A 72,089-nucleotide genomic window follows, 5' to 3' on the forward strand; every position below is an offset into this window, starting at 1 on the left:
AATACCAGAATTCATCAGGAAGTTCTTACATGGAATATTCATATGACTCATTACTATGCATGGATATTAAGCATGATCCTTTTTAAAACATTTTTATCTGAATGACCACTCAGCCAAACTATGGTAGCACATACATTTCATGAAAATGGATGGGTATATGTATCAATACAACAATGATACAACCATGGATTTCTTTATTATTTAATATTATTTTCCAGGGATAGGTGATTTTATTTAGCCATGCGTCTATACCACAATTGTACCAATCACCATTTAAATCTATGACCTACTGGAAAAATCAATTCCAATATATTTTTCCACACGGTTCATCAAATGGTTCATGTCATGGTTTGGGATGTTGATCCAATGGTAGAAATTGTGTTAGAGGTTTTAAGAAAAACTTTCTAATTTCTCTTTGTCATTCATAATACCAATTTTTCCCAAGTTTCCTTTTATGTACATTTGGTTGCTATCATATATATATATACGTATGTATGTATGTATTTTACCGTCATTTTTGATACCAGAATATGCACATGCTCAAGCATGACTATTTTGGAGATTTACATGAAAGTCAACACACTAAAATAAACTAGAACTGCTGGTAGAAAATTTTCCTTTATGGAAATCCTTATACATAAGGATTTAATTCTTCTATGCAATTATAAATAAGCAATTATTTTCTTATCCATAAATAGTGATGATTCATTTACATCATTATATGACCAAATTTTCCTATTATTGAACCATGTAGAAGTAACTAGTCTTCTATTCATCAATACGTTTTTTTTGAGAGAAGCTTCACAATGAATGATACATGTAACATGATATCGATTTGTATGCTGACTATATTATGAAACCTACTTAAACATGGAGGACCACATTAAGTCTACGAGTGAAATGCCAATTCAGCGTATTTGACTGTTAGACTGAAAATTTCGACCTCTTCACTTAATAGTAAAAAAAACAAACTTAGTTTTGTTTCCAAAAATAGCAGCTTGCAATGTTTCACATATCAACCATGGAAATTCACTAAAATTCATCTTGTTGCATATTTAGCTGTTATTTTTCTTTTATCTTAAAAAAAAACAAATAGATTTTGGTTTGTTATAGGATGTAGTTCTTTGCTCTCCCATCCTTGTTCTCTGGTGGCCTATGATGATATTTTTCATGGATGACATAACCAGGTGGTTGGACTAATTTTAAATAATGGAACTTCCTTATCTACTGATATGGTTGTGATGGAAATAGGTATTAGAGCAAACAGTGAGTTGTTTGAAGATCAACTTGCTCTGGAGAAAGGCGGCATTAAATTCAATGGGAAAATGCAAACACGCATTAATAACCACTTGGATAAAAAATTGTAAACAATTATGTATATATTTTCAATTCGAAAACTTCAAAATCATTATTATCGTGAACCTGCTCCAATGCTGCTAGGTCCACACACAATGGGAGAACACTAGCAAAGGCAATGTGGTTTGGTTCTATTCCTGTTTGTTGCATTTGGTGCAATAGTGCAAGGGATTCATTGCTGATCCCTTCTCTCGTGTAAATAAAAATATCATTTTCATTGAAATCTTGCCTTATCTGACTTCCAAAAATAAAAACACTCACAACATAATACAGTCAACATAGAAAGGAATATATATATATATATATATATATATCATCGTCAACGTGTAACGACATTATAAGGACTCATTCATTTAACAAAAATTTAATGCTTGATTACCTACGTCTCTTTTTTAATTGCTTTTTTCGTGGGAGGTGACATGCGAATCTAAGTGGAGGGGTCAGACAACAATGCGTCGAAGCTCTTGAGCCAGTTGAAGTCGAGCAGCTGGAGGTTGTACGAATTGCACTGCTTCCTTCTTCCAGCTGCTAGCCTACACTAGACATCATTTCTCAGAAATAGTGTCTTTAATGCATACGTGCACCAACTCTTATACTCAACGCATAATCACAGGCTTGTGCCTGATGAATTTTCCTCCACCCGATCTATCACATATAGGGAGGCTTCCACCATTTGGAAAGTTGCGAGTCCCTCTGACAGAAGGGAAAAAGAAACTATTGGGTCCAGAGTAAAAAAAGAAACATGCATGATGGTCAATGTGACAATAATTAAAAAACAAACGCTACTACATATTTTGATACCATGTTGCAACAATATTAAATCTGCCACTCGACAATCATGCCACTCATAACCATTATGAAAAATATTATACACTACGGTCTATTTGTCCAACACGAGACATATATGCACACCTGAAACTTGGAAGTGCAACATTAATGGCGCGTTGACACTCACTGCATACAAATGATGATAACCCTATTAGGTACAAACTTTCCAACCACAAAACATCAAAATAAAGAACTTTCAATCCTTAAGATATTGCGTGTGCTTCTTCTCTTGGGTTTGAGAACCCTAACGGATCCGTCGATCCCCATCTCTATGTTGCCTCCCCTGCATAGGAAAAAATTTACGTTGACACATGAAGGTTAGGATAACCCTTATCCTTTTGAATTTCTTTTTCGGCATTTTCATGAAGTGGAAGGAACCCAATCGAATTGATACAAAGGAAACATTATCCTAATGCTTTTTCCATGTGATGATGCTTTAAAATCTAAGTCAGGTGAGATTTGTGGAATTTTATAGTAATCATGCTACTTTGCCAGCCTTTTCCTTATTCCACTATTGGCCTGACTGGAAAGTTGCCGCTTTTCCATACCTTTTCCTGAAAATAATACTAAAATCCACTACCCTCATATAGGCAATGCTTACATGCCAATGGCCAATAGAGTTTGATTACAGGTAAATCTTATTGCATAAATATCAATACTCATACCCTTTTAGATAAATTCATATCTGTATTATAGAAACCATATGTTTTAAAAAAATTCATTGATTTCTTTTACCATTCTCTGAGCATTCTAGGGTAACTCTATCCTCCTGCAACCCTTCAGATCAATGAATGATCAAAGAGGTGATGATTACTTTCCTTAATTGCATGATTTTTTTATGCCTTGGAATGTGCTATTGCTTAAACACTATCTATAGACAAACACTACGTAATTTATTTTTTTTAACAGTTGATGGGGAATAAAACATTCCACCGAGAAGGATGGCTAACTCTTAGCTTGTAATTGCATCTGCACGATGGTTGTTTCATGTGAGATGATCTCCCTAAGAGAATGAACATTCCTTTTATATACTCAGCAACGAGACATCTAATCACTAGATGCTAACCTTCGGTGAGATGATTATGGGGAGAAAGTATTGGTCCTCCGATTACGTTCAGCAAGATCTCTAAGCCTTACCATATCCACTGGTGGAGTGATACAAAGTAACACAGTAACAACTGACATCTATAGAATAGTGGGCGAATGCATAGAGTTGTTAATTTCAAAGGCGGATTCATATTCGTACACCTCTGTATTATATAATATTAGTTTAACTATGACGAGGTCAATGCATATACTGATGTAATGATGTCTTATGACAAAGCATATTAGGTTTCCACTATTCTTCAGTATTGGTCAATCGTCCCAAAATGAATTGCCACTTGAGTGTTGACCTGTCATAATTAAAAAAACGAATATGCCCCTCAATGTTTTTAAACAATCCCATACTCAACATGCATATATCATTATGCCCAAATCAGATTTTATCTTGGCATTATGCCCCTCAATGTTTTTAAACAATCCCATACTCAACATGCATATATCATTATGCCCAAATCAGATTTTATCTTGGCATTGCAACATTAGGGATGAGGCCCCTTATGTCATTAACTGCTATAATATAGACCAAAAGTATCTACCTTAAAGGTAGGTGATGGAAGAGAGTTTTAATTTGGTAGCAATTCGAGGTTGATTAGAGTTTTTTTTTCACGACTTCTTTTTACATTGACTTAATACAAAATAAAAGTGCCACTCTATGATCTATCAAGAAATCTGGTCTCGATACACAATCTAGATGGGTAGAAGTCAACATCTTCCCATAATGTATAAAACTCTTCGTTAAATTTAATTTCTTGATCAAATTAAATTATCATGCATATGTTAATGAATCCTCACCAATTCCTCAATAAACCAGGTTAACATTTCAATTCAACCTTAAGGAATTTTAATTTTCTTTAATGACAAGAAAATCAATATGACATTAACATGTTCTAAGTTTCAAGATTCAATTTTCATCTTTATGGATCTCGTTTATTTTTCTTATAGATATTCTATAATTAGAACCAGTTAATGTGTTATGAAACCAGCTCAAGAAAAGATAGAAAAGATAGAACAATGCCTTAGAATTTAGCCTCTTCGAGGGGGAAACCTCCCTTCCATTACATAAATGAACAATTCTTGGATGATTCAAATGACAAAACCTCCTTTCTATATATAGGAGTCTAAGGAGTCACAATATAATGCAGCCGACCTAACAATAATAATATAAAGCCACAAAAATAACAATAGACGGATTATATGGGGCACAATAATAACAATATGGGGACAATAGGGGCACAACAATATTGATAAGGGATACAACTACAATAGTAATGGGGTAATCAATAGTATTATAGGGACCCAACATTCCCCTCTCCTTCAAAAAAGTGTTGTCCTTAACGCTTGAGTAGTTTTGGATGGTTCTATATAAAATTCTCATCCTCCCATGTGGAATCTTCAGCGGATAAGTTCTTCCACTTGATAAGATACTCTGAAATTGATCGATTTCGTAACTATCGAGTTCTTGTTTCTATGACTGCTTCTGGTTCCAATAGAATTTTTCCTTCCTCGTCAAGTTCTGGAAATATTGTTTGAACTGGGAGCTTGTTTCCTATAACCTTCTTTAAACATGAAACATGGAAAATGAGGTGCAATTGAGAAGCTGTAGGAAGCTTCAATTTGTATGCCATAGTACCAATGTTTTGCAACACCTTGTATGGACCATAATACTTTGGTGATAATTTATTATCCTTCTTAGCTTGCTTGAGGGACATTTGCTTATATGGTTGTAGCCATATGAATACCCAACCACCTACATCAAAACTTCTTTCACTGTGATGTTGATCTGCCTATTGTTTCATTCTATTCTATGCCAACACGAGGTTATCTTTTAAGAGTTGGATGACTTGTTGATGTTTGATGTGATGTTACACTGCTTGAACCTTAGAATTTCCTCTTAAATATGATGTGATGGATGGTGGCTGATATCCATAAAGTGCCATAAATGGGGTCATTTCTGTTGCTGTATGGAAGGAAGTGTTATACCACCATTCAGCTAGAGGCAACCATTTGACCCATTGTGTCTGTTTATCAGATACAAAGCAAGCAAGATATCCTTCCAAACATTTGTTTACTATCTCAGTTTGCCCATCAGATTGAGTATGATAAGATGAGCTATGAGCTAACTGAGTACCAAGACAGGAAAATAATTTTGTCCAAAAATTTCCAGTGAAAATGGGATCTCTGTCACTTACAATAATCTTTGGGTTTCCATGTAGCTTTTGAATTGTTTCCATAAATGCAGTAGAAATTGTACTGGCTTTGAATGGATGTGATAATGCACAAAAGTGTGCATACTTGGTAAGTTTGTCAACTACCACCATGATGACACTCTTTCCCTCAGATTTGGGTAAACCTGTGATAAAATCCATTGAAACCTCCTCCCAACGTTGGCTTGGAATGGATAAAGGTTGTAGTAGACTCGGTGTCTTAATTGTTTCAACTCTATTTTGTTGGCAAACCAAACATTCCGCCACAAACTTTTGAATATTTGATTTAAGGCCCTCCCAAAAGAGTTCCTTCTTAACCCTGTGGTAAGTTTTTAAAAATCCTAAGTGCCCTCCTAAGGGAGAAGTGTGCAATTCCATAAGAATCTTTTGTTTTAGCTAGGAATTCTTACAGAGGTATAAGCGATCTTTGTACCATAACGAATCATTTTGCCAGCTAAATGTATCAGACGTACTGGAGTCTTGTTGTAACTTTCGAATAAGTTCCCACAATTCTTCGTCATTCTTCCATTCCTCCCTTGCTTCATTTATCCAATCTGGTTGGATAATAGAAATGGTGCACAACAATGCTTCCACATCCTCATCCTTCCTTGAGAGTGCATCTGCCGCCACATTTTTCTTCTGTTTTTTGTAGATGATTTCAAAGTCATAACCCAACATCTTTGTGACCCACTTTTGTTGCTCTTTAGAGGATAATCTTTGTTCTAAAAAGTATTTAAGGCTATCATGATCCGTTTTTACCTTGAAGTGTCTTCCCATTAGGTAGGGTCGCCATTTCTTTAGTGCATGGAGTATTGCCAACATTTCGTTCTCATAAATAGCTTTTTGTAAAAACTTTCCCTTGATTGGAGGACTTTCAAAAGCAATGGGTCTTTCATCTTGTGTTAAAACAACAACAATTCCATTTCCTTAAGCATCACATTCCACAATAAAGGTTTTTGTGAAGTCTAGTGTAGCTAAGATTGGTGCTTGGCACATTGCCTCTTTGAGATGATCGAAGGCCTTTGTTGCTTCTAGAGTCCATGAAAATGCATCTTTCTTCAATAATGTTGTTAGAGGTGCTTCTATTCTCCCATAATTCTTAAAAAACTTGCAATAACACCCTGTCAACCCGAGAAATCCTCGCAGATGCTTTATGGATGTGGGGATTTTCCATTCCTTAATGGCTTTAATTTTTCTAGGGTCTACCTTAACTCCTTCAAGAGATACAATATGACCCAGATATTCCACCTCTTGTACTCCAAAGAAACATTTAGATATTTTTGCATATAACTATTTCTCCTCCAATAGTTGTAGCACCCTGTCAACATGTTCAACATGATCCTTCCAAGACTTACTGTAAGTTAGTATATCATCAAAAAATACTAACACAAATTTTCTAAGGAATGGTTTGAAAATGGAATTCATCAAACCTTGAAATGTTGAAGGCGCATTGGTAAGGCCAACAGGCATGACCAAAAATTCATAATGACCCTTATGAGTTCTAAACATTATTTTCAGAATGTCTTCAGTCTTCATTTTGATTTGATGATATCTTGAACGAAGGTCCAACTTGGTGAAGTAAATTGTTCCATGCAATTCATCCAGTAATTCATCAATGACAGGAGTGGGAAACTTATCTTTGATAGTGAGCTTGTTGAGCTCCCTATAATCTGGACACATACGCCATGATCCATCCTTCTTGTGCACCAATACTACTGGAGCAGAGAAAGAACTTTGACTCAGTTGAATTATACCAGCCTCTAGCATTTCTGCAACCATACATTCAACTCACTCTTTTGCGCATAGGGATATCTGTAAGGCCTGATGTTTGGAGGAACACTTCCTAGAATCAAATGAATAGCATGATCATGATCACAAATAGGTGGGAGAACTTTGGGAGTCTCAAATACCTTGGAATGATTGTCCAAGAATTTTTGGAGATCTGGAGAAATAGATGATTCCAACGTGGAAACATCTAGTGAACATAATTGTGCAATTACACCTCTTTGTTCCTTTTTTAGAAGATTTATCATACTGTTAGAGCTGATTCTCTTTCCCGGTTTCCCTGCAATACCCCTTAATTCAACTTCCTTTCCTTCCACAGAAAATTTCATGAAAAGTTCTTGAAAATTAAAAGCTATTGTACCCAAGGATTGTATCCATTGGACTCCTTGTACAACATCAACACCTCCCATTGGAATGGAAAGCATTGGGCTAGTCAATACATATTCTCCCATGGATAGCTTGATATTATGGCACATTCCAAAGAAATTTATTATTCCTCCATTTGAAACCATCACTTGACACTCTGTTGCTGGATAGAAGAAATTCAATTCTTTGCTACTTTACAATGAATAAAATTGTGGGTACTTCCTGAATCAATCGACACTATTACCTTTTTCTTCTTGATTTGTCCTTCTATCTTGATGATTTGAGGAGTGGTAATTCCCACCAATGCATTACAAGATATGGTCGGATTCATTTCTTCTTTATCTAGGCTTTCTTCCTAGAGTATATCCTCTTCTTTTGACCTTAATTGCTCCTTTTCTTCTTCCTCTTCATAATGTATGTAGAATAATTTCTTCTCAACACACTTATGACCTTTAGTGTATTTGCTATCACAAGTGTAACAAAGCCCTTTTTCTCTTTTTTCTTCTAATTGTTGTGGTGTTAACCTTATAGGTTGTGGAAGACTAGGACAAAAAACACTTCCATGTTTATAGTTATGAGTGGTATGCTTCCTAGTTGCCATAATTTTGCTTTCCATTTTTCTTGCTAACTTGAATGCCTTCTCTAATGAATCAGGTTCCCAAAGGAGAACATCATGTTGGATATTATCCTTTAAAGTCTTTATGAACACATCGACCTTATGCTCCTCTAGAATATTTTTTACCCTTATGTTCAATTTTTGGAACTCCTCAATGTGCCCCATTATTGAACCCTTTTGTTTGAGACTTATCAATTGGGTAAAAAAAAATTTGCTTTTTGTATCCTCGTAATATGCTGTCAATTCTTCCATAAAAATTGCCCAAGTGATAATTTTCTTACAAGAGAAAAGCCATTGATACCATACAAGCTAATTTGGTTCCAAATATAAAGTTGCAATACGTACCTTTTGTGTGTTTTGCACATTATTGAGATCGAAAAATTGCTCCATCTGTAATATCCATGTTGCAGGATGCTTGCTATCAAACTTCCTCATATCGATTTTTGGAATATGGTGGGTCTTCGATCCAACATTAGAGTCTCTGGAATCATGATTAACATTTCTTTTGTTCTCATCATGCGTTTCCTTTACTACCCTTTCACCATTAGTGACCATTTCTTGTAGCAACTTATTCATATTTATCTTCAATTCTTCGATCTTATCATCCATGCCATCAATTTTAGCGTCCATGACATTCATCTTAGCTTCCATGCCATCCATCTTAGCTTCTACGCCTTTCTTTAAACAATCCATCTTAGCTTCTACACCTTTCTTTAAACCATCCATCTTAGATTCTACATCTTTCCTTAAACCATCCATCATAGATTCTGTTGCTTTTTGTGCAAGTGACACTTGTTGCACTTGGTCTTGTAATTTTGATATATCAGGTTGCATTTCTTCCTCTTCCTAATGAGTCATGGTAGAGCTTTTAGGTTGCTTACTAGGTGTTTGCATTTTCTTTCCTCACGGCATCAATTACCGATTCAAACTATTTTTTCAAGCTTATGCAAAATTAAAAAAAAAATACAAACCTTTGTTTGTTGAGTATGCATGCAATAGTTACTCTAACCATCATAGAATCTTTTGTTAAGTGCATTATACCATCTGATCCGCATGCAACCATCACTATTTGCCATGTTAAACTATAGACTTTATATAGAATTAAATACATACTATGATCCTTCACTAACAAAATGATAATCACCTTTAGATTCATTGCATATTTCATCATCCATATGCATAATAATGAAGTTAATTACATGAATATAGATAGATTCATCAATAGATATCTTATGAAATACAAGTACAAAAGTGGAACACCTCAATGATGCATCTCACCTTATACTACCTTAATGCATAGATTAAATAACATAAAGCTCTGGCTTACAATTTTCATACTTAGGACCAAATCATTTATCTGGTATAGTTATCATTCTCACATACAATGATCACATAAGTTATAGACATACTATTTTCCTTCATCATATTTAATTAAGGACCAAGTTTAGATTCCACAACCATTTCATCACATGGCTTAATCCTTCTACTGATTTAAACATGGAATCCATAAAAAAATACATATGCATAACTGCACTTCTTCCATACCAACAATTAACAGAGCATTTATATAACTGAACCAAATACTATAATAATATAAAGGGTAAGAGACCAACACATGTGCTGTTAAGTTTGAAGCCAAATTCATGCAGGATTCTAGATCCTTCCAGTAGTTTCTAGAATCACATGCAGGATTCTAGATCCTCCTACACCGCCAGTGGTTTCGAGTTCATTCCAGATCTCCATCTGAATCACATACATGATTCTAGATCCTTCTTCTGCCTCTATAAATTTGTAATTTCTCTGGCTAAGGAAAGCAAGCCAAGGCCCAAGCCTGTTATGTAATGCAAAGTGATTTCTGTTCTCCAGTGATTGTTTTATCTATTCCACTGTTTCTGACTAAGTAATCTTGTTGTTTCTCCATTTGTCTATCTCTGTGAATTATTCTTTGCTATTTCCATCTAAGTATCTAAGTATAAATCCGTTGTATACTCTGGTCTAACAACTAGTATTAGAGCCAAGTTCAAATATCCATCGTGCAATCCACTTAGTGCCATCGCCTTCCTCTGGTAGCGTTACTTAAAACGCTGGTTGTTGTCTTTGGAGCTGTTGAAGGATCTGTCCAGGAAATAGCTGAGGAACGCTAGAACTAAAAGACAGTTGCTACAAGAAAAACAAGGTCGTGGACCTATGTTGAAACATGTTGCTAGAGTTTGAAAAGTGGAGATCCATGGAGATTGGAGTTGAAACGTGGTGTTCATAAGTTTTTTTTTACATCAAGCTTGCACGTATACGTCAAGTTTTTTTCTCAAACCAACATATGTATGTGTGAAATGTGAAAAGGTTAAAACATTATATATGTTTTTATATTTATTATGAAACATATATAATTATATGTTGGAATTTTGAAAAGTATATTTTAAAAAGGAGCAGGAATTTTGAAAAGGGTATTTTAAAAGGAGGAAGGTCATTATTACTAAATTTTAAAGAGTAATAATTAAAGTTTTATTTTTAAGTGGAGTTTTTTGTGTTTTGGGGCATGAATTTGATTGAAAATGGAGACAACACTTACTTATATGGAGAAGTTGAGTGGGGATAATTTTTCCCTATGGAAATCATAGATGGAGGATATAATGATGTTAAAGGATCAATATTTCCCGATTGAGTGCACAACAAAGAAACCGTCATCGATGAAAAATGAAGAGTGGAATAAGATAGAGAGAAAGGCGATTGTAGCAATCCACCAATATTTAGCAAAGAATGTTTATTTCAATGTGTCCAGAGAAAAGACGGCTGAAGGATTATGGAAGAAGCTCCATGATCTATATGAGAAGAACAAAACATCAAGCAAAGCGTTCTTGATGAAGAAGCTTTCTAATCTCAAAATGAAGGAGGGTGCTTTAGTTGCTGAGCACTTGAATGCATTTAATATTATTACTAATCAACTTGCCTCTGTTAAAATCATTTTAGATGATGAAATTAGAGCTATTTTGCTAATGTGTTCTATGCTAGAAAACTGGGAAAACTTAATTGCAGCTATGAGCACTTCAACAAATATAGGGACCCTAAAGTTTGATGATGTCAGCAATAGTTTAATGAATGAGGATCTGTGATGTAAGTCAATTGCGGAAAACCAGGGAGGAGAGGCTCTAGCTCTAGCTAATCATGGTAGGAGAATGGATCGAGGCCGGCAAGGGCGATCAAGATCGAGAGGCCAATCAAAATAAAGGAGAGGAAGGATCATCTGCTTTCATTGTGGCAAACCCAGGCACATGAACAAATAATGTTGATTCTGGAAGAAAGGAAAAAAGGATCAGAGACCGTCTAGTAAAAATTACATTTCATCCAGCACAAATGAAGGTGAGACTACTGCTGTAGCCATAGATGGTGATGTGTTTTCTACTGTTTCAGTAGAGGATGCATGTGTATATACATCTAGCAGTGGCTTTTATTGGATCCTTGACTCTGGGGCATCTCACCATGTAACCCCATGCAAAGATAGTTTTGTTTCATATAATCCTAGTGATTATGGTAGAGTGCATTTGGGGAATAATCATTTTTGCAGTATTTTTGAAGTGGGAGATGTCTAGATCAAGATGAAATATGGACAAGATATATTATTGAAACAGGTCAAGCATGTACCAGAAATGTGCATGATTTTAATCTCTATGGGATGACTGGATGATGAAGGCTATTCGACAAGCTTTGGAAAAGGAGGATGGAAAATTAGCAAAGGTGCATTGGTCATGGCGAAAGGACCCAAGATAGGAACATTATACACATTGAAGACACTGTTAGGAAAATTAGATTTGGCTGCTGTCACAAAAGAATGAAATTCAACAGATTTGTGGCATAAGCATTTGGGTCACATGAGTGAGAAGGGATTAAAAATCCTTATTGTTAAAAATTTATTGCGAGGTTTGAAATCCTACAATCTTGATCTTTGTGAGAATTGTATATATGGTAGACATAAAAGGGTTTCATTCCTTAGAGGTGGCCATGACAGAAAGAAAAATGTGTTAGAATTGGTACACTCGGATGTGTTTGGGATTGTTAACATCAAATCATTAGGAGGAGCATCATATTTTGTAACATTTATAGATGATGCATCCAGGAAAGTTTGGGCATATCCTATGTAAAATAAAAGTGAAGTGTGTGGAATATTTTAAAAATTCCATGTTGTTGTTGAAAGAGAGACTAACAAATTTCTGAAGTGTTTAAGAACAAACAATGGTGGAGAATATTGCTCAAATGAATTTAAGGAATATTGTACCAGGTTTGGCATAAAGCATGAGAAGACTATGCCTAGTGCTCCTCAAAAAAATGGTGTCACAGAAAGGATGAATCACATCATTTTGGAAAAGGTGTGAAGTATGTTGTACAATTCTGGTTTGGAGAAGATTTTTTGGGCTGAAGCAGTCAATATCGCTTGCTACCTCATAAATAGATCTCCAAATATAGCCTTAGGTGGCAGTATCCCTGAAGAAGTTTGGACTGGTAAGAATTCTAATTATTCTCACCTGAAAATCTTTGGATGTGAAGCATTCGTACATATTCCCAAACAAAATAGGAGTAAGCTAGATGATAAATCTATTAAATGCATTTTTTTGGGATATGCGGATGAATATCTTGGTTATCGTCTATGGGATCTAGTCAAACATAAAATTATTAGAAGCAGGGATGTTATATTTAATGAGTCAAAAATGTTCAAGAGGACTGTACGTGAGTTGGAGGTTAAGAAGGTTATTGACAAATTTGAAGAGCAGCAGGAAAGCATACCACCAATACAAGAAAATGAACAACAAATTCAGGAGCATGAAGAACAAGAAGTGGAAAATAATGAACAACAAGAAGAAGGAATCTTGCAGGAACCTTTATAGGAGATTCAACCTAATATTGCACCACCATAGTTGGTTCGCAGATTTTCTAGGCCTCATAAGCCTTCACAAAGGTATCCTCCTTCAAACTATATTTTTTTGACCAATGAAGGTGAACCTAATTGTTTTCAAGATGCTTGTAAAGTTGAGCACAATAAAGAATCGAAGAAGAAATGAACTCTTTGCAGGAAAATAAAACCTGGGAGTTGGTAAACCTCCCAAAAGGTAGAAGGTCTCTACAAAACAAATGGGTGTACAGGATTAAGCATGAAGGTGACAAAATGAAGGAGAGGTATAAAGCAAGACTGGTGGTGAAAGATTTTTCCCAAAAAGAAGGTATTGGATTCACTGAAATGTTCTCACTTGTTGTTAAAATGTCATCCATTAGAGTCATTCTTCGTCTAGTTGCTGCTTTAGACCTAGAATGTGAATAATTAGATGTAAAAACTACTTTCCTTCATGGTGAATAGGAGGAAGAAATTTATATGGAGCAGCAAGAAGGATTCATAGAAAAAGGCAAATAAGGCCTTGTTTGTAGACTGAAGAAGAGTCTCTATGGGTTGAAACAGGCACCTCAACAATGGTACAATAAATTTGATTCATTCATGTTGGAACATGGTTTTTAGATGTTCGAAGCTGACCATTGTGTCTATATCAAGAGGTATGATCAAGGAAAGTATATCATATTATTGTTATATGTGGATGACATGTTGATTGTTGGGCATGATAAGAATAAGATCAATAGGTTGAAGAAATATTTGGGTAGCAAGTTTGCAATGAAGGATTTGGGACTAGCACAATAGATATTGGGCATGCGGATTATGCATGACAGGAAAAGAAAAAGGTTGTGGCTGTCATAAGAAAAATATATCAAGAAGGTGCTTGACAGGTTTAATATGAAGGATGCCAAGCTAGTTGGTACACCACTTGCAGTCCACTTCAAGCTTAGTACTGAATTATGTCCTAGTGATGACAAGGAGAAAGAAGAGATGAGCAAGATTCCTTATGCTTCAATAGTTTGCAACTTAATGTATGCCATGATATGCACACGACCAGTTTTTGCATATTCAATGGGCGTAGTGAGAAAGTTCCTTACCAATCCAGGAAAACAACATTGGAAAGCAGTAAAATGGATTTTAAGGTATCTCAAGGGTACTAGTCATTATTGTTTATGTTTTGGTCATGATAAGACTATGATTGAAGGATTTACATATGCGGATATGGCTGGAGATATGGATACCAGAAAGTTCACTACAGGTTATTTGTATACATTTGTAGGTGCAACAGTATATTGGGTGTCAAGGCTACAAAGAATAGTAGCCCTCTCTACAATAGAAGTAGAGTACATAGCTGCAATAGAAGCTTGTAAAGAGATGTTGTGGATGCAACGATTCCTGGGAGAGATAGGAATAAAGTAGGACAAGTATGTGTTATATTATGATAGTCAGAGTGCCATTCACTTGGCGAAAAACCTAGCATTTCATTCAAAAACCAAGCACATTGACTTAAGGTACCATTGGATCCGGCATGTGTTGGAGGAAGAATAGTTATCCTTGGAAAAGATCCATACAAATAGGAATCCTGTTGATATGCTCACTAAGATTCTACCATGAAATAAACAGGAGTTATGTAGAGGCATGGTAGGACTCGGTGTGACTTGATCACTCTTATTTGGCTTCAAGTGGGAGAATGTTAACTGTGAAGTCAAATTCATGCAAGATTCTAGATCCTTCTACACTGCCAGTAGTTTCTAGAATCACATGCAGGATTCTAGATCCTCCTATACCGCTAGTGATTTCTATATCATTCCAGATCTCCATCTTAATCACATACAAGATTCTAGATCCTTCTTCTAGCTCTATAAATTTGTAATTTCTCTGGCCAAGGAAAGCAAGCCAAGGCCCAAGCCTGTTATGTAATGAAAAGTGATTTATGTTCTCCAATGATTGTTTTATCTATTCCACTGTTTTTTACTAAGTAATCTTGTTGTTTCTCCATATATGTATCTCTGCTATTGCCATCTAAGTCTCTGAGTATAAATCCATTGTATGCTCTGGTTTAACATGTTCTTGGAAAATTCTAATGACACCCCCTTGATGCCATTGCTGCTCAAAATGATGTCCGGTCTGCAATAGTTGGAGACATTAATGTTGTTTTGATTCGATCTATAACTAATTGGAGCCATCCAGAGGGAGACATATGGTGCCAAGATATTGTATGGAGTGGTAATTTTTGCTGATGGGTAGTGTGTCTTGAGGCTTTTAGAGGACAACAGTTGAGAGAGCAGTACATCAGACACCATAGCACTCATCATAAATTTTCTTCCATCACAGTTGTTAACTCTTCTGAAATAATTAGTGTTTTGGAGATTCAGAGCGATGAGTTATGTGCAGTTTGTCATGAATCGTACGACAGTGGAGAACCCATACTAAAGTTGCGTTGCAACAATATTTTCCATGAATGCTGCGTATTTCTATGGTTTAAACGTTAAATTTCATGTCCACTGTGTAGAGATGAGATGGTGTAATTCTCCCTTCGAATTTTGTTGATAGCATGGAAGTGATTTGCGTTTTTTTGGTTTGGGATTCAACAGGTAAATTGAAAGGATATTTGAAATGATATCACTTGTAGATTACTCTAGACAGATTAGTAGAGTGGACTACATCAGAGTAGGTGTGATCAATCCTAAGATAAATCTTCTTTCGTATGTGGAGAGATTTCCAATGGGTTTCGAAGAGTCTGCCAGTTCATAAACCTATTGAACTCCTTTCATGTAAAAGGGCAGGCTATATGATACTTTTACATTAACAACAACTTTTTCAAGACATTACAACACGTTAATGTATATTAAAATAATTTTTGGATGTATAAATTAGTGTATTATTGTCCAGGAATAATACTTTTATTAGTTTGGTGAACAATTCAATTTCCAGTAGGATGGATTCAAGTCTATGGAACTCTATAGCTACACTATTGTAATATTTATGAAATAGTTGAATGGTATAAAGCTCATGTACTATTATTTATTTATGAAATAGTTGTTGAATTGTATAATTAACTTATTGTAGCATTTTTTAAATAGTTGTTTGATGTAATCTTGATTTTTCATTAAAAAAAATTATAGATTGTTAAAATTCATATTTAAATAACAAAAATATTACAATATCTTATTCTCCGCAAAAAACTATTCTTTTTGGTTTGTGAAGTTGTTTTTGAATTTGTAAGCTTGATCTCATGGCCAAAATCACCCATTTATAATCTCTCTCTCTCTCTCTCTCTATATATATATATATATCAAATATGTAGTCTTAAATTCTCATTCCCTTCCAAAAAAAAGGTTATTTGTTCTTGCCATATTTCATATTAAAAAAAATAGATTTTTCAAAATTCATATTTGAATAACAAAAATATTTCAATGTCTTCATTTTGTGTACTAATCCATTTTATTTATTTAATTTATATTCTAGCTTTTAATATTTATATATATTTTTTATTTATTTAATTGATATTTATATAATAATTATATTTCATCCTTATTTATTTCTTTGTATTTATATAATAATTAAATTTCATGTTTATTTTTTCATTTACAAGTTAAGTGCATTCTCTATAATAAAAGTCAAAATGTATAATATTTTTTCCATAATCACAGTCATTGATTCTATGCTTCTATGTGAACAACCAAAAGAAGATATAATGTACATAATCATAAATATACATTTTTTGTGTGACCATGCTAAATTGGTTGAGGATGATGGAGATAGAATGGGGCCACTTATATCCTTTTGAGCATTCACTTTTTTCAATTATTATGTGAAATTATTGATTATACCACTTTTCTTTTGAATTATACATGTCTTATTTATAATGATTTCCATCATTGTGGTAAGTTGAGTTGCTAGCTAGTTCACAATGAAGCTCAACCTCAATAACATCGTAGTGAAACTCTATATTTTAGCAATGTCTTTGTCTAGCTTACATATTTGATCTTGGACGAGAGATTCTCCTTCTTGAACTCCTAGTATCCTAGCCACCTTTTGTGTTGTCACCATGAATTCAGTAGACAATAACTACATATGGGAAGGAATGAATGGACTGGTCAACAACTAAATATAGGAAAGGATACACATGTAGGGTGATCTAGGTTTGTACAACTTCAACTAGCATTTGTTTGGTTAAGCTAATGGGTTCAAACTTCTAATTGGTACATATAAGTGGATTCAAAGGTTTCAAAATTGCAAATTTGTTACTTCTCTACTTTTTCCACTATTAGTAACCTACCTCCCATGCTTGAGCTCTTTCCATGAGGCCTAACCATCCTTATTCATTCATTTTAGATCCTTCTCACATCGAGAAATGTCTTGTTTCATCCATAATATTACTATGAAGCTAGTACATGGCCAATAACCTCTTATTCCATCTAGCTACTTGCATAGGTTCCTTGTCTGAATAATGACATCCACTTGTCATCCTACTTAGATAATGGAGTTAGAGTTTTAATGGTTCCATTCACTTTCAATGTTCCTAGTGCATGAGATAAAATGTCTTTAAAGGCATATTTCAATGTTCCCCATGCAAAAGAGAAAATTTGTTTTATCAATGAGTTTAGCTACTTAAACTTGGTTGAGGTTTTTAGTAATTTTCATGAAAATTGAAACTAATTTGAGGTCTATACAAACACCACAAAAAATAAATATATAATTCTATTATTGGAATCCTCACCCATTTCTTTCTTTACCTTTTTTTTATAAGTAAATTTGATATATTTTAACATAACTATTTTTTTTTTTTTTGTAAACTGCGGTAATTCTATTATCTACAAGCAAGTAATAAAAGTACAAAACTCAGGAGCCTCAACCTGCCCCGTAGGGAAACCAGATCTGTTGGCTCCTGTAATCCAACAGTCAATACTATTTTTAGTCTGGACATTGTCTAGTAACAGTACCATAAAAAACCCTTTTTCCCCAAAATTGTCCCACCCATCTATCTTTTCCTCAGTTCTAGTTGATACCCTCCAAGAACTATTGTCTCTTTGGCTTTTCATATCTAATTCCTTCATAAACAAAAATGACAAACAAAAAAGGGGCAACACCGTAACCTGGCCGATCAGTTTGCTGCATAGTCTTTGCCATAGTTGCTGACGCTGTCGTTCCGCATCGCCTTCAGCATGTCTTTGATCTCCATGAGGTGTACATTCTGCTGCCTTACCAGTTCCTCAACATTTGCTGTCTCCTGTTTAGCCGCTGCAGTTTCCTGCGCCATCTCCACCATCTCGGCCGCCACTTGTTCCATGGCCTTGGCCAGGAGGTGCTTCAGCACCCAGTAGGTGTGAAGAGCACGGCGGTACAGGGTAAGTCTCCCCCGCGTGTTCCCAGGGTCTGGTAACTGCGAGGACCAATCATCCATTTCCGGGTCCGAGGGCTCCTCTAAAACCTTTTCCTCCATGACTTCAATAATATTCCGAATGTTTGGGTTGGAATCCAAGTTATATGCTTGTTCCGCTTCATTCAGAGCCGAATTGAGGGTGCGGTGCCTTCGTTTCCGCCTTGTCTGCATCCTGATACCTTCCGCATTGTCTGTGGGTTGGCGAGGCCTCCCTCTTCCCCTGTTCCCCTGCCGCTTGTGGCCTTCTTTCTCCCTGCCTTGCTTCGGGTCTCGGCTGCTCTGCCCCTTTTCGAAACATTTTCCTCTGGTTTCCTCGCACTGGCTGAATTCCATTTCCTCCGAACTCTCAATTTCAATTTTGACCCTTCCCTGTTCCAAATTACGATCCTCCGCTGGCTCCTTCTCATTTAGTCCTGCATTGCCTCGGCTCTCACCCATGCTTGCACGTCTTAGTCTCTGGTTCCTAGTTCTTTGCCAAGTTGGCTCTTCCCGTCCACCCTTTCTATTACCTGTCATCCTTCCTCTGCTCCCTCTAATAACCTTCTCGGCGCCTTTGATCTGATGATGTGAATTCGCCCCACTTCTCTTGTCACGTCTCCTCCGTATGATATTTTTGATTTTGAGAATCGGTTTTTGTTTTGGGCCTCGTCCCTGCCTTACTGTTAAATCATTAATTGCTGATGTCAGAGTATTTAGATCGCCGACCTTCTGTCCTCTCCTAATTGCCGCCGGTTCATGCCTCAATCTCCTGTTCCCGCTCCACTCATGAATATAGTTAACCTTGTACTGCATCATTATTGTCATTACTAATAAGCTGTTTGAGACCATCCCATTTCGCCAGCTCAGCCTGATTGTTCCAACTGTCGTCAATACGATCTAAGGGCTCTTTGCTACCCCAGTTCGCTAAGCAATCTGCGGGTTTATTGCCCTCTCTTCTTACATGCGACGTAATTTTATAGTCGACTTCTTTCAACAGTTCCTCTATATCTCGAACTAGGCTTGCATTTCTCCAACTTGTGACAACCTTTTCCCATTTCTTCCCCTGGATTAGTTTTCTTATTGTATCCACTACTAGGGTGGAATCCCCCTCAATTTCTAACTTCCTATATCCGATTCTTCTGGCAATTTTTATCCCCTGATAAACAGCCATGAATTCTGCCTCGTTGTTGGTCATTGTGCCTCCATATTCCGCATATATCCACTCTGTTCCCCCCTGTCTATTCCTGAAGATTCCGCCAAAACCCGCTGGTCCTGGGTTCCCTTTAGCAGCACCATCGAAATTGAGTTTCATAAATCCCTCAGGAGGTTTTCGATATACTGCATGGCTTTGAATTGCCATAGATTGGTTTTGTTTTTTTGTTTGCTGATAAATCATCCCCTGATCTAGGTTCAGCTTCTTTAAAATCTCAGTCTCAGCCTCAGAGGTTTTCCAATCCTCCTCTGCCCAATTGTCCGCTAAGATTGATTCTCTGACTTGATTTAAAGTCCTCTTCCATACGTCCTCCGGGTCAGATGCTTTCCCTTTAAAAATACGGCTATTCCGCTCCTTCCACAAATTCCAGACATTGAAGCCTGCTGTCATACTCCATGCTCTTCCAACTATTTTACTTTGAAACTTTCCTTCCCCCCAGTCGACAAGGGTTTGAACTATGTCGTGCTGGTTCCTTTCAGAGGATGAGAATAAATTTCTCGTTTTTTCCCATTGGAGTTGGGCCACCTGACATCCATTGAGGAGATGTTCCTGATCTTCTTCCCCCGAATTACATAGACAACACCTTGAAGGGCCTGAGAATCCTCGTTTTTGAATTCTATCCCAGGTTAAAATCCGCTTTCTGCCTACCAACCATACAAACAATTTTATCTTGGGCCACCATTTTGTTTTCCATATCTTTTTCCATTTTTGATCTTCCTCCCCCTGATCTGGCTGCGTTTGGACTTTGTAGGCTTCCTTTATAGTAAATATTCCTTTTGTTTCTTTGCCCCATCGAAGAATGTCTCTGCCTTCTCTCTTTTTTATTTTTCTGGAGTCTATTTCCTTTCTAAAGATGGTTTTCTGTTCTTCTGTAGCGTTCCTTTTCCATTCCTCCAGAGGTTTCCAGTTTCGCCATTCCCCATCTATTTGTTCTACATTCCAGTAATCTTTAACTGTAATGAGGTTTCTCTCCATACCTGCTCTGTACATTTCCTGCATTTCTTGTTCATTTATCATCTTTTCCCTCTGCTGCCAGGCTTCATCCCAAAATTTCGCAATCTGACCTCCTCTGATCTCCCAGAATATGTGCTTATCAATTAAATCCCTATTTTGAATGGTTAGATTCCATATATCAGATCCTCGGGGCATCTCTTTCTCTCTAAGGATTTCTTCCGGGGTGAGAGGCATATGATATTTTGTTGTCCAAATTTCTTTCCAGAGGTCTGGCCCCCCTTGAATCCATCTCCATCTTAGTTTGGCAGCGAGCACCTGATTTAAGGTCCATGGGTCTCTGAGGCCTAAACCCCCTTTCTCCTTCGGACAAGTGAGACTACTCCAAGAGCAAAGGGCCCACTTCTTTTGCTGTTTCGGACCCCCCCACAGGAATTTTCTATAAATCTCCACCAATTTATTACATATTCCTTTAGGAGCAGCCATAACAGATAAGGGATATATCGGGATTGCTTGGATAGTAGCTTTTAACAGCACTACCCTTGCAGCCAAATTCAGAGCACGAAAAGTCCAGTTGTCCAGCCTTTTTGTGATCTTCTCCAGGATATTCCTCCAATTTCCTAATTTGCGGGAGGATGAGTCTAACATTGTTCCTAAGTATTTGGTAGGGAGATCCCCTTTCCGGTAACCCAGTACCCTAGTTAGATGATTTTTAATGGGCTCCACAGTATTGAAGAAAAAGGTTCTGGATTTCTCATTATTAACCTCCATCCCTGCTCCCTCCATAAATATCTCCAGAATTTTCCTTATCCTTTTCACTTCTTTCAGAGTTGCTCTGCAGTATATCATAATGTCATCAACGAATTGTTGATGTGTAACTGTTGTTTGATTTCCCCATAATCTGAGGCCTTGTATTTTCCTTTCTCTTAATTCCTTTTTAAAATATCTACCTAAGCCTTCTGCTGCAATTATAAAGAGGAAGGGGGAGAGGGGGTCCCCTTGTCGGAGTCCTCTAGTTGCATTGAAAGTTGAAGATGGAGCCCCATTCAACAGAATAGAGAAGTTCGGGGTAGAGATCATACTCAGGACCCAATTCACCCACCGATCACAGAATCCAAAAGCTTTAAGGACCGTTTCTAAATATTTCCAGCTAAGCCTGTCATAAGCTTTTGAGAGGTCTAGTTTGATTAACATGCCTCTCTCTTTTTTCGTTTTCAAAGTATGAATTACTTCCTGAGCAACAACTAATCCGTCCAAGATCTGCCTCCCTTCAACAAAACCGGTTTGCTCTGGGGAAATAATGCTTGGAAGGATCGATTTCAATCTCTGAGCTACAACTGAAGCCACTATTTTGTAGATGACGTTACATAGGGCTATGGGTCGAAAGCCTTCAGCTTGATCAGCCTGATTTGTTTTAGGAATAAGGGTCAGCAGGGTTGAGTTTATTCCAGGCCAAATTCTTTGATTTATTCTGGCCTCCTCTACAACTTCTAACACTTCTTCAGCTAGAAAATGCCACCCAGCTTGAAAAAATTCAACTGTGTACCCATCCGGTCCAGGAGCTTTGTTCCTTTTCATATTTCTGACTATATCTTCCACCTCTTCCATCGTAATTTTTCTCATTAGGGCCAAGTTTTGGTCTCTTGTTACCATATTCGGTATTTCTCGACTTATCTTAGATATTGCCTCTGATCTATCTGTTTGTGGTTCTCTCAGAATATTCTTGAAATGATTTACCAGCTCTTTTTCTATTTCTTCATGTTGTAGAATTCTGTGACCCTCTTGATTTTTTATTGAGAAGATTATGTTCCTTTGTCTATGTTGGACCATCGCTCTATGGAAGAACTTGGTATTCCTCTCTCCCTCCCTGAGCCATTGCACCCTTGATTTCTGCTTCCATAAAATCTCTTCTTGTTTTCTTCTTTCTTCAAGCTGATTTAGTATGATTCCTTCTTCTTTTGTTCTCTCCTCTTGTATGCCTTCTAGGATGTCTAGTTGCTGTAGCTCTTCCATTTTTTGTTCTAACCTGTTCTTTTCTTCCATGATATTACCGAATTCTTCTTTATTCCACTTCTTTAGCTTATTTTTCATTTCCTTCAGTTTGAGCTGGAAAGTATGCATCTTGTTCTTTCCTCTTAGATCGCTCGCCTTCCACCAACCCTCTAATTTTTCCATCAGACCTTCATTTCTTAGCCAAAATGCTTCGAATCTGAAAGGCTTATTTGCAGGTCTTTGCTTCAGATCTATTTCTAGTTTAATCGGCCAATGGTCTGATCCTGCTACCGGGAGGATAGTTGCTTCGATGAAAACATCCTTCATCATTATTTGTTCTGAGATTAAGAATCTATCTAGGCGGGAGGCAATTTGATTAGTTCCACCCCTTCGGTTATTCCAAGTATGCATTCCATTAATGGTTTGGATATCAATCAGCTTTTGTTCTCTTATCATATCTCCAAACTGCTCTACTTCCTTATCCATTCTCCTGACTCCTCCTCTTTTTTCCCCTGGGCCTTTGATAAGATTGAAATCCCCTCCTATGATCCATTGTTTTCCTGGGATTAGGCATCGAAGAGCTTTTAAATTTTGCAAAAAGTTTTCCTTCTCATTTTGGATATGCGGTCCATATACACCTGTTATAAAAACCTCCTCCGTCGTCCCTACAATGCTTGCTTTTCCTGTTAGGATTCGGGGGAAGCTCATCCAATTACTGAATTGAACTTCCTCTGGATTCCAAAGAATGACCAGACCGCCTGCGCTCCCGGTTGCATCTTGTCCCATTATTTCATATCTACTCTTATTTCTATTCAAAATTTCCTGCATTTTCTCGGTACTTATTTTTGTCTCTTGTAAAATCATTATACTTGGCTTTTCTTTTTTCATTCTCTCATTCAGATATCTTTGTTTGCCTCTGCTGTTGAGGCCTCTTATGTTCCAGGTTGTAATTATCATCTTAACAGTTTTGGGGGGGATTGGAATACCTCAGAGAGAGGTATCACTCTTCCAGAGCTGACAAGCATTTCTCCCACATCTTGTATCACTTCATTCAATGTTTTTCTTCCTCTTTTTTTCCCCGCCTTGCCAGAACTGCTCACTCCTATGTTCTGTGTTTCCTGTTTTTCCGAGTTTTGGTTTTCCTTATCTCCTGTTTTTCCTTTTTTTTCTTTATACCTTTGGAAAGCGTCCTTGTACCTCTGTTTTTGTTCCTCTGGTATGAATCTTTCGTCTAACCTTTTCCATTCTTGTAAGAGTTTTGCCATCACATGTTCTTCTTCTTCTTCTTTTGATTTTTGAGGATCTATCTCCATTTCACCTAACTCCTCCTGTGTTTCTTCTTCGGATTCTGCCCTCTGATCCGTATTCGTTTTCTCTGTTTCTTTGTCAGCGTGTTCCTCTGCTACCTCCATTTCTTCTGTCTCTTCTTCTTCACTTGCTTCGGTTTCCTGACCCTCTTCCTGTAGTACTTGGAACTTGTTTGGGGATTCTGTTTTCTGGGTTTCTTTCTGTGTCCTCCTCTGTCCTTGATTATTCCCTCTTCTTCTCCTTCGTTGAACTTCTTGGAAATTCTCTTCGACCTTCTCTGTTTGCCTTGCTCCATATCTTCTTTCATTTTCTGCATCTCTTTCCTTTTCTGCTAGCGTAATGGGGCATTCCCTGAGTAGGTGGCCATACTCGTGGCATCTTCTACAGCGGAATGGAATGTGTTCATAGTCTAGAGTCTGATTCCATAACTCATCATGATACTCCAGTTCAATGGAGTCTGGAAGGGGTTCAGTAATATTCATGTATGCACATATTCTAGCATATGTGGTGTATTTTCCTCTCTTGGTTGATTCTGCCACTTTCACAAAGGAGCCAATTGAATTTCCAATTCCTTTGAGGATCTCTGGGTCCCAGAATTCTGAAGGTAGGCCAAAAAGCCTAATCCAAACCGGGGCAGCTAGTAGTTTTTCTTTGTCTGGATTGTAACACTCTACCCAGTCTCTCATGAACAGTCCTGCATTGTTCATGAAATAGGGTTGTTCCTCAAAGATTCTGTTCTTATCTTCTAAATTTGAGAATATGACAGTGAAAAACCCCTTCGCCCCCAGCTTGACTTCTACATGTCCTTTTGGTTGCCATTTCTGTTGGATCCATCTCATGAGATTTTTCTCATTTGGCCAATAACCTATGAACTTACAGATCAGAGCATAATCTCTCATGTAACTTCTATAATTTTCTAATCTATTAGGCGGGATTACAAACCTGGGTTTGTTCGTCGCCCTTGGGAGACATTTGCTTGGTATGCCCGATCTCCTTTGTGCTCCAGCAGCTGAAGTTTCTCCCTCATTCTTCCGCTCTTCCTCGTTCTGTCTTTCCTTTCTAGCTTTTCCTGTTATTACCTCTTTGTAGGAGGGGATCTCTCCCCTCCCATGCTCCGTTCCCATTATATCCGGTCAGAGCCTGCGTCCGATGGTTATCTATCTGTTCTCCTCCAGTGAAAGCTGGTTTGCAGAGGTCTACCCTCTGGGCTTGTCCTCCTGCACCGCACCAGACCCTCCCTTCCCTGCACTCTTCTGCGTCCTGACAGGGTCCTAGCCTGCACTTCCGCCGGTGTGCATCAGAAGCGTCGACGAAACCCTAGCTCCCGCCCTCCGATCAGATTCTAACATAACTAATTTTAAATAGCATTATGTTAAATAATTTATAATAATAATTACATTTTAAGTACTTTATATGAAATAAATCTGGGCATAGTAAAATTTATAATGTAACATATAAAAGATTCTTTTATTAAATTTAATTATGTTAAAATATAAAAAGTTTTCTTATTAATGTAATGGGGTTAAATTATATTATTTCTATAGAATGACTACTTTTATTATATATATATATATATATATTAAATATAAAATATATTAATAATATAATAAATGTAATTATTATTTTTTATATAAAATATTAAATTTATTATATGAAACTTTCATAAGTTGATTATATTTTTAGTTCATTTTTCTATAAGGAAGTTAAGATTTGAAATAAGATACTAAAATTGGATATAATTTAAAAGTTACTCTAATAAAGGTCTAATGTCACTTGCAACTAATATTAATAAGAAAACAAAAGAATATAAATTTTTAATTATAATTTTTAAAATTTGAAAATGGTACCAAATGGGATTAAATAACATTCAATATTTTGAATTATGTCAAAGATATTTATGGTTTCCCAATCTAAAATGATACATTTTGTCAATCATATAAATGGTCACCACCAAATATTTCTACAGTTATGACTTCTGATAATTGTATTACATGTTATGGCTTAGAAAAACCAAAGAAAAGACTAAGGTAACCTCTAACCAATTTGGACTTGGAAGCTAACCCTTCCAAGTGAGAGATGGATCTCTCTTCAAAACTTTATTACTCACTGTCATTATGTAGCAGGGAATTTAGCTCATTGGCCAGATTTAGATGGAAATAAAGGAACTTTGTTTGAATGGAAGATAGATAGTGACCATTGGTCAATGGAGTTTCTTGACATAAAACTGCTAGCTACAGACTATATGAGAAAGTTTAACAGAGGTGTGATAGATTTACATTTTTTATACAAACCATCATCAACTTATGATCGAAGAAAATATAGAATAAATATCAAAATAGAGCATTCATATGATTTATGTAAATGACACTTAACGTGAAAACATGTAAGTAGTTTTGAAAATGTTAATTTGAGCTTACAGACAAAGTTGAAATTTAATTAGTTATTCCCAAATGCATAAGATTATGAATCAGATTTATGGCCTGGAAGAAAAACAATAAACTAGAAACCCTGACATGAAACTTAGCACACATGAATCTCTTTAAAATTTGCACAAGTAACATTGTGATTTGACTAATGTCCAAGGTATACACAATATGCAATGTTTCTACAAAAAATTCCAACAATGTACATTACAAACTATTTAAGATAAATAAATAAATAAATAAAGGGTGTAAACCTCTTCATATATATATATATATATATATATATATATATATATGAAGAGGTTTACACCCTTTATTTATTTATTTATTTATCTTAAATAGTTTGTAATGTACATTGTTGGAATTTTTTGTAGAAACATTGCATATTGTGTATACCAATATATATCTATATATATATATATATATATATATATATATATATATATATATATATATATATATATATATATATATATTACTTAATAAAATGACAAGGGATATAAAGTCTGACCTAAAGTCGAATTGATGAGGTGGCTCTCTAACAGATTTGACATCTTTTCTAAAAATATAAAAAATAATTCTTGCAAATTCTTGAAAATCGCGCTTCAAAGATCCATTCGAAACTCTCAAACATGATATTTGTGTAAAACAATGAAAGGGATTTTTGTTTATAGACCCGTTCCCTCCAAAAATTTCTTTGAGTTTTCAACAAATCAACCCGATTTGTTCGGAAACCAATTTGTAAAATATTTTTTAAAACATGATAAAACTGAATTTCAAAATATGGAAAAGTAAGACTCAAATATTCCTTTGTAACTCTCAAAACATGATACTTATGTAAAAACGGATAGAGGTTTTTTTAAATGAGTCAGTTACCAACAAAAACCTCTTGTGGTTTTTAAAATTTCATTTCTAAATATTTGGAAGTTGTGTCCAAATTTACTGGTTTTTACAGGAAAACACAGAGTAAAATAGAGTTTTTTCCCTCAGGTATTAATGGATAATGTTCACTTGATTAAGTTCCCGCTCCTTTGTTGACATGGAATCTATTAACGCCTTGATTTTGAAATAACAAATTTAAATTTTACAATTGCTGTTGATACTCGAGTTGTTAGTGATTTTAATCTGTCAGCGAGTTTATTCAACATTTTACAATTGGCGCTGACAACCCAAAATTCCACGCTTTATATTTTTACGCATAGTAAGAAATGACAATAATGATTCTAAAACTTTGAAGAAAAAATGAGATCACATTACCTAAGGACAATAAGTTTCCTTACTTTATGTATTAATAAAACATCTATCAAAAACTCTCTTAAAATGGGTTCCAATAAATGCTCTTTAATTTTAAAGAGTGTATCACACATCTTGAGTACTTGAGAGGATTGGAATTTCTCCACTTTTCATGGAAGTGATCAAGCCTAACATTCAAGATGTAATTTGGTTTCATGGCTCCCACTTATTTTCCTTATGTTTCTATTTCTATTTTTGTATCATTCCAGTTTGGTGACATCATGGAACAACATTTCTTCTAGTGAATGTTAGGGGAAGGGGATTTCAAATTCTTATATGGAATTGGCATGAAAATAATACCATTTACCGGTCACTTGCAAAAATACATTGCATGCACAAAAAATAAGTATTGCAGCTAGTTACTAGGTTCCAGAACTATTTTGCAAAATGAAAATTTTATGAACCAAAAGGATTTAAAATTTAAGAACCAAATAATATATTAATATATATATATATATATATATATATATATATATATATATATATATATATATATATATAATTCTCATTTAGGCTTTCACCCAAACAAAAAATAGTTATTCATTATCCTAAGGATTCTTATTAAAAAAAATGGAGTTGTTAAAATTTATGTTCAAGTAATAAAAATATTTAGATGTTTTAATTTTGTGTAATAAATTATGTTATTTCTTTTATTTCTTCAATTTATATTTTAGATTTTAATATTTCTATCTGTACTATATTTATTAAATTTATATTTATATAGTAACTATATTTCAAGTTTATTTCTTGATATATAATTTAAGTGCATTCTCTATAATAAAAGTCAAAATTTATAACATTTAATTAGCATAACTTATTTTATAATAAAGAATTTTATGTAAATAATGAAAAGCAAATATTTTTTCGATAATCATAACCATCGAGTCTATGGTCCTATGCGAATAACTAAAAGATGTTGAATTAGTTGAGGATGCTGCAAATAGATTGGGGCAACTTATATCCTTTTTAGTGTTCCGCATATATTATTATTATTAGAAATAATCCATTTTACCACTTTTTTTTTAAATTAGATATTTCTATTTTATAAGGATTTCCATCATCGTGGTGAGTTTAGTTGCTAGATACTTCATACCCAAGCTAAGCCTCATTAAAATCATAGTGAAACTCTATATTTTAGAATTTTCTTTGTCTAGCTTACATATTTGGTCTTGGAGGAGAGATTGTCTTTCCTAACCTCCTAGTATCTTAGCTAACTTTTGGGATGTTACCATGAATTGACTAGCTAATAAGTAGATATGGGAATGAATCAATGGACTAGGAAATAACTAAATATGGGAAAGAATACACATGTATGGTGATCTAGGTTTGTACAATGTCATTTACAAGCATTAGTTTGGTTCAACAAATGGATTCACCCTTATAATTGGTACATATAGGTGGGTTGTAAAGTTTCATAATTACAAATATATTTCTTCTCTATTGTTTCCACACTTGGTTCATGCTTGGAGATAGCTCATTCTCTTCAATATGAATAACATAAACATATACCACAAGCATTTAAATAATAGTCTTACAACATTCACGATACATGCATGAAAGAGGGTTGGCTCATAGAAATTTTGATAATTAAACGAATGATCCAAGGACATTGTTACATGGATAAAACATTATCCGTGGTAGTATAGCATGAATCTACCACTTTCTTCTCCAAAGAATGATATTCTCCCCTATGTACAACTAAGGAAGCGAAGACCAAATCTTCAAATGTCCAAACCTTTTTCTTGAGTTAACAATGGTTATCTATAAAAAAATAAAAATGAACCTCAAGCTACCTCATGAGTCTTTAACTTCTTACACCCTATGGACTTCTATGTGACACGCCATATTCCACATGTGTATCTTGAACTTCTTTTACATTGAAATGATTATTCTCATAAAAAAAAAATTACATCAAAATATGGTGGCTATATTGGACACAAATTGTAGTAAGACAACATTTCCTCATGTGGGAAGAAAGATAATTGAATGGATTGATAATGGAGCTCATTTGTGATGTAGGAGTGTCATTCAATGAGCTCTGCTACAATAGCTTTGACTCTTACTTGTAGATCTTCCATGTACCTCATTTTCACATGTAACTCATATGAAAGTATAGATTTCGAGTTTGATTGTGCACTACTACGCAACATGAATAAATGTACATTTGTTGGTCAAGATTATTATAGTAGAATAGTACACAATTATACCTTGAAGCCTTGTTGGTTGGTTGCTAGCTTAATTTGCTCAATAAATTATTTCATTTCATGCATGATAACATCCTTAATCATCTTTTCTCTAAGTGGGCCTAAGAAAGGTATGTTTTTATTCCATGTGAGTGACTCTAAACTATTATTTAGTTGAACATAAGCAACTATAATGTTGGTAACTTTTTTACCATAATAGTTATAGCTCTAAGTGTGTAGCCTCAACTTTTCTCTATCTGACTCAGTTGATAATATATCTCTCTTGACCAACTGCTCAGGGGTATTATGATACTTAATGCCCCAATCCTGCATTAGATCCATATTTTTACCTGCAACCTTCATAACTTCATGTTTTCATGAGATATTTTATCGATTTCTATGAGGGATGTCATCACTTCATGATAGAAGATCATATTATTGTAAAGTTTCTTCATAGTATTCTCCATTGGATTTAATTATTTATGTATGGTAGACCATGATTATGTCGTGTTGATACTGGTATAAGAAAACATTTGATTCTCTGTAACAAAATGATAAAATTCTTACTTTATGACATTTAGCTCCTTTCACAGTTGTTCATTCTAACTCAAAGGATATTTTGCATTATCATGGGTTGTTGTAACAATGACCATATTTTCTGCAACGAATTCTTGATGATTTCTCCTGGTGTTGGATGTTATCACTGTTAGGTCCTTTGTTTATTAATGGATAATAATTGGTAAGGACATTTTGTATGAAACTACCAGAAACAGAGCATTAGCAAACCAAAACGGTATTGGGATGGCTTGGAACTCACGCAAGGGAAAACATCAAATCCTATTGAAGAACTAGGTGATTCAGACTTATGCAAGAATGCAAAAAGATAACTATATAATCATAAACGCATAGATGTAGTAGAAATAAAACTTCATTTCATTAATTTCAAAGAACTGAAATATTTTTAGATACAGAATGGAAATAGAATAGCTCGGACGATGGTAGCTTATCTTTGAGAAGAGATGTGTCAACTACATGCCTCTGAACTATGCTACAATGTGACTAGTCCTATTTATTATCCAGAAACAATGGAAATCCATAAACATCCAAAAAATTAACCCTAGGAGATGAAGCGTCAAAACTATGGCCCCCATTGGATAAAATTGGTACATCAACTTCCAAGGGATGTAACTTTTGCATATGATCTTTGTTTGACAGGGACAATATGTCATTAGAAATATATATTTGAGGAATTTTAGAACATGAAAAAGTGCCAAAAATACTAAATTTTCCTACAATTAAGGAAACTAAAATTTTGCTACAATTAAGGAAAATTTAAGAAATAATGGTTTTGATCCAAGTGGAACAGGTAGGTGGCCACCATATCCACCTAGATCAATCCCCCCCATTTGAAATCAATGGTCCCCATTACTTTGAGTAACTATATGAGATGAGGAAACTGATGTTGAACTTGGTCCCTCGTGAGACACTTGCCTTGGTGGAGTTGGCCATCTTTGAAATATGATACAGTTTTACCTTCTGTGGGCGTGTGTTCTTGACCTACTTGTCAATGATCTCAACAATTGTGTCCTATTCCATGCAGTTTGGGTTTAGCTCAGTTGGTGACTTGTTATGAAATGTTTGATGTGTCTAGTAATGGTGGAAAGTATATCGAAAAACGGTACACATTGATTATTGGGTGCACACCAAAGCATTGTGGGATGTTGAGATCGAAATAATTGTCTCCTATAGCCTTGGGGATGGTGCATGGCCCATATAGGAGTGGACAACGCTTGGAATTGGGCCCATCGAGCAACTCGTTCTGAAAATGTAACCAAACTTTGTCACGCACGTGGAAGTTCTATGGCACTCGATGTCTATCATGACGCTACTTGTACTTAGCATTGGCTCTATCCAATATGTCATGGAACTTCTTGCGGATGTGTCAAATCATGGAAAATTTTAGGGGCGAATTTTCTCCCTTATGCGAAATTAAGGGGTTTTAAATTTTTAGTGGGCGAATATTTTGTATCATAGTACATTTTTACAAATAACCTCAAATAGCTCACCTTATTTTAAGGAAGAGGGTAAAAAAGGTAAGTTTAGCCCTTGAAATTAGGAGTTACAACCTTCCATTCGCTCTAATTTTCAAGAATAGGTTTTATTTAAGTGAATCCTATGGGCCAAATACCATATTTATAAAAGAGGTATGGTCAATTAATAAAAATATAAATAAATGAGAGGTATGGTAAATAAATATTTTTTTTTTTTATATTTACTCCATAAGTCTCCTTATATGCGTGCACGGGTGTAAAAAAATAAAAATATAAATAAAGTGGAGGTATGGCAAATAAATAAAACCTATTTTCATACTTACTCAAAAAGTATGGTAAATAAATAAAAATATAAATAAACTAGACATATGTTAAATAAATAAAACCTTTTTTTATATTTAGTCCATAACCCTCTTTCTATTTATGAAGGCGGAAAAAAGAGGTTTTATTTAAGTGAATCCTATGCGCGAAATACCATATTTGTAAAAGAGGTATGGTAAATTAATAAAAATATAAGTAAATGAGAGGGATGGTAAACAAATAAAACAAATTTTTATATTTACTCCACAAGTCACCTTATATTTATGAAAACTCAAAACATGCATTATATTTAGGTGAAACGTATGGGAAAAATACTATGGGCCAAATATCATGGGCTAGATTATCATTAATACCATGCAAAAAAAACATTATTAACCCTAATATTAGTATTAATAAAAATAAAAATGGCACATGGTATTGACCCATGGTATTCACGTGGAATGTAGCCTATTTAAATGGGGGAATTAAACCAGCATAGATCCATCTTTACTTTGGATCTACTAAGCCCTGAGAGGGATCAAATATTGTGATATGAAAACTAGCATAGAGAGAAAAAATATTTGATCCCTCTCAGGGCTTGGTGGATAAGAGTAAAAATGGATGTTGTAATTTAATGTATGTTAAACATTTTAACTTGGTTAAAATAAAAAATAAAATAAAAACCAATTATTAATTTTATTAATTTTTATAAATTACTAATAGTAATTTTTAAGCTCCAGGTTTATGATAACCCATGGTATTGACCCATGGTAATACCATGGTATTCATGTGAGCATAGACTATCTAAAGGGGAAATTATATCATCTTAGATCCGTCTTAATTCTAGGTCTACCAAGTGCTAGGAGGCATAAATAGATTTCATCCCCCTAAGAGTGGTAGATGTGGAGTTAAGATGGATATAGGTTGGTTTTTATCATAATGAAGATATTAAATAGACTTAGGAAATTATATTGTAGAAACATCTTAAGGTGAATGGTTAAAGCTACATTTAGTCACTTCACAAAATTTAGTAAAAAATACCAATATCTCCATTAATATTGGTTTTTAACTTTTTTTGATTTAACAAAAAAAATTCAAAACAATGAAACCTTATCACTCTTTCCGCATCACCCTCGCAGAATATTTCTCACCATTTTTCAAACATTCTCAATATGATCATTTTTCAAACATTCTCAATATGATATCTTCATGAAAAAGTTTAGGTACTGATGTTGGATTAGTTGCTTGAAAAATAAGCTGGTTTGTACAACCTTTCATCTTCTCTGCTATTCTTAGTTTGTGATGTAGGGGTTGGAGCCACTGCACCATATTTTCCTAAAAGGTGGAGATTGTTCACCAAAAAGGAAATTAATCTACATGTTACAACACTGTTAAAAAATGTGAGACCTATGAGGGTAGTGAATTATGCTAATAAGCAATTTAGATTGGGAGAGACGTAATTAAATTTTATTATTTAATTGAAGATTTCCAATTAAAATAATAATAAATCTACATTTATATATTCATATATTGATTGGAAGGATTCTCACAATGGTCACTTCTTTCAATTAGATCCCCTTCAAGCCTTTGGGATACCTAATACTTTCTTATATAATATAGTTGGGGCTTGATACTTGTTGGTGTGTTGGGGTAAACAAACTTGATGTGTTTTTTTTAATCTCGCAGTTGGAGTCTATGGAATAAGAAAGAAATTTGATAACTTGAAAAAAGTGGTAGCTTGAAAAAAGTTGTAGAGGAAAGATTAATCTCTCCTACCTTGATAGAACTCGTTGTCAATATCAACACCTAAAAGGACTTTGTGTTTTAAGAACCTTGACAAACATGGCCACTGAAATTTGGAACATTGTTTGTAGGAAGAGAAAATTATGTTTCTTTTTTCCAAGCATGTACATTAGTATATTAGAATTTAATGAATATGTTTTCTCATTATCATATATGGTTTCATACTTTAACAAAACATTCGCCAAGACTTCACAATGTTTTATTATTCAGTAAACCAAGATCTTACAAGGTTTTATAATTCAGTGAAAGATTCTCCATCACTGTACAAGATAATATAATCTGGTGAAAGATTCGCCAAAAAATTTATATATACATATTATATTATTGGTAAAATCGCCTCCCATTTTTCCTATGTATCATGGGGATTAGCCCATTTATTATACATATAAATTTAGGGTGGTTCTTAAAATTTTCCCTATGTCAAATGCGCTCATTGAAGTTGTTAGCCCTATCAACTTCGGATTTAGCATGAGTTGAATCTTCCTGACTACCAGTAAATGGTATGACTACATCAATGGGACATAATGGCTGGAATCCCAACCAAACCTTAAAGGGGTTTTAGCCAGTTGAGCTATGGAGAGCTCATTTGTAGCGGCGCTGGACATAGGGGAGGATTTCATCCCATGTGCGAGGATGCTTCAAGTTATACTTTGGAAGATTGTGCACAAACATCCTATTGGTGACCTCTATTTGGGAATAAGATTGGGAGTGGAAGGCCGTAGACTTAGTGAGATTGGTATCCATCACTGACTAGAGAATTGCCCAAAATGTACTCAGAATCCTGTTGTCTAAATTTGAGATAATAGATTGTGGGATCCCAAACCTGAGCAAAACTCGATATGTATTGTATTGATGTGTTAATGTTGAATATGTACTTCAACCATAAAAAACAAAATATTAATTATTCATATCAATCAAGCAAATAAGTACTAAACTTTTTAAATTTCTTAACATTTTTTAATGAATTTAGTATCATTTTAACCCAAGCAGTAAGTATTTTAAATTTGTTCACAATAATTAATATATAATATTTAATTTTATATTTTATATTCCATTTTATAAATGTCACAGCTATTAAAACCAATAGGAAAATAATAATTTAATAATTATATTTCTTGAGTTTTTACGATTATCTAAATGAGTTTGTTATCATTACAATTCTTGAGTTTTTACGATTCTATAAATGACTTTGTTATGGTTAAAATGAATGAAAATATAATGCAATGCACATAATTAAATCCCATTTGTAAATCTTATGACACGTAAAACTTAATATTTTGGTAACTATAAATTTTCCACGTATGTGTAGTATTTGTATTTGTATATGCTTTCCTTTGGATTCCATTGCTGCTCGAAGCGATGTCAAGTATGCAATGGCTGGAGACATTAACATTGTTTTGTTTCAATCTATAACTGATCGGTGCCATCCAAATGGAGATATGTGGTGCTAACATAATGTATGGAGTGGGAATTTTGCTGATGGGTAGCGTGTTTTGATGCTTTCGAAGGACAATAGTAATACACCTTTTTTATCCTTATCCATGGTTGAGAGAGCAATACATCAGATGCCATAGCACTCATCCTATAGTTGCTTCCATCGCCTTTGTTGACTCTTCTGAAATAATTAGTGTTTTAGAGAGTCATGGCGATGAGTTATGTGCAATTTGTCATGAATCGTATCGCAATGGAGAACCCATACTAAAGTTGCGCATCACAGTGGAGATGGTGTAATTCTCCCATTGAAGTTCGTTAATAGCATGGAAGTGATTTGCATTTTTTTGGTTTGGGATTCAGCAGGTAAACTGAAAGGATATTTGACATGATATCACATGTAGATTAATCTAGATAGATTAGTAGAATGGACTACCTCAGAATAGGTGCAATCATTCCTAAGATAAATCTACGTTCATATGTGGAGAGATTTCTGATGGGTTTGGAAGAGTGTGAGTTCATAAGCATATTGCACTCCTTTCAAGTAAAAGGATAGACTATATGATACTTCTTTACACTAACAACTTTTTCATGACATCACAACACATTAACGTATATTAAAATAATTTTTGGATGTATAAAGTAGTGTATTTTTTTATTTTATTTTTTTTCTGAATTTGTCTCCTATATTGATACAAATAAATTTTACAAAGAGGCAGTGGCCTTGAGAAGTCTAGCCCAGAGATGCGGCATGCTCACATTACATAGCAGTAGTACTGTGAAAGCAGGGGGGATTGAAAGGGGCCTAGCTTCAGCTCGTAGAGGAGCACTGGGAAAGACTGAGGACGAGCGACAACTGAATTTGAAGAATGGGCTTTGTGAAACATGAAATCCCGACAATAAATCAACATAGCATTCCAGAGCACAACGTTTCCCTGTGCTGGTCTGAGAGCGAGGCTCTTTGGAAGCAAGGGAACAACATGAGCGTAGGGGAGGAGCATGAATGAGTTCTTAGAGGGGCGCCATGACAGATGAACTTGCAGGCTGGTGTGGAGGGACGAGATGCATTAACGCAACATTGAAGATGTTAGTAGAAGATTTAAATATTGGCATCACGCGAGGCTAGATGGTGGTGGTAATAAGCCGCATGCCAACCCACCAAGCCGCCCACATACAGAACGCAATGTTACACACCCACATCTAGGAGAGATAGATCTCGTTGCACCAAAAGAATGCAGTCTTGTTTGAGTTGTGAATCATTATAACTACTCAGTGGACCAAATAAGAATGGGAGCTGTTGATCGATGCCTCGATTAGCCAGTCTATCTGCTACCATGTTAGCTGCATGCCAAATGTGCTTGAAGGTAATGTTGTGGGATGCCCTGAGCCATTCTTCAATTTGTTCCAATCTTCTTAGAAGCCACCAGCTCGAAGTGATCTTTGCTGCTGAGGTGCCTGAGTGAATTCGAATATTTGCCTCTATTAGGATTTGAGAATCCCCTTCTACCTTTAGAGGGAAAATTTGTTCTATTTCTGCTATACAAATTCCCTTCCATAAGCCTTCAAGTTCGGCAGCGTTTTTTGTGTCTCTTCCAAGCGAACCATGATATATTTTCAGAGCAGAGCCTACAACATCTTTGAAAAAACCACCGTAACCAGCCAGCCCAGGATTTCCCTTAGCAGCTCCATTGAAGTTCAGTTTGTAAGAGTGGGTGGCAGGAGGAGACGAGAATTGGGGAGAATTAGTATGGATGCAGGAGCTGGGTTTGACTTGAGCTAAAAATGTGAGGTCCAAGTTCCAATTTTTCAGAATGAGGCATTCTTGGGGTGAAGCTGGCAAATCCGAGTCTTGCCAGTGTCATAGAGCTAGAGTTTCTTGAAGGTTTTGTTTGAGAAGTAGCCACAGGGTGTCAAGGGGTGTATTGTGATTTTTAAAGATCTTGTTCTTTCTCTCCTTCTAGATGATCCAATAGAAAAATCCAGGTAAGAGGTTCCAGAGGGAATTGATTAGTAGAATTTGGAAAGGATTCCGAGGCCAGTTCCTGATGGTGTTTAAAAGATCTCCCACATGTCTGCTCATTCTTCTGTTGCACTGTGCAGTTCTCTCCCAAAGTTGTGCTGCTAATGGGCAGGTGTCCAAGAGATGCAAGATGGTCTCTATGTGAAGATCACAATTGGGACATCTAGAAGGCCCAGTAAATCCTTGCTTTTGTAGATTGTCCCAAGTGAGGATCCGATGTTTTCTTAGTAGCCAAAGGAAAGTAGAGACCTTAGGCCAGATGCTTGGTTTCCAAACCTAATCCCATAGATGATCCTTTATTATTTGCATGGGTTGATAGAGAAGTTGGTATGCTTCCTTGGTAGTGAACATACCTTTGGGTGTATATCCCCATCACACTTTGTCCTTTTGATCAGAGAGTTTAATTTTCCTGAGTTTGAGCTCTTGATCGATCTCATCATAAGTTTCCTCCTGCCAATTAGCCTGCCAGGTGCCATCTGATCTCCAAAGTTGAAAACCTTGAGGGGATTGCTACTGCCAAAACCGATGGACATGGATTTGATCATTGTGCTGCATAGTATCTTACCACTTGGGTTTTTGGTAGAGCGAGGCGAGTTTGGGAAGTTGTTTCCAAAAGTCCTCCCAAAATCTTGTTGTGGTACCCGAATGGATTTCCCAGAGGCTGTGCGCTTGAGTAAAGGCACTATGTTGCTTGGCCACATTCCAAATCAACAAGCGAGGGGTGGTCGTGCTGATGTGGATGATATCCTCTAGTGGACTGCCTGAAGCATATTTGGCCTGCTAGAGACATGCCTAAGCAGTGTGCGGTTTGGAGATCCAGTTCCACCAGATGCGGGCTCCCATGGTGTTATTGCTGTGGAGGGGATCCCTTAGACCAAGCCCAACAGCTGACTTTGGAAGACGAAGATCAGTCCATTTGACAAGAGCCCATTTTCTGTTGAGGCCTAAGGAACCCCAAAGAAAGTTTCTTTGAAGATTGCGATTTTTTTAAGAACCCATTTAGGGGTTGCCAATATAGAAAATAAGGACAGAGGCATGGCTTGGAGAACGGATTTGATTAGGATAACCCTGCTAGCAATGTTGAGCGAGTGGTAGGTCCAACAAGAGAGCCTAGTTTCTAATTTGTTAAGGAGGGATCTCCAAGAAGCATGTTTGATGGCTGAGTCAAATAGGGGAGCTCCAAGATATTTCAAACGAAGCACAGCTATCGGGAAGCCCAAAATCCTGGCTATATTTCTCCGAGTGAGAATGGGAGTGTGGAAGAAGAAGAGCTGGGATTTGGAAGCATTGATGGTGGCGCCAGAAGCTTCTGAGAAGAGATTGAGTAGGGACTTGAAGGCAGAGGCCTCTTGAACTGGCAGATGGCCGAAAAGCATATTTTCAACGACAAACTGTTGGTGAGAGATGGGGGGTTGACCATGAAGAGAAATGTCCTTTAAGGAGTGTGAAGAGATAGCAGAATGAATAAGGTGACTAAGGCCTTCGGCCATGAGAACAAAAAGGAACGAGGAGAGAGGGTCGCCTTAACGAATACCCCAGGAGGGATGAAAGGGCGAGGAAGGAGAACCATTAAGAAAGATGGAGAAACAGGGGGAGGAGATAAGATTCACAAGCCAATGTGTCCAAGTAGCACAGAAGCCAAATGCTAATAACATTTGATTAATATAGGTCCAGTTGAGTTTATCGAAAGCTTTAGAAAGATCTAACTTGAGAATCATACCTGGCTTTTTTAGAATCTTGAGTGAATGGATCACTTCAGGTGAGAGAATGATACCGTCCAGAATTTGGTGCCCTTCTACATAGCCTGTCTGCTCTGGCGAAATGAGGAGAGGGAGAAGAGGTTTAAGCCTGTTCTCCAGGACTTTAGATATGAGTTTGTAGATTACATTGCACAGTGTGATGGGCCTATATTTATAAGGTGTATTGGATTCTTCCAGTTTAGGTACTAGCACTATGAAGGTCCTGTTAAGGGAAGGAATGATCCAATGCATCGATCACAATTCTTCCACAAGCTCCCAGACCTCTGTTTTGATATGATCCCAGAAAGCATGAAGGAAATTGACAGTGAAGCCATTGGGGCCAAGCCCTTTGCCATCCTTAAGTTGGGCCATAACGTCCTCCAATTCCTACATAGAGATAGGTTGGAGAAGCATATTGTTGTTGTCCACCGTAATGATTTTTGGGATATGCTGCGTAATAGATGGAATGGCCTGGTTTCTGCAGCCCGGAGGCTCCTGAAGAATGTCCTGAAAGTACTCTTTGAATTCCTGTTCCACTTCTTCATGCACCTCCAGTCGCTTCCCTTGCCGATTATTAATGAAGGCAATGTTATTGTGCATTCTCCTTTGAATAGTAGACCTGTGAAAAAAATTGGTATTTTTCTCCCCATCCTTAAGCCATCTGACCCTGGATTTTTGGCGCTATAGGGTCTCTTCTTGTTGCCTTCATGCTTCAATCTTGGTAAAGAGGGCCTTCCCCTATTGCAGATAGTCTTCCATGCTTCCCTTAGAGATAATACACTGTTGCAATGTATTCATTTGCTGCTCCAGCGATTTCTAATGGTAAAAAATGTTACCAAATTGAGTGCAATTCCATGATTTGAGAGCTTGTTTGAGGTGTTTTAACTTTTGTTGAAACTGGAACATCTTGGCTCCTTCAGGGGGAGTGAAGGATTTCCAGGCATCGTTAACTACTTCTTTGAACTTAGGATGTGAAAACCAAAATGATTCGAAGTGAAAAGGTCTATTACACCTAGAGACCGGACGCGACCACTGTAGCATTATAGGCCAGTGATCAGAGCCCACTTGAGGCATGATAGAGGCATGAAAGTCCCTACCCATGTGAATATCATTATCCGACATAAAAAATCGATCCAGCCTAGAGGCTATATTCTGTGGTCCGCTTCTTTTATTGGTCCATGTATACATACCATTAGAATTCTGTAGGTCCATTAATTGATTTCTGTGCATGAAGTCTTTGAAGGCAATGTTGTCTCCTTCCAGCCTCAATGTTCCTCCTAATTTTTCCTCCAAAGCTGTCATGATGTTGAAGTCACCACCGCAAATCCAAAGGGGAATGCTCCTAATAGAGTTGAGAGCTGTGAGAGTGTCAAGCAGATCTGACTTCTTCTGTAAATCTTGTGGGAAATACACATTAGAGAGATGACCATGGATATTGGTTGCGATTAGGTGGAAAGTTGTCTGAATAAAGTAGTGTGATGCATGAAAATCATGAAGGGAGAGAACTTGAGGGTTCCAAATGATTGCTAGCCCTCTTGAAGCCCCTGAAGCATCCACTGAGACTGAACGACATCCAAACCAGGCTTTATTTAGTATATTTTCTAGTGCAGTGCTATTTCATTTTGTTTCTTGTAGATAAACTAATGAAGGCTTATCTTGCTGGATCATTTTTTTTAACATTTTGTGTTTTGGAGGGCTGTTAAGCTCTCTCAAGTTCCATGAGATGAGCTTCATGAGGAATAGTGGGGAAGACATTTGAAAAACTTGGTCAGCTTGGGCAATCTACCAGATTCCACCACCATTTCTCCAATAATAATGGTCCTCTGTAGACCCATTTTACGCCTGCGTTTCTTCGATTCTTTCAGTATTTTTTTCCATCCTAAGGACTTCCTGCCTGAATACCAAGACATTTGTTATGCTGTGCTCTAGCTAAAACTACTTCAAGTCTTTCGATTTGCTGGGGGGTATGGCACTGAATTCTTTCTGTCGACATGCTGTTTCCAGGCTGAGAATGTCTAAATCTCCTAGACCTATACTCTCTGGTTCCTCATCCATGTGTATTGGTATGTTTTGTTCTTCCTTGTTTGGCTTTTGATGGATACTAAGAGCTAGAGCTACATCTATCTCCATGTTCAATGTTTGAAGGGCTGCATCTTGATCTTTATTATCAGAGGAGGTAGAGGCGGGAATGATGGTGAGATCGAAGGCTGAGAGAGGAGCTAAAGATTTTGGAAGGGGGTGGAAGAAGTAGGAGGTGGATCTGAAGAAGAAGGGATAGAAAGGTGATCCTCCAAGTTATTTTGAGAGGTCAGGATTTCGACGCTGTTTTGTATTCTAGGTTTCTTGAGATTATCTAGGGCAACTGGAGATTTCTTGGCATGCTTTCTTCGACTGGTGAATTTTTTGAATCCCTCAGCATCTTTGCTAGTCTCAGTGATAGGGGCTTTAGACTGAAGATTTAGTGGGCAATCCCTGAATAGGTGGCCCTGTTCATGGCATTTCCTGCAACGAAATGGAACGTGCTCGTAGTCTATTGTTTGAACCCATTCAAAATCATCATGAAATAGACTTACCGAGTCCGTGAGTGCTTTGGACAGATGCATGTGTACACAGATCCTGGCATAGGAGGTGTATCTTCAATGTTTAGTTTCCTCAGTGAATTTGATAAAAACCCCCAGGCCATTGCCTATGTCCTTTAAGGTCTCCTCGTCCCAGTATTCCAGGGGAAGAGAGTATATATGGATCCATATTGGAGCCCAGTTGAAATATTCTTTGTCTGTGATGAAAATGAGATCTTGGTGTAAGACAAAATCCCTTTTCACGTAAAAGTTTCAATCCTTGACCTGTGGGTTATGGCCCACAAGTCTCTTCAAAAGCATTCTAATATAACTTTTTAAATTACAGCCGTGGATCTTCATTAAAATCGAACATCCATGCATAGGAGATAAAAAATATGGAAACAATATATGTATGAAGTCTTAATACCCCACGGCATGCATAATTAACAAACACACGGAAGTATATAATTCCGCTCGAATTCATTTGATACGATCTCAAAATATATACAGCCACCTCTGTAAATGTCGCTGTCTGCATCATCACCCAACGTCAAGTGATGCAAGTCTTCGCTGCTCCCATTTGATACAATTGGCAATCGCACGTCGCCATGATTGAATACCAAAACAATCAACTGCTCCACAGCTCTGATCTGAAGTTCTCGGATCTGACTTCGCTTCCAAACTAACTTATATAAATTGGCATCCGATTTATAGTGATATGATACTGCCTCAGATCCGATCTTAATTCAAATAAGTTTAATACATATCGCGTCCAGCTCCCATTGAAATGAATTGCGATACAGAATGATTCTGATCTGAACCAGTGGCTATACACAGGACCGATACATCAACAAGTCGACTCTTAAATTTGTTTCAAAGCTCCAACACAACACGCAAATTCAACAATGCTAGAATTTAATTAACACAGAATTCTTACTGTTGAAATGACCAATTATAAAACACACACATGCGTATACAATACTAGAACACATTTCATATATATACAGAACAAATTACATTCCAGGCTAAGGCATTTCAGCCTTAAGACCAAGCTCACAATCGACTACATTTTTCTCACTCACAATTTCTTCCCCAGAACTGAGATCTATTACACCCCTATCGCATTTATATAAGAAGCCTTAGATAGGAAGGATCGATCCGATCCTCTCCTGATTTTCTCTAACAAAAGCTCCATAATGCATGCATGCTTTAAATCTGCTTTATCCGCTTTAAATCTATTTTTAAAGCAGATTTTCCTATTTTTCTCCTTCGATTCAGCATTGTTGTCCACGTCCTCCTCGCTCCGCTTCGCTTGGATTCCTCCTTCGACTACAGTGCTGGATGCTCCTGCATCAGACTCTCGAGGCACAAAAATTTATGATCTCCTGGTCATATGCTTTTGGTCTTCGTAACAACTTAACTTGTGAGCTGCAATCTGCCTCTGTAGTAACAGTCTCCTCTGTTACATGATACCTCACCAAGCCCTCCGCACTCGGTCTTTTGGCATCCTTTTGGTTCTCTCCTCTGGAGCCAATTGAGCATTCCGTGCTCTAGGCTATTTCAATCTTCTCACCTTCCTCTGTTGCTACCTGCACAAAAATATAAAGACCATACCTCTTCAGCTTAACCAACTGTACCTCTTGCTTCTTCTTCTTCCTCTATGGAATCCTTCTCCCCGCAGGAAACTTTCCCTGCTCTGATACCACTTGATGAAAATGAGATCTTGGTGTAAGCCAAAATCCCTTTTCACGTAAAGGTTTCGATCCTTGACCTGTGGGTTATGGCCCACAAGTCTCTTCAGAAGCATTCTAATATAAATTTTTAAATTACAGCTGTGGATCTTCATTAAAATCTAACATCCATGCATAGGAGATAAAAAATATGGAAAAAATATATGTGTGAAGTCTTAATACCCCACGTCATGCATAATTAACAAACACACGGAAGTATATAACTCTGCTCCAATTCATTTGATACGTTCTCAAAATATATACAGCCACGTCTGTAAATGTCGCCATCTACATCATCACCCAACGTCAAGCGATGTAAGTCTTCGCTGCTCCCATTCGATACAATTGGCAATCGCACGTCGCCATGATTGAATACCAAAACAATCAACTGCTCCACAGCTCTGATCTGAATTTCCCGGATTTGACTTGGCTTCCAAACTGACTTATAGAAATTGGCGTCCGATTTATAGTGATATGATACTGCCTCAGATCCGATCTTAATTCAAATAAGTTTAATACATATTGCGTCCAGCTCCCATTGAAATGAATTGCGATGCAGAATGATTCTGATCCGAACCGGTGGCTACACACAAGACCGATACATCAACAAGTCGACTCTTAAATTTGTTTCAAAGCTCCAATGCAACATGCAAATTCAACAATGCCAGAATTTAATTAACACAGAATTCTTACTGTTGAAATGACCAATTATAAAACACACACATGGGTATACAATACTACAACACATTTCCTATATATACAGAGCAAATTACATTCTAGGCTAAGGCATTTCAGCCTTAAGATAAGGCTCACAATCAACTACATTTTTCTCACTCACAATTTCTTCCCGAGAACCGAGATCTATTACACCCCTATCACATTTATATAAGAAGCCTTAGATAGGAAGGATCAATCCGATCCTCTCCTGATTTTCTCCAACGAAAGCTCCATAATGCATGCATGCTTTAAATCTGCTTTATTCGCTTTAAATCTATTTTTAAAGTAGATTTTCCTATTTTTCTCCTTCGATTCATCTTTGCTGTCCACGTCCTCCTCGCTCCGCTTCGCTTGGATTCCTCCTTCGACTACGGTGCTGGATGCTCCTGCGTCAGTCTGGATTAAATCTCTCTATCCAGTCATGAAGGTACATGCCTACAGAGTTGAAGAAGTACGAGCCTCGCTCAAAGATATGAGTTTTGTCCTCCAGATCGTTGAGAATAACAGTGAAGAAGCGTTTGGGACCAAGCTGCAAGGTAACTTGTCCTTTAGGCTTCCATTTGGAAGCGATCCATCCTTGCAAGGCCTTTTAAGTAGGTCAGAGTCCTAAGAACTTGCTTATGAGGGCATGATCCCTCATATATTGGAAATGGCTGTTGATTCAATGACTGGGGATATCTATTTTGGTTGTTTCTAAAGTCTTGGGGTTGCATGTAGCAGAGGACGCCTTTGGCAGTGACGTCGAGGCATTCTGGTCTATGAATTTGTCTTTAGCAACCGTAGAGTCTGCAACAATGTTGCTAGCATTGTCGATAGTGGGATCAATAACATGGGCATCTAGTGGGGTGGAGTCGAGACTGACATTTGTGTCTACGCTTGCAGAGTTGTCAGAAGAGGAACTGTTGGGTGGAGGGGGGGCCGTGGCCACCCCTCTGGAGGGCGGATTCATAGAGAAAGAGTCAGCAGAGAATCCCGAACCGTCGATCTTCGATACAGTGTGAACAGAGGATTAGGGCATCAGAGTTTGTGCAAGAACCCCAGCAGGAGCAACATCCATAAAGTAGTGTATTATTGTCCAAGAATAATAGTTTTATTAGTCTGGTGAATAATTCAATTTACAGTTGGATGGATTCAAGTCTCTAGAATTTTATAAATAAAATGAATTCAATATAATTATTGATATCAAACAATTTTGTATGGATGTTTGTTCAGATGTTTATACCATTTATGGAAAATAAATATTTCAATAATTATATGTATATACATTTCAATCACCTATAAATTTAGATATTAGTCAAAGAAAATGAATATTCCAACCTAACTATTTTGATATAAAATAATATTATATGTACCACAACGAATTATTTTTCAACACTTATGGTTGTATTTTTATCAAAAAAATCTCAAGAGCAGACCATGATCTTATATATATTAAATAAAGTGGTAGTAAGAACATCCTTATCAATGAATTGGTTATTTCTAAAATATTTTCGAATAAGAAGGATACGACTGAGGTTAAAGATAAATTTCTTTTATAACCTAGGGAGTGACCTCATTATGTTCTTTTTTCCTATTCTATTTTGAAATATTCTTCAAATTAAAAAAAATAGAAATATGATATAAAAAAACATAATAGAATTTAAAATGATGGTTTGATTTCAATTACGAAAATGGTATGGTGTGAGGTTCCTTTTAACATTTAAAGATTTATTTAAGGAGATGTTTTCTTGTTTAATTGAGGGGGTCATATTTCACATCATATAGAAGAATATAGGTCAGTGTTTGTATCCATTGGTTCATATTGGTATCTATTTTAGTTTTATAGCTAAATTTATTTTTGTATTATTCAAAGAAATGGGAAGATATACCTGGTTTATTCTAACTTTGATGATACTACTTTTCATGAAATCCCTTCTCGCAATCATAGTTTAGAATTTAATGTATTATTTACTTTTTATATCACTTGAATACTAATATTTTTCTAAGTATATTTGTGTATCAATTTATATATATACATAAATGATTTCATGGGATCTCTTTTTAGATTTATAGTTTGGATTTTAATATATTATTGAATTTTATATCTCTGGGATATATTTTAATATATTATTGAATTTTATATCTTTTGGATATTAATGTTTTTCTAACTTGTACATCAATTCTTGTGCAGATGTTTTTCTCATTATATATATAATTTTATTGTAATGATCATCTGAGAACAATAATGATAATAAAATTATCTGAATAATATCAAGGACCCTAAAGAAGTACCAATAATTGCACGAATTTATTGGGTAAGTTCCTTAGATAGAATACCAAAGGACACCGCTCACAAACAGATCACAGATCAGTACACCAGTATTCTTGATGTTGTTAAAGCCCTCAAAGAGGACAATAGTCAATGTGAGCCAACACGACCACTTTAGGCAATGTATTAATGTAAAAGAAAAAAATAATTACATAAGCTTCTCTCATGAATGGTCACCTTAAAAATGACCCTTCATGCTCTTTAAACAGAGATCATGGATCAATCGGCTGCTAAGCCATAGATCAAGTGTCAGTAATACCGAGGAGAGAATGAACCGTTGAATCACTTCATGTCTAGAACATATCATGACCATGAGATTGTAAGTTACAAAAAGTACATAGTAAAGAAACACACTTTACCTAACTATATGCTAGACCAAGTTATACTTAACTATTTCCTATGTGTCGAAATATCCTAACACCATAAGCTTCAGGCCATCTAGATTGTGATGCAACTATGAATGAATAATATCGTTCACTATTGGAAAATGATACATAAGACCTTGTTTGGCGGCTAAACGCCTACAGACAGGCATAACCATAAGCAAAGCAACCAAGCATTGGAGGCTTGCCAAAGCTACGGAAAACATAGCTGAGCTCATTATGGGGATGAAAGGTCTAATCTTTCAAACAATCAGGAGAAAGGCGAATGGTCTTGCTGACCATCTGGCAAACTGTGGAGCAGACAACCCCAACATTGCCATGGACAGGTGCTAGCGGGAGTTTGACGACCCAATCATAAAGGAAGCATGCATACAACTGGCAGCGAAGGATCTAATCCAGGTCACCCAACCTTAATCGAGGACGGCACCTGGCCACGGTCTTGGAATCACGAGGAGATCGGCAAGGATTATCAACCCAAAGCCCTCAATGGGTTGATTGGACATAGTGGGAGGTGGAGCTCCTGGCGGCAGCGGCTCTTGCAGATAGGCGATCATAATGAATTAAGCGACGAGATCCATTACATCAGAGACCGTCCTTTCAGTACGCATGGAGAGGATCCGTATGGAGAGGTTTCATTACCATTAATGGCAATTCTGAGTGGAAGGAGGCGGAACAAGGCCCGAAGGAACAACACCAAGCATGCAAGCATACGGGGCATATCTCCCTTCACGCGCCACCATCCCTTAAGAAGGCTTTCACCATACACTTGGCGCCCAGCTCATCAGCCTGGTAGTTACATCATGAGCTCCAATTCTTCCAGTGACAGGCTCGCTTGTGCGATTCTTCAGCTTACCCATCAGCAAGGTACCACCACTAGCAGAGGCATTTACTCCAATCTCCTGAGGAAACATCATTGCTTTCATTATAAAAACATGGGCAATTTCCCTGTTCTCCTCATTGTTCTTAGAGTTCGTGTTGAGAGCGGGTCCGCTTACAAGTCTGGTTTAATTCGGGCAAGTCACAAGAGGTTTACCATGGAAGCGGGAGGTAGTCGCTGCGAGGCAGCTAATAGGGAACTTCAGGCAGCCAAAGGTGGCTACGAAACCAGGACCGCGACCAGAATCAAACGCAAAATTGCAGAATTAGAGGCTCAGGCGAAGCTTGAGGAGGGTGGTCGTTCGGATATGGAACTTGCTGCTGAGGTCAACTGGTTAACAGACCCCGGTACTCCCTCGAAGAGGGCCACACAATTTGTGCGAACCCAGGCGGAGAGCTGGCGCACGAAAACCTTAATTGCAAAGGCGCTGGAATCCGTCACAGAGGTTAATCTCACTACACAGGTTAATCTCACTACACAGGTTAATCTCACTACAGAACAGATGGCCAAGATTACAGACTACAATAGCTCCCTGGACAGCAACATCACCTCGGTGAATGAAGCGATCAAAACCCACAACCGTATGCTTAGGCTGCTCATCCAGCTTCTCAAAAACTCCATCAATACTGCTCCTGCGGCTTAGCCAGCCACTTCTAGTGCGAACCATGCTGCTCAGCCAGCCACTTCTGCAGCGTTTCAGCCTGCCTCCCTAGAAGAAATGCAGGCGAAGGTCGACAGCTACGTCAGGGACATCGGCTTGGACACCATCGCCCAGATGGGGAATTACCACTTCTAAGGTCTTTATGTTGGCTCTCTTACCGACTCGGGTTCTTGCTTCTCTGTTATCTTTTCACTCTGTTATCTCGGCTTTAGTGTCTGTCTGTTGTTCTATTGTTACTTCTCCTGTCTACTTACGGTAGTTCCTGAGGTTTAGTAATGGTTTGTTCTGTTCATCGCCACCCTGCGTGGTGTGCTACGTTTTGGTTTACTTGTATCACTTCCTCTGAGCAGGCGATCAGCCCAGGAATATTGTACATCCCTGCTCACACTGCTTCGGCAGTTTTTTGTATTATACTTGTTATATAATATAATCTACTCACTTACACAAAAAAAGATACATAAGACCTTGTTCCTCTTCCAAAGGGAAAAAAGATTATTAGATGCAAATGGGTTTACAGAACCAAGTCTAGACCAGATGGAAAAGTTGATAAACATAAAGCTCATATTGTTGTTAAGGGTTATTTACAAGTTGAAGGCATTGACTATACTGAACCCTTATCCCTTATTGCCAAAATCAACTCTATCAGCCTTGTTCTTTCCCTTGCTGCCTCTTTCAAATGGGAAGTCCATTAGATGGATCTTAAATCTGCCTTCTTGCATGGGGACTTGAATGAAGAAATCTATATGGAACAATTTCATGGCTTTATACAAACAGTCTCTAGCCTTGTATGATGGCTTAAGAAATTCCTTTATGGTCTCAAGCAAGCCCCTCGGGCTTAGTATGCCAAAATGGATAACTTTCTTTTATATACTGGCTTTTGGAGGTGCCATTCTAACAATACTCTCTACACCGAGAAATTGGGTAAGTCTCTTATCATTCTTATTCTTTATGTTGATGATATTATCCTTACTCGTAGTGATCCCAACCTTATAAAAAATGTCAAGTTTAGCCTTGAAAATCAATTTAGAATGACAAACTTAGGACACATGCATTATTTTCTTGGTCTTCAAGTCTTGCAATCCAAAGAAGGTATTTCCCTTTCCTAGTCCAAGTATGCTTGTGATCTTCTACGCCACTTTAACATGGAAGGATGTAAGCAAAATTGTTCTACCTTTCAATCTAGAGCCAAACTTTTAGTCACTTGTACTTCCCCTGAAGCTGATGCTACCTTATATCATCAGCTTGTTGGAAAACATTTGTATCTCACCCATACCCATCCTGAACTTTCCTTTATTGTTGGCCTTATTCCTCGGTTTATGCAAAACCCACATGAAAGTCATTGGAGAGAATCTAAAAGAATACTTCGTTATGTTCAAGGTACAGTTCAGTTTGGGATTCATTGCAGTGCATAAGAATCTCTTCTATTGGTTGGTTTCACTAATTCTAGTTGGGTGCATTACTTTGATGATCAGAAGTCTACTCCAGGTTATGTCGTCACTCTTGGTTCTAGACCTATTACATGGGATTACAAGAAACAAATAGCCATTTCTCTTTCTTCAATAGAAGTAAAGTATCGTGGCACCATAGAAGCTAGTAAGGAAGCCATGCGGCTTTGTTAGATCCTGTCAGAGTTTGGTTTTTAGATGCAACATCCACTACACTTTGGTGTGATAATCAAAGTGCCATTCAACTATGCAAATATCCAGTCCAACATTTGCACAAAAAACAAATTGAAATACACATGCACTTCATCGGAAATCTCATTTATAACCATGTTCTTGAAGTGCAATATTATTCAACCAATGATCAAGTTGCAGACATCTTTACAAAGGCTCTCACAGAGTCGAAGTTTACTAAAATTTTAATAATGGTTGGACTTTAGGAAGTTGTCACTAAGGGGTGATAGGCTCTAATGCCTCCTTCCTTCTCCTATTGTGTCATCTTTGTACATCCTTCAATCCTATCCCAAGTTGTTCTTAAGGGGGGATGTTAGGATATTCTGACACATAAGAAATACTTAAGTATAACTTGGTCTAGTGTATAGTTAGGTAAAGTGTGTTTCTTTACTATGTACTTTTTGTAACTTACAATGTGATGGTCACGATATGTTCTAAACATGAAGTGATCTGACAGTCCATTCTCTCCTCAGTATTACTGACACTTGATCCGTGGCTTAATACCCGATTAGTCTATGATCTCTATTTAAAGAGCATGGAGAGTCATTTGTAAGCTGGATATTCATGAGAAGCTTAAGTGATTTTTTTTCTTTTACATTAATAAATTTCCTGAAGTGGCCGCATTGGCTCAAGTCATGGACTGTTTCCCTCTTTGAGGGTATGAACCATGTCAAGAATGCTAGTGTACTGATCCGCGATCTCTTTGTGAGCGATGCCCTTTGGTATTCTATCTAAGGAACTTACCCTATAAATTCCTACAATAATGAATGGAAGGAAAATGTCAATAGATGTGAAGTCCACATCCATCTTATTTTCTTTGGTTTTACATGATTCTATATATTTCAGAGATCTTTAAATAACCAATCACCTTTGCTTATTATCTACAATGTACATTTTGTAACACGAGAGTTGTTGGTCTCAAGTACGACTCGAATAAACTAAATGTTCATGGCCCTTTAAATCTCTAACATGCATATAGGAAACATGTATATTGAATGAGACATGGAGGCCCAACCCCACCTCACATTGTGCACCCAACGCAGATGGCAGTTGGATAAAATTAGCATAAGAGTTTTTTGATCAAAGGAAGGTTGAGTATCGACCACAAGTCCCATCCGACCTTCAGTAATGTCCACCAACCATCTACAGAGTTAAATTAAGTATGATGCAACATTGTTCACTGATGAAATACATGGCTAATTGTCTTATTATAAATATTAATTGATGTTCCTGCAATCACCATTGGCACCAATTGCCCCAGTCCCGATCATATAAATACACAGTGTCGAGAAAAATTTACACACCTAAAGTATGGTTTCTCTTATTCATAATGGAAGATGGAAGATCCGTCTAGTAGCGAATGTGAGATTCATATTAGGGAGACCAACCACTGCAGTGAAGGAAAAACAAAAACTCACCATTGAGATTTTATATGCAATAGGATTTCCTCCTCCAATACATGGCGACCTCAATGAGATCAGGAAACTGAGATCAAATTCATTATCTTCCCAATCTGGGGTTGGGAATGAGGGTATTTTCTCATAAATTTTAGGCTTTTGAGACCTGAGCTCATACTATCACACAATTGTAGTGTCGATGGCATCTACAAAAGTGAAAAAATGAAAAAAGAAACTCAAAAATTAGATTCTTGATAACAAAAATATAAAGAAAAGCAATAGTGATTGTCATGAATATCGATCGTGACTTTACCATTTCTCTACGAAATTCTTAATATCACATAAAAATCCCAGTAAAAATATTGTGGCAGGTACAATGATTGAACTGAAATCAAAGGTAACTTCAATTCCTAATCTAACAAAAACAAAACACATATTTTAGATAACACACTGATATTCGCATTAAATCCAAAAAAAAACTTAATGAACAAAATGGAATACAAAATCTATAGTGAATTTCAAGGGGAAAATAATGCGAAAACTATTTGTAATAAATACCTTCAGTGAGTAACCCTTTCAATGCTTTCTTGCTCCATTCCTGTAGCTTGAATGGATGCATCGAATCAAGCTAAACTACACACTCTAAACACTAGTCCATTTTATGTTGATTAAAATGAAGCATCGGTTCAAGGTCAAATGTTATGGATTGAATTGAAGTGGCGAAGTGGGGAAACGAATCGACTAAATTCATTTATTAAATTTCTTCATGGATTGAATCCAAGTGTGAACATCGGAAATCAAGAGGAACATACATTAATTAAAAAATATTTTTCCAATCCTCCACAGCCATGATGCCATGACTATGTAAAGGTCCACGTAATCTCCACAATAATAACTTCGATGCTTTATTTATTAAAGAGACAAGCATTTATATAATCATAATCTCATTACCAAATAGTTATGTCTAGACGATAATAAAATGAAATGTACAACTAACTATTTACACTAACAATCTTGAACGATTAGTTAACATTCACCCATTACCTTGAAGGGTCATCTAACATGCCAATTAACATTCTAAACTTTTCAAAATTTTCACATCCTAGTGCCTTTGTAAATATGTTTATGATATTCTCTAAAGTAGGACAATGTATCAAATGAATAACGTTGGCCTCTACACAGTGTCAAATCAAGTGATATTTGGCGTTAATATGCTTTATTCGATCATGAAACTTTGGATTCCTGGCCAACCGAATTGCATAAGAGTTTTCAATTAGTAGTGGAGTTGAATTTTTATTTTTTTTATCATGCAAGTATTTAAGTATTTTTTGAAGAAAAATTCTTTCTTTTGTAGTGTGAAATGCTACAACATATTAGAATTTAGTGGTAGAATTAGAAGGAACAAATTGTTTGTGTGATCTCCAATTGATGGCTCATGATCCAAGACTCCTCAAATAAATAGAAGTAGAGACTCCATTCTCCTTATCTTCATCAAAATTAGAATCTGAATAGCTGGTGAGACAGAAATCTGCAACTTTGGAATATTTGATGCCATATGTTTGAGTGCCTTTCAAATACTTGAGCACTCACTTTGTTTCATTCTAATGACATTCACATGATTGATGCATGAACCTAGAAAGTATGCCTACAATAAAATCTATGTGAGGTTGAGTATAGTTAGAAAATTCAAACTTCAAATAAGTTTCATGTACTTTGTTAGTTCTTAAAACATACTTCCTTCAGCGGAAGCAAGCCTCAAATTTTTCTCCACTGGACTAGTGACAGGATTATAATCCTGCATCCCAAATTTGTCCAATACCTAACCAATATACATTTTCGAATAAATAAAATATATTTTGGTTTCTCTTCAACTTCAAGTCCTTTATAACTATGTAATAAACCCAAATGTATCATCTCCAAAAATTTCAATAATTCTCTTTTAAAAGATGCTATATAGTCATCATTATATCCTGTGATCATCAAATCATCTACATATACAACTAGATATACATTTGACTTTCCAATCATCTTAAAACAAACAGTTTCATCATCTAGATCAAATAACTTATAATTCAACTTGAGAAGGTATTCAGTTAATTTTTCATACCATGCGAGAGATGTTTGTTTCAGTCCATATAAAGCCTTCACAAACTTCCATATATTTTTCTCTTTTCATTTTATAGCAAAAACTTTTGGGTGAAACATATAAACATCCTCCTTCAAATCACAATTCAAAAACATTGTTTTAACATCCATATGTGTATCTTCCATCTATTTTAATTTGCAAGAGAAAAAAAATGTAATTGTGAACCATTTTTTCTGTAGGAGAAAATGTGTCTCTGTAGTAAACACCTTCCTTCTTAGTGTATCCTTTTGCTACAAGCCTTTCCTTGTATTTATCAAGTGAACCATCTAACTTTTACTTGATCTTGTACACCCAATTGCAAACAATATATTCGACGCCAATAGAATGGTCTACTAACCTCTAAGTTCCATTCTTAAAAGGTACATTATATTCCTTTTTCATTGCATCCTTCCATTTCTCACAATTAGCAGCTTCTTCAAAACAATTGGTTTCACTAATTGTAGAATGATTAAATTCATAGTCATGAGAAACATTACATGAATCAAAATTGTTATACTTGCTTGGAAATTTTCGAGCACTTGTGGATCTTCATAAAGGTCGCGAAGTGGCTATGAGGGTTTCTCACCCTAAAGTATAGGTTGTTCACAAGAACTTTATGACTCTGCATAAACAACACTATCGTCAAAATTTTCTTTAGCATTAACATCCTCATCATTCTCATGAGTCAAATATGGAAAAACCACATACTGATCCAGAATGGGAACCCTCCGTTTAGTATGGTGAAAATCATTATCAAATTCAAAATAGAACTTTTTGGATGCAAAGTTTTCTAAATGACTCAGTTTCTTGTCAAGAGTGGAATAATCTTTATATGATTCAAGAGAAATAAAATCTCTGGAAAGAATTAACTTCTTATTTTATTCATCATATAACATGTATGTTTTGAAGTATTATAATAACCCAAATATATACATTTTCGACTCCTTGCACCTAATTTATTTTGTTTTTGTTTACGAATTAAAGCATAACATTTAGATCCAAATACTCTAAAATATTGAACAGTTGGGAATATATTATACCGAACTTAATAAGTAGTTTTGTTGTTGATAATTGAAGAAGGAAAACACTTTCTAATATATGTTGCAGAAGGAATCCCTTCTCCCAAAAAAATCAACTTCACATTCTTAAAAAACATCATAGATCTAACCATATTAAGAAAAGTTCTATGTACATGTTCTTCAATGCCATTATGTTGTGGATTATAAGGTATCGTAGTCTAATGTTTCATTCCATTGTACTTCAAATATTCTTCAAAATCATGAGAGATATATTCGCCACCGTTATTATTTCTAAGAATTCCTATATTTTGTTGATTTTCATTTTTCTATCACCAATTGAAAAGTTTTAAAAACTTAAAACAGTTGTGACTTATCTTTAAGAAATTCACTCTACACATTCTCGAGTGATCATCAACTAAATCCAAAATCGAACTGTCTTGCCAAAAAGAAAATGTTGTACTAAATACATCACTAGTATTAAAATTACAATGGAAAACAATGTAATGCGCAGACTCTGATGATTTTCCCTTATCTAATGGTGAATGATCTTTCTTTTCATTTAACTGTTCTCTCCTTTCACTAAATTTCTCCCAAGGAATTCTATAACACATTTTACCACATCTAAAACATTTGACTCCTAGTTTATCATTAAAATTCCATTATTTCTTATCATTTTGTTGTCTATCTCCTTGATTACATTTGGCCCCCTTTCCTCTATAATTTCTTCTACCATGTCCTGTAGTTTAGCATGAGAATTCTAATCCTTTTGTGCAAGGAAAAAAGTTTCTATGTTAAAATTAGGTGGATTTTCTTTCTTTCCAAAGGCCTTTTCTCTCTGAGACATATTTTACTAGTTTATCAAATGTAATATCTTTCAACTGCCCACTAGCTTGGAAATATTCCAAGTATTGTGAATCGACAAAGTGAAGGACTTTTATAAAAGTTGTAAGATGTAAATGAACTTAAATTCATGTGGCTTTTATATCATGAAAAATGGCTTTTATTTCAGGTGCTCTCTTTAATGGATCATTATCTTTCATCTCATTGAACAAGTTAAACAAAAACTAAACAATTTTGAGTTATGAGTGTGAATCATATAATTATTTCAACTTCTATAATGCATTAAATGCAGTATCACAAGAAGCAATATATTTACCTCTTTCGACATTGATGTAGTTATTAATGCATATGTCTTGTTGTCTTTTGTCTCCCAAATTGCAAGCTGCTTCTGGTTATTATGCAGCTCCTAGGAAATTTCTTTTTTGTCATTGTGTTTGTTGTCTTGACAAACTTCCCACAAATTTTAAAAAACAAGAACATAATTAATATTTCTAAACCACTATTGACAATTCTCCTTTTCACTAAACATAACTCCAACTATAAGAACTATTGAAGCTACACTTGTTTTACAGTAAATTATTCTTCACACAAGTCCTTTTTCAAATTTAAAATATATACAATTCTTCTCCAAAAAAAATATAAATTCCTTTATCATTTTGTTTGGATTAAAGATTGACTTAATCGTTTACTTGTGGGCTTCAAAAAAAACATTAAGGAGATCTGAGTTCAAACTTCGATGTCTTCCCTTTTATACATTTAATCAACTTTTCTTCATTTTTTTTTTTACATTCAATTCTTATATCAACGTTGCCTTCCATTTATGCATTTAATAAACTTTTCTCCAGAAGAATATTTTGACATTCAATTCTTGTATGAGTTCAACTCATTTTGACAAACCCTCTCTTGGATATGCAAAATTGCCACAACATATAAGAACATACTTAATTATCTATGGTATTATGTATCAACAGAAAATAAACGCTTCTGAAGATATCTCTCAATAACTTGTCAAGGTCGAACTACGGTTATCACATTCACCTAGATAGACAACTTTTCAAGAACTAATCTAAATAATATCCATTGCCATCCCTTTATAAAAAAAAGTGTTTTTTCATGCCAAAAGTTTGGATTTAAATTAAATATCTACTCAGGAAATCTTGACTGCATGATAATCATCTGCAACCAGATCCAATAACTTTCATTTGGGAGAGCAAGCATACCTGAATTGAAATCAAAATAAGGAAAAAAAACTACACGACTTGAAATCTCAAACTGCGATAGTTTGTGACATTTCTGATGCCTCTTCAAGTGATGGCATGCTAAACAATTGGTGGCTTCTCTCGTTCTTACGGCAAAAACCTTTGCATTACACTTGGTCTCCTCAACATTCAAGTTCTACATAATGATGTCCGCACTGCATAGTAATTACGCTAATTTCCTAGCCCAATGTCTTTCCATGATAGTGGCAACGACAACAAATTTTAGCATTGGTGTCAAAACTCAACGAGGATGCTCATCGTGCTCTTATGCCATGATAAGATTTCTATTACTTCTTAACCATTTTTAATTTGACTTCTATAGAATATAATGTTTTCACGAGTTTAGTCGACTCTCTGAATTGAATAAGTATATAGTAAATTCAAAAGTCCACGAAAGGAGTCAAATAATCGAATATCTACAATATTTTACATATATTATTTATTGAGATATTAATCTAGATTTAAATGTAAATTTATTAAAGAAAGTTTATATATTTTTTAACTAATTCATATAAAATATAATGGTCATATTTCTTGACCTTGTTCACATTCAAAATTTGTGTTTAGTAGACTCTCCCATATCATTTGCTCACTTGTATTTTCCATCACAATTGATGTATAATTATTTTTCTCCTATTTGATGAATTTGATAAACTCCCAACTTTGTAGGTTAATTTACTCTTTGAAAGCAAAAATGATTCATTCTATAATTTGTAGTGGCAACAATTTTAGGAGCCATATTATTACCCTCAACTTTCTTTATCACATTGAAAGCATCCTCAAGAAATTTAAGCTCAAAAATGATACACATTTTTTTTAGTTGTATTTTCTAGAGAGCCATAAAAAATAAAACAAACCATCATCTTAAATGTTATCTATTTTGTAATAAACTTTTTAACATTGTTAAATATATTATGTACTTCAACTATAAAAGAGAAAATACTAATTATTCATATTAATCATGCAAATATGAAATACAAATTTTAAATTTCTTAACATTACCCATTATATAATATTTATTATATAATTTACGTTTATAATTATATATAGAATTATTTTGAATCAATTGTTAACATTGTTAAATATATTATGTACTTCAACCATAAAGAGAAAATACTAACTATTCATACTAATCATGCAAATAGACAATAAGCATTTTAAATTTCTTACCATTACTGATAACATAATATTTATTTATATATTTTATGTTTATAATTACATACGGCACTATTTTGTAATCAACTTTTAACATTGTTAAATATAATGTATACTTCAACCATAAAAGAGAAAATACTAAGTATTCATATTAATCATGCAAATAGACACTAAATCTTTTAAATTTCCTAACATTATTCATTACATAATATTTATTTATATATTTTATGTTTATAATTATATATGGTATCCAGGGGGAGACGTGTGGTGCCAACATATTGTATGGAGTAGCAAGTTTGTTGATGGGAACTGTGTCTTCAGGCTTTCAGAGGAAAACAGTAATACACTTTCTATTAAAATCATATGTGAAATTTAATACACTTTCTATTAAAATCATACCTGAATTTTTTTTATCTTTATCCACGGTTTAGAGAGCAACACATCAAATGCCATAGAACTCATCCTATACCCGCTTCCAATGGAATTGATGACTCTTCTGAAATAATTAGCATTTAGGACAGTCAAGGAGATGAGTTATGTGCAGTTTGTTAGAATATTAATCGCAACGGAGCAAACAACGCCACACACTGTTCACAACTCAGCAAGTTTAATGTGACTTTGTAGGAATCAATAGAACATCATTTCAAGACGGTGGAGATTGGAAGAGGTCATAATTGATTCTCCTTCATATGTATCTATAAATAATTATATTGAGTAATGAAATATAAAGCTCTTCTGAAGAGTCTTCATTGTTTTATGTCATGGTATTAGAGCTCACGTGAGCTTCAGGAGACAAAACTCGCTGTGAGGAGAGGCTGAGTGGTATTAGTTGTGTGAGGCCAATTATTATGCTCCTGTTGAACGATCATGCAAGGAGCATGAGACAGGTGCGTAGAACATAGTGAGGGAGTGTTGTTGTTCTAGTGTGCATAGAACAGAGTGAGGGAGTGTTGATGTGCTACTGTGTGTAGAGTAGTGTGAAAGAGTTGGCTTATGACTGTGGTGTTAGGCGGTCAAGAAAGTGGAAAAATGATCAGGTCGTGATTGTCAGAAGAGCTTCAAACCTGTGGAATTGTTGAGCAGCTTGTGAGAGGAAGATTGGTGTGTTCGGTTGCTTCCCTAGTGGTTGAGGTTTTCCACTGTGACCGCTATTTGAAGAAGAGAAAGGGTTGTGTTTGGCCATGTTTGAATAAGCTCAGTGGAGCTAAGATCTATGCGCTACAGTCGTAAGAGTGTTTGGAGTGTTTGATCTGGTTTTATCACAGCCAATGTTGCTACAATTTCCATCGTGAACCAGAGGGTCGAGATCTGTGAGGCTTTGTTGTGCTCGTGTGAAGACTGTTGTGATGAGCATGTTATTGTGGCCATGGAGACTTGCTAGTGAATGTTTGTATCATTGTGGAAGCAGAGAGTTGTGGTGCAGTACATAACCATAGAGTTGTGTTGAAAGTGGAATCTATTTTGTTCCTGACGACTGTTAGATTAGCATGTTTCCATGAAAAAATCGAGAATGCTCCCAAATATTTTGTTTGTGTGCAGCGCTGTGTGATGTTTGAGTCACTGCAGCTCTAGAGGGGATTGGGAATGTGAAGATTCCCCCTCATGTTTGTCCCTGTTGTGGACCACAGGGTCTGTGGATGTGTTAAAAGAAGAGTGTTGTGTTAAGAGTGAGAGCATGGAGGCATTCTAAAGACGTGAAAGAGCTGTTGCCGTTGTTGCAGCCATTGTCTCTCATGACGCTGTGGTAATTGGTGGTGGTGCCGTTTCTAGTGATGTTGCGAGAGTTTGCCGACTGTGACATGGGGCTTTTATTCTTAGTGTTTGTGTTATCATATACTATGGAATAGAGATGATGACCAATTATATGGAGGCCAACATATGAGTCATATGAGGAGCATTGTAGGCCTTTTAAGCTGAACGTTGACAAGAGGAGGAGATCTCGTTGATGGAAAACATTATTCAAAAGAATTGTGTGCAAGGGAGAAGTGTATTTGGTGCAGAAAATTGATACAATATCTACTGTGTGGAGTGTGGAAGCATATTTGTTGAGCAACTACTGTTGTGGAGAGTGCAGTCTTAGAAAGCGAAGTTCCAAAGGCGTATTAGTGTTGGAGTGTTGAGCATGGAGAAGCAGCCAACATAGATTGTGTGGTGTGAGCATTGTGTACAAGTGAATGCTTAGAAGCAAGCTAAGTGGAGCTTGGACGCTAGAGCTGGAGTGGAGTTTCGAGCCCATGGCATTCTGAGGAGCTGTGGCATTCTAAGGAGCTGTGGTACGTAGCAGTTGTTCTGCTATTTGAAGAAGCAGAGGAGAGGAGTTGCATAAAGAGCAGAGGAGTTGCATAAAAAAGGGGCCAACCTATGTGTGTGGAGATCCAGGTACAAGGTCACTGCTCCTATTGAAGTACAATGAGTGGGATAATGTTGGATATTTATCTTTTTGATAATGCATTTTTAGAGATTCCAATTGGAAGTATTTTTGGGCCTAGTAATATTTTTTATTCAAGTAGTGTTTTTGAGTGACAAGAACTATTAGATCAACATAGCGATTTTACTGATTATCATAAATATCCAGAGCTAGAGTCCATTCCATATGAGAGAAAAAATTTATTGTCCTTGAACCCAGTTGCTAGTATTGTGATTGGATCCGCTTCTAAGATGGCTGCAACAGTGGAGGATTCTACCATGGATGTTGTTCGGAGGCCACTCATGTTCGAAGATGAGTGCATCTTGGTGGCTCCTCATGGAAAGTGGAGAGAGCATGAATGGGATTACCTTGTCTGGGATGTTTCTCTGCATTCCAATCCAGAAAAGGTTGCTAATGTTAAGTACATAACCAAGGAGCAGAGGAAGTTTTTTAGGAAAGCCAGAAAGGTGAAGATGAAACTGCACCTCCAAATCAACAAGCATTGACCCTTTAGCAAGAAGGCAAAAATGAAATGTTTTGTTGTAGGCATACGTGTGACTTAGACCAGTAGGCAAGTTAAAGTTTAGGTTGTTGTGATTAAGGGGAGGTGCTAGAATATTAATAACAATTGAAAAAATGGCGCCGCCCATTATTCACGGGTCAGCAAGTTTAATGTGACTCTGTAGGAATCAGTCGAACATCATTTCAAGATGACAGAGATCCGTAGAGGTCATTATTGATTCTCCTTCATATGCATCTATAAATAATTATATTAAATAATGAAATATAAATCTCTTTTGAAGAGTCTTCATTGTTTTCTGTCATAGTTTGTCATGAGTCATATTGTAGTGGAGAATCGGTAATATAGCTGCACTGCAACCATATTTTCCATGAATGTTGCATCTTGCTATGGTTTAAACGTCAAATTTCCTGTACATTGTGCAGAGATGAGATGGTGTATTTCTCCCTTTGAAGTTTCCTGATAGCATGGAAGTGATTTGCATTTTTTTTGGTTTGGGATTCAACATGTAAACTGAAAGGATATTTGACATGATACCACTTGAAGATTAATCTAGATAGATTAGTAGAATGGACTAGCTCAGAATAGGTGTAGTCAATCCTAAGATAAATCTCCTTTCATATGTGGAGGGATTTCCAATGGGTTTGGAAGAGTTTTTCAGTTCATAAACATAATGCACTCCTTTCCAGTAAATCAAGAGGACAATAAAAGCGATTCAAAAAACATACTATAAAGAAGGTCACAATGTTATTAGTTGTATGTCATAGTGATATGGACTTGAATCACTCATCTTCCTTCTTCCTAATTGTAACATATGCGATATCTTTCATCTTAGCATAACGTTGAAAAGAAAAAGGTGGTGCAATGCATAAACCATCTATTGATTTCACTCTTGATATGGCTTTGAAGGTAAGGCCTTACTGCTCTTCATTCCCGATATCAACTAACGCTCATTCTAAATTCAATCCATGTGACTTGTGGATTGTAATATCCCATGCCATCTTCAAAGGAATTTTTTTTTGAATTCCTCTTATCACTGGTGTGATATGGATAACGTTTGGATTGCTTGCATCAAATGGAACACCAACATACTTATCAAAAACAACAGCTGTGAACATTGGAAGTTGAGGTGGCTTAGAGGTAGGCGAATAAAATATATCCTTAACATAAAAAAGTTCACCATTCACAAAGTGAGCTTCAACCCATAAATTACATGTGAACATAACATGCTCACCATGACACAACAAAACTTCACGGTCCAATTGATCATCATCAACACCATTGATTTCTGAATGCCTTGAATGCTCAGCAACAAATCATGAAATTGGATAATTTAATCATTTTAACATATGCCTGTTATGGAAGGAGACAAAATTATTTGTTGGAAACATGTGAACTACTACATTAAATAAATCTCTTTTTCTAGGATGCAACCTCATATCAGCCCGTGACATAAGAAACTCCCAATCTTTAAGAATAGGTTCTACATTTTTTATGTTATTGAGGACTCTACGAAAACAATATTGTTTCTCATTATTCCCTTGTTGGCAAAAGATTGTGTCAAGAGTGACAACAATGTTGAATTTGTTCCGCAAGACTTTCCCTATTGTATTACCTACATACAAAGGCTTATCTCTCACAGGAGGCAGTTGGCTAAGGTCACCCACAAGGATTATGGATCTCCCACCAAAAGGACAATTCTTTTTCTTTGGAAATGCTTCTCGTAATCGAGAATATTTTTTAATAAACCACCTTGATCCTAGAAATCTCATTTCATTAATTAATATATATCTAACATGTTGCATTTCTTCTTGGAATACTGCAAGTGACTGACCGTGTAGTCGCTGCATATCTTTAATTGGAATTTTTAGAGATGAGTGTATTGTTTTTGCATGTATCTTAAAAGAAGTTATCCCTGTTAGGGCAAGAAGAAGCAGAGGTCTTCTTCCATTACTTAACGAATTAGAAAGAGCTACAAAAATACAATGGATAAGGAAAGACTTCCCAGTGCCTGCAATTCCCTGAATAATCATAAGAAGAGATTCACGAATCTCATATTCAACAAAGTGCCTTAAGACAATTTCAAAGGAAAGTCTTTTTTTTTTCTGACAAAGAATATGGAGATGCGAATGTTATGTTTGAAAGGTCAACCATATCACCCCTTGAGTTTACATTCCTTATAAAATTAATAGCTTCTTCGACAACATCATTAGAAATAGTTGTACTTTTCGAGTCAAAGGATATATCAAAGTCCCTTCGACAAAGGGTGTGAAGATCAGAAACATTCACATCATTAGGTGGAACCAAGAAAGAGAAAATCTGCCATTATTGAAAATCATCTTCAAGATTCATTTCATGGTTAGAAAAATCACCATCTTCTTCATCTTCAACATTGTATATAATTGAAGCATTTCAATCAACATGCCATGCTCAATATAAAAAATTCCTCCAATTTTCAATAATAATTTGAGCTGAAAGGCCAATTTCTCCATGAATGTCAGGAAATGGCTTGTACAAGAGCAATTCTGTCGAGCAAAAGGTTTCAAATTCCTCTGAAGCCTCACGAGGAATAGAATAAAACCGTGGCCAAACTTGAAGAATAGCATGAACATCTCTAGGCTTCCATGGATCTTGTTTACACTTGCTATCAAATGTCCAAGATCTTGCTCTTTCTATCAAATATAGATGTTCAAGGAAAAAAGGTCTCTTCTGATAATGTTGAACAAAAGTATTCTAAGATGAACATTGCAAGCCATCCCTTGAGATTTTCCTAAAAACCTTTCTTCCAACATTTAAGGAAACAATTTTCTGACTACAAACAACAAGAGGTAGCTTAAGCAACATATGGCATGTTTCCTGTGCTCCAATGTCACGACCAACAATTGTTTATGCAAGAAAATTTCTATATGCACATAAAGCATGATCCTTAGAGCCAATAGAATTTGAAATTCTAGTTAACATATGATGATAACTTTCATTTTTTTTGCTTTTGATGCATACTTAGGAATGTATTTCAACACAACATATCGAGAAAGCACTCGCTCACAATCAATATTTGCACCCCACATTGTTAGAATGTCAATGTTATGTACATTAAGCATGTCATCATGTATAAAGTAGTGTATTATTTTCCAAGAGTAATAGTTTTATTATCTTGGTGAATAATTCAATTTCCAATCTCTCACATTTCGTAACTACATTGTTGTAATATTTGTAAAGTAGTTGAATTGATGAATATTGTTCGACGAAGAAAAAATAAGTAGAGGAACAACGTCCTAGGGTTTCTGTAGAGCCTGCAATGACAAATTTTCACAAACCTCTGCAATCCTGCCAACGATGCCAGTAATATGAGTTTCCATACTCACACAGAAAAGTCACGCGTATCATGAAGCCCCCCGAGGGGGAGGACGCAGAGTTTTTCCCCAATGAAAATGAAACTCGTCAAAAGAATGAGGAAGGGGCCAGACCAAAGGAAAAAAATGGAGACAGCATGGATATGAACCCACAACAAGCTAAGACAGCTGACAAAGATCATCCCAAAGTCACCTCGACCACCTGCAAGCCAGTGGCTGCTGAACATCCGAAGATAGAACTCCCAAGTCACTGAATCAATGCTCAGATACAGTATATGAGAGACCATGCTCTGATAGGCAAGTTTATTGGATTATGGCCAATAGAGAAAGCTCTGCATGGCTGGATAGCAGCCAAATGGAAGCCGAAAGGACACATCACCCTACAGCTAGGACCCAAAGGGTTCTTCACGGCCATCTTCAACTGCTTAGAGGACCGAAACAGGGTCCTAGATGGAGGGCCATATTTCTTCAACGCAACCGGCCTGTATCTGAGGGACTAGATCACACGCTTCAACTCGGATAAAGAAGACCTAAGATGCACCCCAATCTGAATTTGTCTCTACTCTCTCCCAATCGAATATTGGGACGAGGCTTCTTTATAAGACATTGGGAATGGTCTTGGAGAATTTATCAAAGTTGCAGAGGAAACAAAGCTTCGAAGATACACCTCCTATGCCCAAATTTATATCTATATGCACCTCAGCAAGGCACTTCCGGATGCGGTAAGTCTCTATCATGACGATGATGAATGGGTTTAGTTAATAGACTATGAACATGTTTTGTTTAGATGCAGAAGATGCCATGCCTTGGGCCACTTATTTACGAACTCGCCCTTAAATTAGAAACCCTCAAATCCATCAACACCTGATAAGCCTGATTTAGATGGCTTTACTAAAATCGCAAATCATATGAAAAACCATAAGAAATGAGCTTCAAATCCTAAAATGCATCAAGCTAGCTCCTCCAAGCCCTCTACAAGCAATAGCTTTGAAGCATTAGCCCGACAAGTTGACCAAAACTCTGAAAACCTCGATCCCTCAGAGAGGGAGACCGAGAAGGACAAACAAAATCCCCACGTAGATTCCAAGAAAACCCAAAAGGATCCCCTGCCCACAGGTCTATCCCCTCCACCTTGCACAAGGCCTCAGCCTAGAATACTCAAGGAATGGAGGTAGATAACATGCAACCTAATTCTATAATAGCAACAGAAAACACGGAAGGATTAAATGAATCTCAGCACATGGAAGAGGAACCAGAAAGCATAGATATTGGGGATCTAGACATTCTTGGCCTTGAGCAGGCATGCAAAACAAAAAATTATGACAAAATCCTAAAGCGACAACTAGAGAATCTGGAATTGATTCTATCATGAGCACAAAGGCAGAAATCCCTAGGCATTCAGACCGAAGGTCTTTGGGATGGGAAACATATCACCAAAGATAACAAAAAGCATGGAAGGAAAATAGATCTCCAACGAACAATCCGCATCAGGGAAATGCTGGTGGAATCAGGGAGATACTCCAAGCTTACAAAGTACTACAACTCCCTCCCCAACATTTCTCAATGAAGCTAATATCATGGAATATCAGAGGGCTCAATAGCCCGGAAAAGGTAGACTGATTAAAAATATGATACAGCAAGAGAAGCCACAAATCCTATTCTTGCAAGAAACCAAATGCAATTCAACCTCTCTGGAACGAACAGCAGCAAAAGCCTGGCCAGGATATCTTACAGTAGCTGTGGATGCCTCTGGTGCTTCGGGAGGCCTAGCAATCATTTGGGACGCTCGAACCATTATGCTCAATAACATCCACGCTAATAAGCATTTTATCCAAGCCACTTTTCACATTATAGGGACCAATATACATGGTCATTTAACCAATGTGTATTTTCCCCAGGAGGCTATGTACAAAATAGAAATTTTGAACACACTTTCGGCAATCAATACTGAAAGAGAGCATCCACTATGGATTACAAGGGGCGACTTCAACATGATAACCAATCTAGAAGAAAAAGGGGAGGCAGGAACAGACTGGACAAGGAAAGTTCACATCTAAAAGAATTCATTCAAAACAACTGGCTCATCGACATGCCATTCAACAATGGACTCTATACCTGGAACAATAAAAGAGCAGGTTTGCATCAAATCGCTTCTCGCCTGGATAGATTCTTACTCTCAGACAACGCAATCCATCTCGGAGGAGACCTCTCAGCTTCAATTTTGTTGATCTCAGGGTCAGATCACTGGCCAATCTCTCTCCAATGGTCTCGTCCTGGCAATACCACCCGAAGGCCATTTCGCTTTGAGGCTTTTTGGATGTCACATCCAGATTTCAACAACCTAATAAACTCAGAATGGAATAACTTTTCTCCTCCAAATGGCACAAAAATGTTCCAATTTCAGCAGAAGCTTAAACACCTCAAAAGCAAGATCAAACAATGGAACCATTCTTCTTTTGGCAACATTTTCCAGGCACAAAGTGCCCTTGATCAAGAAATGAAACAACTGCAGCAACGGATCATTACAGAAGGCAAATTAGATGACCTATTAGAACAGGAAAAGTATCTTGAGTCTCAGATCTCAAAGAGGGCAAATTAGGAGGAAACACTCTGAAGGAAAAAATCTAGAATAAGATGGCTTAAAGAAGGAGAAAAAACCACAAATTTTTTTCACAGGACTATGGTCCAACGAAGAATGAATAACAACATTACTCATATTCAAAATGAGCAGGGGCTAAAGGTGGAAACACATGAAGACATTGAGTGTGAACTTTTAAATTACTTCAAGTAGGCTCATCAAGAGCCACAGATTGACAGATCGCAAGCCCTAGAAAAAATTACCAGCAATATTCCAAAATTTATTACAGAGGAAAATAACCAACTCCTTCTTAAGCCAGAAGACTTATAGGAGGTGGAAACTGTAGTTCGTCAAATGAAAGAGGGGAAGGCACCTAGTCTTGATGATCTCACTTCAAATTTTTTCCACAATTTCTGGGAATTGATAAAATTGGAAGTCTGGCAGGTGGTTGAGGAATCAAGGACATTGACATGCATGCTTCCAGCCATGAATGCCACCTTCATTTCCCTTTTTCCCAAGCAATATCAACCCAACACCCCTGACAAATATCGACCCATTTTTCTATGCAACGTAATCTACAAGATTGTCTCCAAAATCATTGCTTCCAGACTTAAATTGTTGCTTCCACTTCTCATATCGCCCGAGGAATCTGGAAATGTGGAAGGTAGGCAAATTATGGATGGCATTATCCTTACTCATGAAATCATCCACTCCCTGAATAATACCAAAAAGTCAGGTATGCTCCTTAAAATAGATCTTTGAAAATCAGTTGATAGCCTAAGCTGGTTGTATATTCAAAAAACTCTAATTGCTTTTGGTTTTGCTCATCCCTGGGCAAGATGGGTTATGAGTCTCATTTATTCCTCCTTCTTCTCTATTTTGATCAATGACATTCCTTCCTCCCCTTTTCACCTGGTGGAAATGGCTCACTGCACCACTTACCCCCTGGGCAACCCTCTGGACAACAAAATATGCTAGTAATCACCATACAGAAGAACTAATATGACTTTCAGAAGTTAGCCTGGCCTCTCTAATCTAGAACACAACTAAGCAACATAGGATGCTAATTCAGCAGCACAATTTTTGGGAGATTAAGGATGGAAATATAGCTCGGTTATGGGAAGATTCATGGTAGCAGCAACCCAATTTGAAGGACCTAATCTTACCTCTTCATTTTCCGGAGTAGGATGTGTAGAATTATGACAAAGTCAAGCTCTTTTGGAACCTCTCAACCACACAGGGAAACAAATAATGGCTTACTATGGACCACATTTTAAGACAGGGAACGGAACAAGCTCAACAGATTTTAGATACAAAATTAATGAAGATGAAAATACAACACTCAGATGAAAAGGATATTCTTAGATGGGGATATGAAGAAAAAGGATCTTACACTACTCGGGAGGCTTATAACATCATTATCAAAGATTATATTGTCAAAGATCCTCTCTGGAACAAAGTCTACGACCCAACAATATGGCCGAAAGTCTCAACCTTTTTATGGCTTTTATGTCAAAACAAAATCCTCACATGGGACAATCTCAGGAAAAGGAACTATCACGGGCCCTCCCTATGTCCCAACTGCAAGCAAGAAGAGGAATCCACTAAACATCTAATGTATTCTTGTCAGTTGGCATGCAAGCTATGGGAAAAAGTTAGCTTTCAATGCCAAAGGGAAGGATGGGTCCAAGGAGACATCATAGCCACTGTTCGTAATTGGGATAGGAATCCATTCAAAAGCAAGATTTCAAATTTCATATGGAAGCTCATTCCGGGCTTTCTCATGTGGACGATATGGAAGGAGAGAAATTAGAGAATCTTCAAGGATCACTCTTGACCCCTCGAAACTCTATAGAACATGTTCTCTCAAATTATCAAGGAAGCCTTACTTCTTCACTACTGGCATGAGGAGGAATTTCCTTCTCTCCCTCAGGAACAAAATGTATGGGCAAAATGGAACCTTCAATGGAATCAAGAATTGATAATGAAAGGAAAAACTCCAGTAAAGAGCAGGACTCCTGAAGAGTGGCTCCCTCGCCACATTCATATGTTCTAATTAAACTTTGATGGAGCCTCGAAAGGAAATCCAGGCAAAGCAAGTTTTGGAGGAATTTTTAGAGATCATAAGGGAGCTCCACTACTAACTTTCTTAGGCTCAAAAGGATGGGACACAAATAATTCGGCCGAACTTGAAGGACTATGGCAGGGACTCATTCTAGCTCAAAAAAATGGCTATTTCCCGCTTATTATAGAAGGCGACTCTCAGATCCTCATAAACATGGTCAACAAAATAATGCAAGGAATGCCTTCAAGCAAAGTGAGCAACAACTGGAGAATGGTGAATAGGCTTGAACTTATTGAAATCTGGCTCTCTTCTCATAGAGCGATCACTCTCAAGCACATACTTCAAGAAGGAAATAAAGTGGCTGACTTATTGGCTAACATCGGAGTGGAAAGTGGGATGGATCTACATACAGGTACCCTCTCTATGGTGGCCTCGAAAGATCAATCAATGGAATACCAGAATCTTGTGAAGAATGAAATGAAACAGGAAGGCAAAGCGCACCCGGATGGGGGTGAAATTCTAGAACATTAATGCGAAGGAGACGAAATGTCGGCACTCAGCCCAGGCAGCTGCTGGCCAGTGCTCCTTCCCAGGCTCAGCCTTGGCACCTACAAATTCACCTCAGGCGAAAGTAGGCTAGCCTGCAGAAAATCATAAATGATCACTCCGGCCGAGAAATGAAGGAAGATCAATTTATTATGGCGCCCATCAACCCATTTGCTTGCCCTCTGTCCTTCTGTGTTTGTCAGCTCCAAGCAGAAATTCCATGCAATAGAACTGTTACAGGAAAACGTTCTTGCCTGCTCTGCTGTCTTGCCTTTGGAAATGGGTTCCATTGTTTCCATTCCAAGCACTTCCCTTTGAACCCTACCTAGGAGTCCTTTATGCATTCTTTGTTCTCCTTCCAAACCCCCAATTCGCGAGAGATTCTCATCCGCCATAGAAAAATGGTTCGTCACCGCATGAGGAGTCACAATGGAGGTCTTTGAGGAGGTAGCGCCCACTCTCGGGCAGTGCACAATGAGGCTCTGCTACCACCACCTATTTCTCCACCTCCTTCTCAGGCCAGCTCTCTCCCTCCCAGTTTACCTAGTCATCACTACCCTCACTCTACTTTACATTTTAACCATTTTAGGTTCTAGAGCAACCTGAAGTGGCCTGTTATTATGGCTAATATCACTATCATCTTCTCTGAAGAAGAATACCAACACAGTTCTCCTACGCAAATCTCTGCAGAGCCACCTCAGAACATTAGCAGAATGGAAGTTTGTTTGGGCTCTGAGAAGCCTCCGTCAGATGATGGCAAGGCAACTAGGTGTGGCGGTTTGAATGTTGCAGGTGAGACTGGAGGTGACACTCGGCACCCAGGTGGCAGCGTTCATGGAGCCACAACTTCATTGGCTTTTGTTGGCAGCTCGAGCGGCACTCCTCTAGCTATGGAAATTATAGGTGGCAACGTTCACGATGCCACTAATCCGCTACCCATTGCTAGCAACTTGAGCAGCATCCCTAAGGCGATGGGTCTTCCAGCTGGCAGAGACGACAACAACGTGGCGAGGGAAGGCGAGATCTAGTATGGGAACGAGTGTCCAACTGTCAAGGAGGCTCCTGACCAGGATTTCCCAATGTAACGCCGCATGGCCTCCCAAGAGCAACCTCAGAGTTTTTCTACTAACTGGTCAGGTCTTATTATATGTGGTTTTGTGTCTAGTTCTCTGGTTAGGCATTTCTATCTTGTTTCTCAACTGTTTCAAATGGTGAAATTTTAAGACTTCATTTCGGTTTTGAAGATGTTCTCCTGGTCTTTAGCTTGGTTTTTTGAAAATCCAAACTAGTTTCCCCAAATACGGGGCAGTTATGCATCCCAAAAGGAACTTAGTGCTTCTCAGCTGAGGCTTTAGCCTCATTGTAAATTTATTTTTCCTTCCTTTTAATAGAATTAACTTTTACAGAGAAAAAAAAATAAAGTAGTTGAATTATATAAAGCCCATGTAGTAGTATTTATCATATAGTAGTTAAATTGTATAATTATTTTGTTGTAGCATTTGTCAAATTGTTGTTTGATGTAGTCTTGAATTCTCATTAAAAGAACTATGAATTGTTAAAATTTATATTTAAATAACAAAAATATTTAAATATCTTATTTTCTATAAAAAATTATTCTTTTTAAGTATGGGGGATTTATTCTTTTTGGTTTGTGAAGTTGTTTGTGAATTTCTAAACTTGGTCTCATGTGCCATAGTCACCCATTTATAATCTCAGAGTATATATATATATATATATATATATATATATATATATATATATATATATATATATATATATATTCTTAAATTCTCATTCCCTTCCAAAAAAAAAATGGTTATTTGTTCTCACCATATTTCTCATTAAAAAAACTTGATTTTTTAAAATTCATATCTGAATAACAAAAAAATTTCAATATCTTCGTGTAATGAAGCATTTTATTTCTTTAATTTATAATATATATATATATATATATATATATATATATATATATATATATATATATATATATATATATATATATATATATATATATATATATATATATATATATATATATTATTTATTTAATTGATATTTATATAATACCTATATTTCATGTTTAATTTTTGCTTTATATTTATATAATAATTAAGTTTCATGTTTATTTCTTTATTTACAATTAAGTCCATTCTCTATAACGAAATTCAAATTTATAACATTTTTTCCATAATCACAATCATTGATTCCATGCTTCTATGTGAATAACCGTGAAAAGAAGATATAATGTCAATAATCATAAATATATATTTTTTGTGTGACCATGCTGAATTAGTTGAGGATGATGGAGATAGAATGGGGCCACTTATATCCTTTTTAGCGTTCACATTTTTCAATTATTATTTGAAATTATAGATTATACCAATTTTCTTTTGAATTAGATATTTCTATTCTATAATGCTTTCCATCATTGTGGTGAGTTGAGTTGCTAGCTACTTCACATTGAAGCAAAACCTCAATAACATCATAGTGCAACTCTATATTTTAGCAATGTCTTTGTCTAGCTTACATATTTGATCTTGGACTATTTGGTCTTTGAGGAGAGATTCTCCTTCTTGACTTGATAGTATCTTAGCCACCTTTTGTTTTTTCACCATGAATTCAGTAGCCAATAACTACATATGGGAAGGAATGAATGGACTGGTCAATAACTAAATATAGGAAAGGATATACATGTAGGGTGATCTAGGTTT

The 72,089-nt window shown here is 36.4% G+C and overlaps 1 protein-coding gene across 1 annotated transcript; it reads right to left on the reverse strand.

Moving 5' to 3' along the window:
- Window positions 1-18,239: 18,239 nt before the first annotated feature.
- On the reverse strand, window positions 18,240-23,439 carry LOC149173209 (uncharacterized). Its single transcript, XM_089426613.1, has 3 exons — window positions 22,688-23,439; window positions 19,459-22,372; window positions 18,240-19,304 (listed from the first exon to the last, which is right to left on the reverse strand). Exons 1-3 carry the CDS (start codon window positions 23,437-23,439, stop codon window positions 18,240-18,242), a joined length of 4,731 nt encoding a protein of 1,576 aa, XP_089282739.1.
- Window positions 23,440-72,089: the final 48,650 nt, after the last annotated feature.

This window comes from Pinus tabuliformis, chromosome 4_2 (genome assembly GCF_031772625.1).
Source record: "Pinus tabuliformis cultivar Carrire ecotype Pingquan chromosome 4_2, CPIR1, whole genome shotgun sequence".
In the NCBI taxonomy this organism is placed as follows: Eukaryota; Viridiplantae; Streptophyta; class Pinopsida; order Pinales; family Pinaceae; genus Pinus; species Pinus tabuliformis.

Excerpts from the sequence above, each read along its gene's own strand:
- LOC149173209 (XM_089426613.1), bottom strand. The coding sequence starts at position 23,439 with ATGGGACAAGATGCAACCGGGAGCGCAGGCGGTCTGGTCATTCTTTGG. Across the intron at positions 22,373-22,687 it reads ATCATGGAAGAAAAGAACAG|AGAACCACAAACAGATAGAT; the intron begins GTTAGAACAAAA and ends GAATATTCTGAG. Across the intron at positions 19,305-19,458 it reads ACTATAAAATTACGTCGCAT|TACAAGGTTAACTATATTCA; the intron begins GTAAGAAGAGAG and ends ATAATGATGCAG.